This window comes from Zingiber officinale, chromosome 9A, assembly GCF_018446385.1.
Source record: "Zingiber officinale cultivar Zhangliang chromosome 9A, Zo_v1.1, whole genome shotgun sequence".
Lineage (NCBI taxonomy): Eukaryota > Viridiplantae > Streptophyta > Magnoliopsida > Zingiberales > Zingiberaceae > Zingiber > Zingiber officinale.
This window is the reverse complement of record NC_056002.1, coordinates 66273166-66345254: the sequence shown is the minus strand read 5'-3', so window position 1 is coordinate 66345254 and position 72089 is coordinate 66273166. Positions and strand designations below refer to the sequence as shown.

Sequence of the window (72089 nt, the reverse complement as noted above, 5' to 3'; positions counted from 1 at the left end):
ACTATTAGTCCTTAGACCTGAAGTCACCATGGATCCCTACATAAGGAGTTATGTACTTTGGTTTCGTCAAACGTCACCCGTAACTGGGTGGACTATAAAGGCGATTACTGGGTATGTAACGAATTATGCAGAGGGATGTGAGTGATGTAGATGGGATCTATCCCTCCTATATGACGGGAGTGACATCGATATTCTTGATAGAGTAAGACCACGAAGTGTATGGCCATACCCAAATGAGTCAATATGAGATATTGAGCTCATTTGATTGAGTGAGTCTACTTGGAGTTCAAGATTTAGATTGGTCAGAGGATGACACGGTCTATGCCTCACATTGATCAATCTAGATGTCTAGGATAGAAGGACACTTGTCATATATTGTGAGGAGTCACAATTAATAGTCACAAGGTGATGTTGGATCTCAACATTTCTTGTAACTTGGGTAGCAATGATGTATTGCTAGATGCCGCTCATTGCTTATGTTTCTAAAGGAGTTTAGAAACATTGCCAATGTTACAAGAACCTATTGTGTCACACACAAAGAACAAGTGGATGGAGATTGGGTTCATATGATGAACCAATTGGATTGGGTTCATATGATGAACCAATTGGATTCAAATTAGACTTATTGAGTTAGACTCAATTAGATTCAATTGTTGAATGAGTCTAATTTAGATTTGATTCATTGAGTCAATTTATATTAATGAATTGAGATTCATTAAATTAAAATTGACTTGAGTCAAAGGTTGGATTTAACTCAACAAGGAAGACAATTGGTCAAGTTTGACTTGACCAAGTAGAAATTGAAACATCAAGTTTGACTTGATGTATTGCCACATCATAAGGATGACTCATCCTTGCCACATCACCTCCACCTCATGAGGCATGCCACCTCATGGGGGTTACACTCTCCCCTTGGTTTTAATGTGGCCGGCCACATTAATGAGGGAGTTACAATGTGGTGGCCGGCCACACTAATGCAAAAGGGGTTTTGGTTTTGTGGCAATTGAAGGGTGGTAATTGTCTCATCTTCTTCCAAGCTTGCTTCTCCCCTCTCTTGGCTAGGTGTTGCCGTGGACTTCCATGGTGATGAGAAGATGGTTGAGTGAATCCAAGAGCAAAGGAAGAGTGAAGGTCACAAAGGAAGGATACTACTAGTGAGTGTATAAGATTTCTTTTATACCTTCTTCTTTTCTTCCTTTCCAATCCCATTCGAGAGCTCTAGAAAGTGCTAGCACACTTGGGGCTCTCTTCTCCATCCTTTGAGTGTGGGAGACACTCCTTGTTCGTGTGGATATCATTAGAGGAGTGTCTACGTTGACACTCTCGAGATCCGGCAACTCCTTGGACGAGCGGGAACACGAAAGGGCTCGCTTCGAAGGTATAACTCTCATCTAGTGTAGATCTAAAAATTTTGAAACTCGTACTCGTAAGTTCATTCGGTTTTTCCTTGCACGGATCAACGGCTTTGGGTGATTCGGGGTTTCCGCAACGCGAAAAGCGGTTTTCGCGGCCCGAAAAACCCAACAGTTGATTATAGAAGGAATCTATGTCCTAGTTATCTAGGTTGAGAATGTCCCCAAGAGGAGCTCATAAGGATTGTCGTGTTAAACCCTGCAGGTGGACTTAGTCCAACATGACAATGAGGTTGAGTGGTACTACTCTTGGAGCTAGATATTAATTGAGTTGTCAATAACTTACTTAATTAGTGGGCATTTGTTATCTTAAACACAGAGAGACTAACACACTCATGATAAAAAGGAGCACATAATGTAATTTGAGATTGGTACGGTAGTGCGATAATAACTCTCTAGTGGAATGAGTTATTATCGATGAACTTGAGTTGTGTGTTCAGGGCGAACACGGGATAATCAAGCTCATCGGAAGGCCAAAACCAATTTCTCCTCTAGGTCCCTATCATAGCCTCATTATAGCCTCAAGTCCATCCAAATATAAGTCCATCTTGGTGGAAGCCAATTTTGGAAATTAATATTTAATGGAATTAATAACATAGGTGGATTTGAATCAATAGTGTTAAGTTCCGCTTGCGATTCAAATTTAAACCATTAAGAACAGATAAGTTAAATTTGGAATCAATGATGTTAAGTTCCGTCTGTGATTCCTAATTTAACTTCTAAAGAACACAATAGGTCATTTAAGGAAAGGTTCGACACTTGTACAAAATTTTTTGTACAAGTGGAACCGGTACGTTTTCCTAGGACTAACCAACAATTGGTATCAAAGCTAGGGTTTGCCTCTGTGTGTTTTGGTTTTCAAATTAATTATGCACATGTCATACATAATTTAGGCAGGATAATAGTAGGATGTGGTAACTTTGTTGTTGTAGGCTCCAACTATTATGTCATTTAGATATTGTGTGTGATTGGACCCTTGGACATGTCAAGGGCATTATTTTATGTGCATGATTGTATGTATCAAATACAGGAGGAGCTGTATTATTTTTAGAATTTTTTTTTTCAATCTAGAATACATGTACATTCCTTTATGGAATATAGAATCGATATTTGTAAAATTCTATATTTGTCGCGGATCGTATCTTTGCGAGGCGTGGTGCTATTGCAGAACCAGAGACGCAGCGGAATAAGAAGCAAGATAGATATGACAACTCAACCCGATGGCAGTGGCTAAAGATGGCAGCGGCTAGGGTTGGAACATACTGAAGACGGTGATGGAAAAGGTCATAATAGTTGGAAAATTAATTTTCAAATTTATTGCTTTTATTTACTGTGATGTTTATGTGCATGTGATGTATGCTAGCATAGGTTAAAATCCTCATTTTTAAATAACTAAGTGGGAGAGGGATTTTAATAAATCCCATGGTCTCCATTACTGGTTTGTAAGTGATGCAACAAGCTTGCATGTTGGCTCTGAGTGCCTCCCTCCACAACGGATGGGTTTGTTGTGGATCACTAGATCACACTTCCTTTATGGATGGTTATAGGAAATTATTTAGGAGTGTGTGATCTTCTCCAACTGAAGGGGCACAATCCTATTTAATGGACTAAGTATCAAGTAATGGTATACACTTAGACGCATTCAATAGTATCCTCCCCAACGGAGTCACTGTTATTATTTTGTGTGACCAAAGAAAAACCAACTATTAATTTTATTTGTCATAAAGTTAGGATGATAAGATAATAAAATTAATGGGTTACACCCTCCTCTTACAAATGTTGAATTTGTATACGTCCACACTAACGTGGCATGCAATATTCACGGTGATTTGAGGTGTTGGTTAATTTAAAATAGTATTGTTTGAGGAATCAATATTATTCTAAATTTAGAGTCTTGACCAAAGTTTATTTTTGTAATTCTTAGGATAACTTTCAACCCACTGGCCATTATACTGAAAGAGAACAAACTTACCGTTCCCAACTATATTGATTGGAAAAGGAACCTGGGCATTGTTCTTACTGCTGAAAGGTATAAGTTTGTACTGACTGAGGCTTGCCCTGATGCACCTGACGGTGACTCTACCCCAGAGGAGATTGAGTATCATAAGAAATGGGTAAAAGTTAATGAGATGGCGCGGTATTACATTTTGGCATCAATGTCAAATGTATTGCAACATCAGCATCAAGATTTACCAACAGCTTATGATATAATGAACAATCTCAAAGAACTCTTTGGGCACCAGAGTCGGACTGCTAGGCAAGAGGCAATGAGAAAGCTAATGACAGCCACCATGTCTGAGGAGACACTCGTAAGGGACCATATCCTCAAAATGATGGCTTATCTGAACGAAATACAAGTCCTTGGAGGAGAAATCGATGGGGAAACCCAGGTCGATATAATTCTCCAAGCGCTACCCAGAAGTTTTGAGCAGTTCCTCCTGAACTATAACATGAACAAAAGAGAGTATGTGTTGGTGGAACTTCTGATAGAACTACAGGGAGCAGAAGGAATATTTCATCACAGTTCTCAGATTCACTATGCTAAAAATGGTTCTACTTCTAAGTCGAAAGGCAAGAAGAAGAAGAAGAAACAAGTCTTTTCAGCAAAGAAGGTGAATAAACCTCAGGGGACAGGACAAAAGTTGGAATGAAGAAGCCGAAGGGCAAGTGCTTCATCTGCAAGCAATCTGGACATTGGAAGGTAGACTGTCCTCGTAGGAATCAAAACAATAAAGGTATATCTCATGCACTAGTAGTTGAAACATGTTTAGCAGTGCTATCTACCAGCACCTGGTGTGTGGATACGGGAGCCACCGATCATGTCTGCAATTCTTTGCAGGGGTTCCAAGAAACCCAACAACTATTTGATGGAGAGATAACCGTATACATGGGCAATGCTACTAAGGTGACGGTTGTTGCAGTGGGAGACGTCAACTTATCTTTTGATAGGAATAGAAGTTTGATTTTAAGAAATTATCTTTATATACCCAGTTTTAGAAAGAATTTAATTTCGGTTTCTACACTGTATTTGGATGGATATTCTGTTTCCTTTAGTAACAATGTCGTTATAAAGAAAAATAAGGTGATTATCTGTTCTGGTGCATTAGTTGGCAATTTATATACTTTAAATCCAATTTCTCCCACAAAGCAAAATATGGAAATTAATAATACATCTTCTAACTCTAATAAGAGAAAAGAACCTTCAGAAATGAACCAAACGTATCTTTGGCATCTAAGGCTTGGTCATATTAACTTAAGTATGATTCAAAGGCTTGTATCCGATGGACTCTTGGGTTCATTAGAGTTGGAAAATTTTCCAACATGTGAATCCTGCTTAGAAGGTAAAATGACCAAGAGACCTTTTAAGGCCAAGGGGTATAGAGCCAAAGATGCGTTAGAACTAGTTCATTCTGATTTGTGTGGTTCTATGTCTATCCAGGCAAGAGGTGGTTATGAATACTTCATCTCCTTTATAGATGATTATTCAAGATACGGATACATTTACCTAATGCGCCACAAGTCTGAATGCTTTGACAAGTTCAAAGAATATAGGGCTGATGTGGAGAAACGTCTTGGTAAAAGTATCAAGACACTACGGTCTGACCGTGGTGGCGAATACCTCTTTGGAGAGTTTAGGAATTACTTATCAGAAGTCGGGATTTAATCTCAATTGTCTGCACCTAGTACACTCCAACAGAATGGTGTGGCAGAACGAAGGAATAGGACTCTTATGGAAATGGTTAGATCTATGATGAGTTATTCAGAATTACCAAATTTGTTTTGGGGATATGCTCTGGAAACAGCAGTGTACATTCTGAATATGGTACCTTCTAAAACAGTTCCTTCTACTCCCATGGAATTATGGAATGGTCGTAAGCCTAGTCTGAATCATATCCTGATATGGGGTAGTCCATCACATGTGCTGAAGGGAGATACTAACAAGTTGGAATCATGTACAGAAGTTTGTCTGTTTGTGGGATATCCTAAAGGAATGAAAGGTGGTTTGTTTTATAATCCTAAAAATCAGAAGATCATTGTTAGCACCAATGCTCGATTTTTAGAAGAAGATTATGTAATGAACCATAAGCCCATGAGTGAAATAGTTCTAGAAGAAATAAGAGAGAACACGTCTACTTTAATACCAACAGTACAAGATGAAGTACCACAAGAAACTGCAACACGTGTCACACATGATACACAACCAGAGACAGTGCCTCGTCATAGTGGGAGGGTTGTAAGGCAACCTGAGATATTCATGTTTTTGGGAGAGTCATCGGACTTGATCCCGGGTAAACATGAACCTGATCCCCAGACATATGACGAAGGACTCCAAGATATAGATGCAGTATCTTGGCAAAAGGCAATGAATTCAGAAATATAATCTATGTATTCTAATAAGGTCTGGGAGCTTGTAGAACCACCTGGTGGTGTAAAAGTTGTTGGATGCAAGTGGATCTATAAAAGGAAAATAGGGACAGATGGGAAGGTAGAAACCTTCAAAGCAAGGCTTGTAGCAAAAGGGTACACACAGAAAGAGGGAATCGATTATGAGGAGACCTTTTCGCCGGTAGTCATGCTTAAGTCTATCCGAATATTCTTATCCATTGCCGCTCATATGGATTATGAGATTTGGCAAATGGATGTCAAGACAGCATTCCTTAACGGAAGTCTTGAAGAAAACATCCATATGATGCAACCAGAGGGATTCATTGAAAAAGGCAAAGAGCATCTAGTGTGCAAGCTCAATCGGTCCATTTATGGACTGAAGCAAGCTTCAAGATCTTGGAACATCCGGTTTAATGAATTAATCCAGTCATATGGATTTATTCAGTATTCGGATGAGTCTGGTGTATATAAGAAGTGTAACAGAAACGTGGTGGTATTTCTTGTACTATATGTAGATGATATTTTGTTAATTGGCAACAATGTCAAGATATTATTGGTTGTCCAAACAATTTGATATGAGGGACTTAGGAGAATGTGCACACATTCTTGGGATCAAAGTTATAAGGGATCGCAAGAAAAGAATGTTGTGCATATCCCAAGCTTTATATATAGATACAATCCTTGCTCGTTTTAGCATGCAGAACTCCAAGAAAGGTTTCTTACCTTTTAGGAATGGAGTAGCCTTATCTAAAGAGATGTCTCCGAAGACATCAAAGGAGATGGAGGATATGAAGGCAGTTTCTTATGCTTCAGCAGTAGGAAGTCTTATGTATGCTATGTTGTGTACGAGACCTGATATCTGTTTTATCGTGGGCATGATTAGTAGATATCAGAGTAACCCTGGACAAGGACATTGGACTGCTGTAAAGCATATATTGAAGTACCTGAGAAGGACTAGAGATTATATGCTAGTTTACCAAGCAGATGATTTGCTCCCTGTGGGTTACACGGATTTGGATTTCCAATCAAATAGGGACAATAGTAAGTCTACGTCAGGCTATGTGTTTACTCTAGGAGGAGGAGCCATTGCATGGAGGAGTGTTAAGCAGAAATGTGTCTCGGACTCAACCATGGAAGTTGAGTATGTGGCAGCCTCTGAGGCATCCAAAGAAGTTATATGGCTCAAGAACTTTCTAATGGACTTAGATGTGATTCCTGGTTTGTCCAAAATCATCACAATTTATTGTGATAATAGTGGTGCAGTTGCAAACTCGAAGGAACCACGAGCCCATAAGGCAAGTAAACATATAGAGCGCAAGTACCACCTGATACGAGACATCGCCAAGCGAGGAGAAGTTGTCGTCACCAATATTGCATCAGCAGATAACCTGGCAGATCCTTTCACTAAGGCCCTTCCGGCGAAGATTTTGATCGGCATGTGGAGGGGATGGGAATCAGATGTGTGGCAACAGATATGGCAGCTTAGTCTTTTAGTATAAGTGGGAGATTGTTAGTGTATACTAAAAGCCTAGCTTTTGTAAACATTTATTTTTGAAATAAAAGAATCACATTGGTCAATATCTACATTTATTTGTTAAATATAATTGTTCAATTAATTTATATAGTAGACAACATGGTGTGTGGTGTCACACACAGAAAATCATGTTGACGGTTCTTTATAAATTATAAACAGTTGCTCACAACTAAGATGGAAAAGAACAAACCATCGAAATAGTCGTAGTGTAATTAAATATTAGTTTATCTTGATTAATAAATTACACTGATACACTTTAAGTGTATTGAGTAGGAGCATTTAGGTAAGTTCTTTTTGTACTGACTTAGTAAAAGAACTAGACCTTAGTTATTATGGAAATGTGTGCTCTTAATCCTAATATAATAACAAGCACATATATTTAATATTTATTTCTTTGACTTATCAAAGGGTGAGGTTTAGCTCGATAAATCGATATGCCTGATAAGTTGGGAAATAATATTACTTATAGTGTGTGTTGATTATAAAAGGAATCTGTGTCCTAGTTATCTAGGTTGAGAATGTCCCCAAGAGGAGCTCATAAGGATTGCCATGTTAAACCCTGCAGGTGGACTTAGTCAAACAAGACAATGAGGTTGAGTGGTACTACTCTTGGAACTAGATATTAATTAAGTGAGTTGTCAGTAACTTACTTAATTAGTGGGCATTTGTTATCTTAAACACAGGGACACTAACACACTTGATCCGGCAGTAAGGATGGGGGACCTCCTTTGAGGGAAGTCAATGCCACGTGGAGGTCAAAGGTCAAACGGCCGACCGGAAAAGGGGGGCAGACCGGCCGAACGGGGACTAAGCGGAAGCAAAGAACCCGACGGGGAGTCGGGTCTCCGACGCTCATGGTGAACAGGGTCGCCGGGCAGAGCGGGTAGCCCGCTCGGCCGAGGCATAAAGCAGTAATGCTGTAAACAGTTTCATCCGAGCACACGACTTGGAATCTCCCGAGAGGATCAGTACCTACGTCCGGTCGGACGTGATGGGACTGTCGAGCGACCAGACGCTCGGCGCGGGAACAGAAGAGACAAAAGGACAAGGGAAACATCGGGGGACATCTTCTGACAACAAGCGTGTTCGACGACTAACCCATATGCAGAAGTCTATGACGGAAGGTTCTACTGTCCCATCAGAGAGGTGCTCGGACTGTAGCAGTATGATGTCAGGCAAGCTCCTCTGACAAGCCCGTACTGAGGTATGGTAAGAGGACACGTATTCGCCTCGGTATGTGTGCATAAGCTTCTTCACGGCTCTATATAAGGGTCCTCACACTTCGCCGGAGGTACGCATTCTCTGATATTCAAAGCCACTTCATAGTTTCCTCTTGCCTGACTTGAGCGTCGCAGGGTCGTCTTCGGGAACCCCTTCCCGGCCCGACTTTCTTGCAGGTTCGCCGGAGATCCATACGACCGGTCGGAGATCCACGTCATCAGTTCGGAGAGCGCCACGTGCCCAGCGTCCGTTGATTCAGCATTCGGACAAGATCAAATTGGCGCCGTCTGTGGGAACGCACCTGCATCCGAGCGGAAGCAATGGACGAAGCTGGACGACCGCATACAGTGATGCTCTCCACGGAGGAGCTCGACGCTCTGATCGAGGCAAGATCAGCTAATCTTGTGGAACAACAAAAACAGAAGGCGCAAGCCGAGCGGATCGAGCAACAAGCGACGTCCGCGTCGGGAGGCCGAGCGGAAGCACCACCGGCCACGGTTCCATTTCATGGGGCCCTATTTCGTACGCCTCCTGAAGCCTCAACAGTTAACCGTGATCGAGGATCTTCATCCGACGAGGTGCCCCTGCGAGACAACAGAAAAGGCAAGGTCCCCCCCGAACGGACACCTCCCCCGAGCGGATCAACCGGCAATTTTTAGAGGTCATCCTGCGGGACCCTCTACCAAAGCACTATGTGCCCCCGGCGATCGGTGAGTACAACGGAACCACCGACCCGGACGATCATTTGGGTAAGTTCGACAACACAGCTATCCTACATCAATACACAGATGGAGTAAAGTATCGGGTGTTCCTTACCACCCTCTCGGGATCGGCGCAACGATGGTTCCGGAGGCTGCCAGACGGATCCATCACCAGCTTTAAAGAGTTCCGCGTCACTTTCCTCCATCACTTTGCAAGCAGTCGGCGCTACCAGAAGACCAGTGTTAGCTTATTCGCCATCAAGCAAGAGCCCCGGGAGCCGCTCAGAGCTTACATCCAACGATTCAACCGAGTGGCCATGGATATTCCAACGGCCACCTCAGAAACGATGATGAATGCATTCACACAAGGCCTCGTGGACGGTGACTTCTTCCGGTCACTCATTCGGAAGCCGCCCCGAGACTACGATCATATGTTACACCGGGCCAACGAGTACATTAATGTGGAGGAACCCCAGGCAGCCTGAAGAAAAGAAGTTCCAACTGAGCAGCTAGCCCTGCCGAGCGGAAGCCTATCAATCGCCAGGAGCCGCCCAGAGGACCGAGGGTCGAAGCAGTCCACCCTCACCACGCGAGGTCCCAAGCAGTCCAAGAGGTAGCTGCCGAGCGGCCCAAACCAAAGAAGAAGGTATGGACCCCCTATGTTCTGCTCGTTCCACCGGACTGACACGCATAACACAAGAGATTGTTGGAGCCTTCCCCTGATCGCCCACCCAGTTCCCCGGAGTGGCCCCCATCGATCGTCGTCATCCAACAGGCGACAGCGACACCGTGAAGCCGATCGACGACAGTCTCCCGAGCGGTATCATCCTCAGAGGCACGAGGACAATCCCCGGGTTTCTAAGGAGCGGCCTAGACCGTCCGCTCGGGAGGAAGAAAACAGAAGCAACACGTCCCGCAACGAAATCAACATCATCGCTGGCGGGCCGACCGGAGGTGACTCCAACAGAGCAAGGAAGGCAAGTGTCAGGCAGCTGCAGATCCATGCGGTCGGCTGCAGTCAAGAGCGGGCGAGCGGGCCTGAAATCAATTTCGGACCCAGGGATCTTGAGGGAGTCGAAGTGCCACATGACGACGCGCTCCTCATCAAAGCGGTAATAGCTAACTATACTATTCACCGCATTTTCATCGATACAGGAAGCTCGATCAACATTATCTTCAAAAAGGCCTTCGACCAACTACAAATTGATCGAGCCGAGCTGCTGCCCATGACAACCCCCCTCTACGAGTTTACGGACAATGAAGTTCTGCCGGTCAGACAAGTCCGACTGGCTATCTCGCTGGGAGAAGAGCCGCTCAGAAGGATGCGGACTGCAAACTTCGTCGTGGTCGACTCTCTCTCTGCATACAATGTCATCTTGGGGCGACCAGCGCTCAGTGAGTTCCAAGCGGTCGTCTCCACCTTCTACCAAAAAATTAAGTTCCCTGTTAAGGATAAAGTCGGAGAAGTACGAGGAGACCAATTGGCGGCTCGGCGATGCTACGTCGAGATGGTCCGAGCCGAAGCTAACTCCGCTCGGAAGACTCCACGTATCGAGGTGAACGCCATAACTGAAAAACTACCCTCTTTGGTTTATGAAGAAAAAGAGGAAGTACAGATTCACCCGACCCAATCGGAGGCCACCACATTTATTGCGGCCGATCTGGAGGCAAGCCAGAAAAAGGAAGTGATCAAATGTCTCCAGAGAAACTGTGATGTCTTCATTTGGTCGACGCACTAGCTGCCGGGAATCTCGCCAAGTATCGCACAGCATGAGCTTCACGTCCGACCGGACGCTCGGCCGGTTATGCAAAGGAAGAGGGACTTCAGCGCCGAACAAAATGTCATCATCCGAGCGGAGGTCGAGAAGCTCCTGGAGGCCGGCCACATACGCGAGGTCCAATTTCCGAGCTGGTTGGCGAACGTAGTGCTAGTCTCCAAGTCGGGCAATAAGTGGAGGGTTTGCATCGATTTCTAGGATCTCAATAAAGCATGCCCAAAGAATTTTTACCCTCTGCCCCAGATTGATCAATTGGTGGACTCCACAGCCAGCTGCGAACTGATATGCATGCTAGACGCCTATCAGGGCTACCATCAAGTGTCGCTCGCCCAAGGAGATCAAGAGAAGGTCAGCTTTGTTACAGCCGACGGCACTTACTGCTACAATGTGATGTCGTTCGGATTGAAGAACGCGGGGGCAACCTACCAGCGATTGATGAACAAAGTATTCATGGAGCAGATCGGACGCAATTTGGAAGTGTACATGGATGATATTCTCATTAAGTCCGTCCGAGCGGCTGATCTTTTTAAAGACATGGAGGAGACCTTCCGAACGTTGAGGAAGTATGGAGTTAAGCTGAACCCTCAGAAATGTCTATTCGGTGCAAAAGGCAGGTGTTTCTTGGGCTATATAGTGACCGAGCGGGGCATCGAGGTAAATCCCAGCAAGGTGAAGGCGTTGCAAGATATGCTGCCCCCAAGAAATCTAAGGGAAGTACAGCGCTTGACCGGTCGGATAACTGCGTTGTCAAGATTCATCTCGAAGACCGCCGATTGGAGTCTCCCTTTTTTCAAGATTCTACACAAAGCTACTAAGTTCCATTGGGACGAGGAGTGCGATCGGGCGTTCGAAGAGCTGAAGACATACCTGAACTCTTTGCCCGTGCTAGCCAAGCCAGCTGTGGGTGAGCCGCTCTGTATTTATTTATCTTCAGCCGAGCAGGCAGTAGGCTCGACATTAGTGAGGACGAGCGGAGAAGAACAACCCGTGTACTTCTTGAGCCATATTTTAAAAGATGCTGAATCTCGCTACACTGGGCTCGAGAAGCTGGCCTTTGCTTTCGTCCTCGCCGCTCGGAGACTTCGCCCTTATTTCCTGGCACATACCATCATTGTCCGAACAAATAGCCCATTGGGAAGAGTGCTACTGAACCCAGAAGTGTCCGGCCGGCTCATCAAATGGACAACGGAGTTGAGTGAATTTGACATCCAGTATCAACCCCGTTCGGCAATAAAGGCGCAGTTCTTAGCAGATTTTGTTACCGAAGTACAAAATCCCGAGCCCGAAGCCATGTGGAAAATATTTGTGGATGGATCGTCCACTAGGCTCAGAAGCGAGATTGGTGTATTATTACTCTCTCCCCAAGAAGAAAGGATGCACCTATCCGTCCGGCTAGATTACAAAGCCACAAATAATAAAGCGGAGTATGAGGCTCTCATAGCCGGTTTGCAGACAGCTCGGCATGTAGGAGCCGGGCGGGTGACACTCCATTCAAACTCCAAGTTGGCCACTCAGCAGCTCTCAGGCACTTTTGAGATTAACAATGCTGGGCTCAAGCTTTACGCAGAAGCCTTTGAAAAGCTCAAGATCCACTTCAGAGAGGTCATTATCCAGAAGATACCCCGAGCGGAAAACCAGGCAGCAGACGAATTAGCCAAGCTTGCAAGTTCAATATCACCAGTCGTCATTCAGCAGCCAATTGAACAAGTATATTTGGTGGCGCACGTCGACCGGATGGAAGGCCTCGTGTTTCCGAGCGATTGGAGGACAGCCGTCATGGAGTTTCTAAGATCGGGGGCAACACCATCCGATCGGGAAGAAGCCCAGCTATTAAGGAGGAGAGTCGGTCGGTTCACGCTCATTGGAGACCAACTCTACAAGAAGGCTTTCTCCCGCCCACTGTTGAAGTGTGTGAGCTCGGAGGACGCGGAGTACATCCTCCACGAAGTGCACCAAGGATCGTGCGGGGGACATCCGGGCGGCCGATCGCTGGCTAGGAAGATCCTGCTGGCCGGGTACTTCTAGCCAACACTGCAAGCAGATGCCGGACCGTCGCGACGTGCCTCTACTTCCAGAAGTACCACAACTTCTCCCACCAACCGGCAGAGGAGATGAAAGCGTCTGCGGTATCCTGTCCGTTCGATCAGTGGGGAATGGATATCGTGGGTCCGTTCCCTATGGCGACCGGTCAGCGGAAGTTTCTACTGGTGGCGGTCGACTACTTTTCCAAATGGGTGGAGGCAGAGCCACTGGCCAAGATCACCGAGCAGATGGTCAAAAAGTTTATCTGACAGCATATAATCTGTCGGTTCAGCGTTCCTCGCCGACTCATATATGATAACGGGCGACAGTTCATCGAGAAGCAGCTCGAAGAATGGTGAAAAAGTTATGGCATTGAACAGCACTTTACTTCCGTGGCGTATCCCCAAAGCAACGGCCAAGCAGAAGTAACCAACAGAGAAATACTCAGAATTCTTCGGGCTCGACTTGACCACATAGGAGGAAGTTGGGTGGACGAGCTGCCAGGCGTCTTATGCGCTATCCGCACGACCTCAAAGGAGGGAACGGGAGTCACACCATTCCATTTAGTGTACGGCGGCGAAGCAATTATCCCAGTTGAAGTCGGCGTAGAGTCCGTCCGGATCCAGAACTATGATGATGACAATGCCGAGCGGAGGAACATGGACATGGACTTAATCGATGAAGAGTGAGCCAAGGCATCCGTCCGGCTGATGGCGTACCGACAGAGGATGAAGTAGAATTACAACCGGTGCGTGATCCCTAGAGCGTTCCAGGTCGGCGACCTAGTGTGGAAGATAGTAAAGCCGGTCAGGGACGTTGGCAAGCTGGAGGCTCCTTGGGCGGGCCCCTTCAAAATCATCGAAAAGCTCCGCTCGGGTGCCTATTATCTGGAGGATGAAGATGGACGACAACTGGATCAACCATGGAGCGCGAACCACCTCCAGCCTTACCGGGCGGGGTGAAAGGTGCGCCAATGTAATGTATATTGTATATTTTCCGTTCGGTTGTATATTTGAAATGCAGGAGTAAAAAATCAGGAAATTAGCACAAGTATAGGGCATCGTCAGCCGAATCGGAAGACCGTCGAGCTCCGACGTTAAAAATCGAGAGTCGCGCCGGTGACTATAAACCCTCCGGCCGGAAGACCGTCGAGCTCCGACGTTAAAAATCGAGAGTCGCGCCAGCGACTATAAACCCTCCGGCCGGAAGACCGTCGAGCTCCGACGTTAAAAATCGAGAGTCGAGCCAGCGACTATAAACCCTCCGGCCGGAAGACCGTCGAGATCCGACGTTAAAAATCGAGAGTCGAGCCGGCGACTATAAACCCTCCGGCCGGAAGACCGTCGAGCTCCGACGTTAAAAATTGAGAGTCGAGCCGGCGACTATAAACCCTGCGGCCGGAAGACCGTCGAGCTCCGACATTAAAATCGAGAGTCGCGCCGGCGACTATAAACCCTCCGGCCCGAAGACCGTCAAGCTCCGACGTTAAAAATTGAGAGTCGCGCCGGCGACTATAAACCCTCCGGCCGGAAGACCGTCGAGCTCCGACGTTAAAAATCGGGAGTCGCGCCGGCGACTATAAACCCTCCGGCCGGAATAAGACAACAAAGAGGTCAACTCTTAAGTCGTTTGGCCGATCGGCCAAGTAACAAAAAGTACTTCGTGAACATCTGGCGAAAATCCCGTTTGCGAAACAGGATATATTCCGCCGAGCGGACTAGCTACGCAAAATACTTCATAAAAAACCCCTTTCGAACACAAGAAAGGTGGGGAATTACGAGGAGAAGTGGAGGAACATGAACAACGGTAGTTGGCAAGCCGAGCGGACAGTACTCATATTGATTAACAAAAGAAAAAGCAAGTAAAAGGATAGCATTAGAGAATTTAAGGCCGAGCGGCCGATTTACAAAAAGGATAGTCTTTGGCCGAGCGGCCGAATTACACATATACTTCTATTCCAGATAATCGTAAAGATCCTTCGGGATGGTGCTGAGGAGTGTCGCCTGGTCTTGAGTTAGGATGGTGGCGGAATCAGAAAGAAGACCCTTGGACTTCAAGTCGGTGGTGGTGGCATCCATAGCAAGCTCGAAGGCAGTGTACATCCGTTCGCAGACTTTTTCGGAGAATTCGACCGAACGAATGTAATTTTGCCTCAAGGCGGCAACCCGGCTTGGCTCAGCCTCCTGGTATTCTTTGAGGGCCGCTCGGGAGGTGTCGGCGGCGGCCTGGTGTTCTTGCAGGGCAGCCTCAAGTTTCGTCACCACGTCCGATCGGGCCGCCTTCTCGCCGGCCAGCTGGTCTATCAGCTCCTTAACTTTTTGCTCCAGGCCCCGAGCCTCGACATTCTTCTTCTCCAGGTCGGCAATGGTTGTCTTCTTCCGCTCGGTCGCTAGGCTTATTTTTCGGTCAAGTGATTTGACCTGTCGATCAAGCTCGGACAAAGTATGCGCCTGGTCGGCCGTTTTCTTTTGCTCCGCCGCCAGCAAAGCTTGGGTCTTTTTGAGCTCTTTCTGCAGCTCGGCATATAATGGACCTTGTGAGCCAGAAGGACCGCCCGGAGCCTTCAACCTCTTTAATTCTTCGTCCACCATGGCCAGACGGTTGCAGACGGCGATCTCCTCCACCCATCTCTGGCATAAGGAAGAATTATTAATGGCCGATCGGAAAGAATGCATAAAAAAATTCGGAAGAAAACGCACTTACCCCAGTGGCCTGCTGCATGTGGCTATTGGCCAAATTGCTGAGGAGAATCATGGCGACGCGTGCCCGAGCGTCGGCCCACATTTCGGCTAGAGGCCCCTTTATTGTGATCATGTGCTCGGGCGCGGTTGGTCGATCGGCCTCGGGCATCAATTCTTCGGTTGGGAGGTGAAGTGAGACCCTGACGGTACGGCGCCGACCAGGAGTCGTCTGGGCGGAAGCCGGGGAAGGATCAAAGGTCGGCGCCAAAAATTGGGACAAAATCGCCGAACGTTGGACTTGGCAGGGAGCTGGTGGAAGGGCGCTGACCAGAACGGCCTCGAGGGGGTCCACAGACGCGTCTATTTGGGATAGAGTCCGATCGGACGAGATCGCCTCCACCTCCGGCGCTTTGCCGCGAGAATCGGCGGTGGTCCGCTCGAATGGATGGACCGCAGATGTAGCCGAGCGGAGTGGTGTATCCGTGCGGCGCCTCTTTTGTCACAGGGGGCGCTCTTCCTCCTGAGCCGAGCCTTCCTCCCGGACGGAAGGCTCCCAACTAGAAGTTGCGCCAGTCGCTGGCTCCGGGAGAGAAGCCTGAGCGGCTGACTGCCCCGCATTCGTATCGCTCTCTCCCTCATGCGAGCCGACCGGCTGAATGCCAAGCGACTCCATCTCTTTGGCAGCCGCGGCCTCGAGCGCCACTGCTTTCCTTTTCAAAATGCCAGCCATCACTGACTCCATGACGATGTCCGCTGCAAAGGAAAAAGGAGAAAATCAGTTACAATCAAAGCGAATGAACAAGTAAAATTCTTACCGAAGCCGCTCGGAAGGGGGGTCCTGGTCGGGCTCAGGCCGAATATATACATCACCCCTTCAGGCAGGAACTTAGTGATGTCAAACTTCAGACCGGCTGAGGTATGATAAGAGGACACGTATTCACCTCGGTATGTGTGCATAAGCTTCTTCACAGCTCTATATAAGGGTCCTCACACTTCACCGGAGGTACGCATTCTCTGATATTAGAAGCCACTTCATAGTTTCCTCTTGCCTGACTTGAGCGTCGGAGGGTCGTCGCCGGGAACCCCTTCCCGGCCCGACTTCCTTGCAGGTTCACCGGAGATCCATACGACCGGCCGGAGATCCACGTCATCAGTTCGGAGAGCGCCACGTGCCCAGCGTCCGTTGATTCAGCGTTCGGACAGGATCAACACTCATGATAAGAATGAGCCCATAATGTAATTTGGGATTGGTGCGGTAGTGCGATAATAACTCTCTAGTGGAATGAGTTATTATCGATGAACTTGAGTTGTGTGTTCAGGGTGAACACGGGATACTCAAACTAACCGGAAGGCCAAAACTAATTTCTCCTCTAGGTCCCTGTCGTAGCCTCATTATAGCCTCAAGTTCATCCAAATATAAGCCCATCTTGGTGTCCAAGAAGGAGGCCGGTCCAATGCTTGGTGACCAAGCAAGGGTCGGCCACATCCTCTTCCATGGGGGGTCGGCCCTATTATTTGGTGAACAAACTAGTAGAGGTCGGCTACATTAATCAAACAAGGAGGGTTGTTTTGAATTTTTAAAATCTTCTCTTTGTAGAAAACTATAAGTTTTAAAAGAGATATTTTAATTTTAGAAACTTTCCTTATTTGAATTAGGCCACATGTTTTAAAAGAAAGTTTAAAAGATTTTAAAACTTTCCTTTTTTAACCATCCTTATGGTTTAGAAAAAAAAAAGGAAGAGAAGTTTTAAAATTTAAATTTTCTATCACCATGTTAAAAAAGGAAATTTTATAAGAGAAGTTTTAAATTTTAAAACATGGTTTTAATTTTTAGAACTTTCCTTTTTTATCTCCTACTTTAGGAAAGAGAGCTTGTAAAATTTTATAAAAGTTTTTCTTCTTGTAAAATTTTATAAAAAATAATATTACTTTCCTCTTATGGGGGTCGGCCACCCTTGCTTGGTGCCCAAGCAAGGTGGCCGGCCAAAAATAAAATAAAATAAATCATCATCTAAATTGATTTGGTGATTGATTCAATCAAGAGGAAAGAAAAGAAAATTTTAAAGGGAAAAGGAAAAACTAGAGGAAGATTTTAATTTTTATAAAAATTCTTCCCTTATTTGCCTTGGGCAAGTATTATAAAAGAAGGGGTGAGGAGGCTTCATGAGACACAATTCTTATTCTCTTGGAGGAGTCTCTCTTGGTGTGGTCGGCCCCTCTCTCTTCTCCCTTTCCCTTTGCTCTCTTCTCCTTGGTGGTGGTGGTGGCCGGATTTTAGAGGAAGAGGAAGAAAGCTTTTGGGTGGTGTTCATCTTGGAGGATCGTCGCCCACACGACGTCCAAGGCGAGGTGAGGAATACGACAGAAGATCTTGAGGTCATTAGCGTACAAAGAGAAGGTATAATTATCAATTGTTTTCCGCATCATGCTAGTTATTTTTCTTTGTATGAATTCCAAACACAAGAGGCATTAGATCTAGTCTTTTGAATTTATTTTTTGAGTTTTTGTTTTCTTTGTTTTCGAATTTGTGATTCGATTGTTCTTTTTGGTTAACCTAGAGTTATTTAAGGAAATTAAATATTAGCTTTCCTTAAAAGGCTTTGTCTAGGCGGTGGTGGTTGCTCCCATATCCAAGAAGGTCATGTGCCTCGCCATGCAGTCCTGGAAGCCAATTTTGGAAATTAATATTTAATGGAATTAATAACATAGGTGGATTTGAATCAATAGTGTTAAGTTCCGCTTGCGATTCAAATCTAAACCATTAAAAACAGATAAGTTAAATTTGGAATTAATGATGTTAAGTTCTGTCTGCGATTCCTAATTTAACTTCTAAAGAATACAATAGATTATTTAAGGAAAGGTTCGACACTTGTACAAAAAATTTTGTACAGTGGAACCGGTACGTTTTCCTAGGACTAACCAACAGAAGGAAGCAGACTTCAAGGCAACGTAAAGGATGTAACGTAGAGGAGTCACGGGTTCGGGTGCATCTGAGGGATAAAGGCTGAGGAAGAGGGCTTCAAGGGCGACTCCGGAGAGGATGAGTGTGAGTGTGTAACCGAGACCAGTCGACTGATGAAAGTTCCAATCGACTGGTCCAATCGACTATGCAGTCGATTGGGAGTGAACAAAAGCATTCTGTTCACTCAACCAGCAGCGACCAGTCTACTGGTACTTTTACTAGTCGACTAGTAAGTAGCCGTTGGCACTGCGAAGTAGCCGTTGGCTACCTCCAACGATAGCACCAGACGACTGATGGAAGTGTCAGTCGACTGGTATCGAGATGAGTTGATATGTTGATCAACTCTCTCCTCTTATTTATAGGAAGTTTTGGGGCATGAAGGAGGTTACTCATGCTATTTGAATAACTCCTAAGCCATTGTCCAAAGCTTCCAAGTCCACTTTTCCTCTCCAAACCTAAGTTCTATCTTGTAAGAGGAAGAGAGTTTTGTGAGAAGTTGTACTCCACCGAGAAGGAGTAAGATCTAGCCGGAGATTGTCGGGGGCTGATCCACCGAAGGATCAAGGGTTCGTCCACCTCAAGGACATGCCGTGAAGTAGGAGCAAGCAATCTCTGAACCACGTAAAGGAATCGTGTTAGTGTTTGTATTCTTGTTTGCTTTCATTATTTAGTTTTCGTATTTCCGCTACGCACTAACGTCTTGTAGAGAAGCAATTGGAATTGGAGGTGACCTAGCTATCCAACCCCCCTTCTAGCCGGACATTGATCCCCTACACCATCTCCTTGACAACTCGACTCAAGATGCAAGACTATTTCAAGAAAAGGATAACCATCGCATAAATCTCAAATTATTTCGACAAAAGGATAATCATCGCGCAAATCTTAGATTATTCTAGACAAAAGATAGCGGTGTGAATAAGTCTTGAATTATTTAAGGAATTAAATAATGGTAACATGAATATCGGAATGGAAGGAAAAAAGTCTATCATCCCCTTATAAAAGGTAGCTCTTTCTGGCATCCAAGGCACACATGCACATATACGTCTAAACCTTAATATTATTCTTTGCTTCCTTTTTATCCTCTAACTTGAGCGCCGGAATGGTTGTGCCAGGAAACCCTTGACTGTCATTCTAACCTCTTTTCCTCTTGTTTGCTATCATCTAGGCTCACAGAACCACATCATCCTTGTTGTCATCAAGTGAGTGCCAATTAAGTTGGCAACAGAGCCAACTCATCGGTGATTCACTCGTCAGCATTCGCTGGCAAGATCAATCATGTTAAATAATTTTATAAGTCAGTCCATACTCTATTCTCTGGGTACTTTCATACCTCTATCGAAATATCATTTGGTCCAATGGCTTTTCATTTTGTATCATATTTAAAGTTTGTTCTACTTTTGAAGTTTGAATTCTACGATAAAAAATTAAATTTCTATACTCATTTAACCTACTTAAATTACCTAAGTTAAGTTGGTCATCAAAATATTCATTAAAAAGTTGATGAAAATATTTTTTTCACCACTATTTTATTTCTCCACCATTTATTAGTATCATATTGTATTCATCTCTAATACATCTTATTTGGATAATGTAGGGGATCTCATGTGGCCGACTAGAAGGGGTGTTGAATAGGTGTGCCCCCAATCGTTAGCTTCCAATACACGTCAATGTAACATGGTTCGGAGATAACTTGCTCCTACTCCACGATTATCCATAAGGTGGGCGATCCCTATGATCCTTCGGTGGATCAAGCCCCAGAACTCCAGCTAGCATGAACTCCTTCTCGGTGGAGTAAACCTCGCACAACCTTGATCAATACACCACACACCAATCACAGCTTCAAGGTATACTACTAATAGGGGTTAACCACCTCTATGTCATCAACCTTAACCAAGCTTCCAAGTCTTGGTTATATAGGTCACGGGTTAGAAAACCTCGCCTATCAATCGACTAGTGAAAGTGTCAGTCGACTGCCCTCTGTCGAGATTTAACCGTTACAACCTAATGGCTCGGTACCAGTCGACTAGTGAAAGTACCAGTCGACTGCTCCACACTAGCCAAGCGAATAGAAGTATTCTGTTCGCTCCCAGTCGACTGCTCAGTCGACTATACCAGTCGACTGTCATTTACATCAATCGACTGGTACCCCGAGTACAGTCTCTCAGCACTCGGACCCTCACCCTTATGATTCACTTAACTCTTCGTTGCAGCCTTAACCTCTTGCCTTCAAGCCTACTTCCTTTGGCTCTCGTCCCTTGGATGCACCCAAGCCTGCGGCTCATCCCAGTGTCATCCTTCGTGTATGCCTCGAAGTCACTTCCCTCAGCCCTTGTCCTTGCTACATTGTCCACTGTCCCTCGGATGCTACATCCTTCACCGGACCCGAAGCCATCAACCTGAGTCATATGTGCATCTTGCAAACCTGCACAACTCAAATACACATATCAAAGACCAGGGTGAACATAACTTACACCCTTTGCCTAAACACCAAAACACATAGTCACACGGGCCATTGGGATTACTCCAACAGATAAGATCTCTTATCTTCCTCTCTCACACTTTAGCTATTCTATAAATATCTTTTCCCCTTCTTTTGTATCTAATTTTTAATATAATCATTCAAAATTTTTATTTTTTTACTTTATTTAATGCTTTCTTAGCTTTTTTTTTACTATTATATATCTTTTAAGGTTTTTCTTGTTCTTACAAATGTATAATTCATTGTAGACTATTCATTTTTTCTTGTACTTTCTTATTCCACCACCAAGATTCCTTACTTGGTGGTGTATGCCTCTTTGACTCACCGAGTACACTATTGACTACTATTTTCAACTTTAATATCATCTTATCTCATATCGTATTAGAGTTACCGTATATTTCACTTAATGCTTGTATTCCTACATTCTCCTTAAATGTGTTTTGCTTTTCATCCTCTAACTTCGACCACTTAATTCTAGGAGTTATGCATTTTTTTTTCTTCTATTGATATTATGATTGAGGCGTATATCCAACACTACTAACCTATACTGGGTAGTTAAGTTTTCTCCAACGATGACCTTACAATCTTTATAAATTTTTCTATCCCTCTTCCTAACCATAAAAAAGTCAATTTATAATTTATTATTCCCACTTTTGAACATGACCAAGTGTTTTTCTTTTTTCTTAAAATACGTTTTAGCTAATATAATGTCATATACTATCGTAAAATCTAATATAATTTTTCCATTTTCATTTCGTGTACCAACCCCGCATGTACCCTCTCATATTTATCATTTTTCACTCTGACATATTAATTTAGATCTTCTCCTATTAAAATCATTTTATTTGGTAGGATATTTTGTAATACTTCATCTAGGTCATCCCAAAATCTTGATTTGGTTTTTTCATCTAATCCTACTTGAGGTACATATATGCTAATTAAGTTCATAGTTTCGTTTGTCGCTACTATTTTAAGAGCTATAATTCTATCTCCCTTTTACTACTCCTACAACTTCATCCTCTAACGAACTATCTACAACAATACCTACTCAATTTCTTATTTACTATTTCCTATGTATCATAACTTAAAACTCGAGTTCTCTATTATCTTTTGTCTTTTCGTCCACCCGTTTTGTCTCTTAACCATACAAAATACTAATTCTTCTCTTAATCATCGTATCTACTACCTCTATTACTTTACTAGTGAGGATTCCTATATTTCATATTTCAAATCCTTAGACTATTAGTTTTTTTATAATATTTATTTTTATTCAATATATGGTGTAAGAATTGTTGTCTATTTAACACTACACTCAAGTTCTTATGAAGATATAGAGATCTTTACTGATATATTACAATCAGATCTTGTAATGTGAACTATTACATATTTAACAATATACCTGAGTTCTGAAGATGTAGCGGTCCTTGTCGAAATATTACAGTCGAATCTTATAATACTTTTTTTCCTATAAACAATCTAACATTAGTACAATAATTAAATGAATTCATCCCTTAAAATATTTATTATGGTTTAATGCTGACGGATAATTTAACATAATTCTCCTTTTTATTCAGGCTTAGATCAATCATGATTGAATAAGTCACCGTGGCAGAGTTAAAAAAAAGGATATCCTTTTGTTAATTTAACTTAATATGGAACGTCCTTAAACATTTATATGACTCCGTTTAATATGTTATCATGATATTGCAAAAATAATAATAAAATATTTTTAAGTTTGTTAAATATCTAGAAAAAAATGTATATAAAATAATGACAATACCCTCGGTATCTTAATTGTTTAATTAATTGTAAATTATTCTACATGTAATTTCAACGAAATATTATAGGCATCTTAACAAAAAAAAAAAATTATAGGCATCTTAACGAAATATTAATCAAATTAAAAAAATATCAATTACAACTATTTCTTTTAATCAAATTAAAATTTTTAAATATAAATAGGCATCTTAACAAATAAAAAAGACATGATTCTGAAAAAAATAAAAATAAACCGCATCTATTATACACCGTCCCTCCACAGTGAAATTAAATAAGTAAATAATGATGATCCTTCTCTAAATGGGAAGGATTTTATTCTCCAAAAAATTATTTCTCTAAAAATTTGATCTCTATTTTCATATGATAATTTATCACTCAAATACCAATTAATTAGATAGAAATTATTTTTAAATTATCATTAAGGCTAATCCAAAGGATGAAAATGAGAGGGACAGGAATTGTGAGTAGAAAAACCGATCAGAAGGGGAAAGGAAGGAAAAGAGAAAAGAAAAGGGTGTCGAAGGAAGAAAAGGAAAATTTAAAAAACAAAATAAGAGAAAACGAGAAGACCGTGGCCAAAGTGTAGTTCAAATCTTTTGTGCCTAATATCACCTGTCCTCGTGTTCTATTCATCATTCCAGCTCATCATCGGTGGCCTCCGGCCACCGTCCCAATCAACACTATAACCCTTAGGGAAGGTGAACCCAAGGGAGTCGTCATCGGCACGATCGGCATCGGAATCCGGCCGGATCTGGGCAAACTTTCCTCTACCGTCGATCTGAGCCCCTGCTCAGATCCGACTGAATTCCGACGCCGATCGTACCGATGACGACCTTCTTGGATTCACCTTTCCTAAGAATTATAGTGTTGATCAGAGTGGTAGCCAAAGACCGTCAACGGTGGACTGAGACGATGTGTAGAACACGGGGACATAGAAATATGAGACAGGAGATTTAAACTAGGCCAAGTGCAACAACGTAGATCCGGTCGAATTCCGACGTCGATCATATCGATGACAACCTTCTTGGATTCACCTTTCCTAAGAATTATAGTGTTGATCAGAGTGGTAGCCAAAGACCGTCGACGGTGGACTGAGACGACGTGTAGAACACGGGGACATAAAAATATGAGACAGGAGATTTAAACTAGGCCAAGTGCAATGAGACGACCTTGTGGACCACTGAGTGACGCCACGAGAGGAACTTCATAGGGGGTCGTTGACCGTTACCACACACGCCCGCCGACCACAATCGTGCATGCCCACCGACCACAATCGTGCAATTCCCACATGACCGCGCTGTCGGAGGTTCCCCAACCCCCACACATGTCCGCCGGCTACGATCAACAAGGCCGATGTTCACAGTCGCGTGAGGCCAATCACGAATCGAAGAAATCTAATTTGCACTTTAAAAGAAGAAAATTGTTTTCTGCCCTATTTAAGTAGAAAAAAAATATACACAAATAAATTTATAAATCCATTTGAGCAACCTCAGAGGGGCCACCGATTGAGGTCGCACAAGTCTACCAACCACAGTCGCGCGTCCATCAATCCACAATCCCACAAGACTGAGGCTGATCGCGAATGGAAGAAATTCAACTCGCACCCTGAGGGGAAGGGATGAAATTACTTTCCACTCAATTTAGATGGATGAAAAAATAATCAACTAATAAATTCATAAATCTATCCATCCATTAAGTAAACAAAAGAAAAAAATCATCAATTTTTACGAAATATAATGCGAAAAAATTTCCATTTTGAAAAACTTTCCACTTTTTTTTTTTTTGTTGTCCTCCCAAGTAAACAGGCCATAACAAAATTATGGAGCGGCACCATATGATCAACTGAGGTGGCAAAGATTGTCATATGCTTCAAATGATTAGATAACTAATTTAGGTTGAACTGTACTGCAGAAATTCCATCTATTGAACACCAACACTATTCTTGTATGTTACACAAACATGTACAGGTTGCAACAACAGCCATACAAGTGATTACCTGTGACGAAAGGGGTTTAGGGACGCGTATCATTCTCTCTGCTAAAGCTCCGGGTGCGCATTCTGGTTCCTTCAGGAAGGATCATGACCTTCCTTCTCTTGTGTGAAGTTTGCGCTGATCTTTTACCAGTCACTTCGTCATCATCAGTGATTATGACACCTTGGGAGGAAGAAACATTTTCATGGCAGTCCATGCACATTTCACGGCAATTGTCGTCGTGTCTCGGGGACTTTGAACTAGTTTCCTTTGGAAACTCACCTTCTTCGACTACGACCTCAGTGGTGGCAAGTTCAAGGCATTCATCATCTACATCCACTGTTGTAACTTTGGGTAATTCACAAACAACCTCACATGGATCTGAGACACTTTCCTGGCCATCTACAATCTGGCAATCTGCTCTAGTGATCCTCTGTGAATCTTCAAGACATTTGTCTTCCTGAGAATCTGCTACGATACCATCCAGCATTTCTCTGGACATTGAAGTCAGTGTCTCTGGAACACGACCAAAATCATCTGGAGAAGCCTTCTTATTTTCAGCTTCACTGCTTATATTAGTATTTCCACCGTCGGCATTTGGAGATTCAAGAGTGGAACTGATGTCGTCCTTCACATCCACAAGAATGCAGGGTGCTATAGAAGTTCTGACTGCTTTAGGAGAGGTGGAAGAAAGCTGGGTATTGAGGTTTCGATGCAAGGGCCACCAATCATCTTTCCCCACGTTTAAAGATAATTGCTCACTCCCATTAGCATGTTCCTGTTCAAACAAATAAAATAAAATAAAAATACAATATGAAGGAATATTTTAGTCCATAGAATTGCTATAAAATCAACTAGATATGAAACAGGAGTAGGCACCATTGTTGGGCACGAAGCAAACAGCTTTGAGGAAGTAGAATGCTCGTGAACATGCACAGCAGGATCAGATAAAGGCATATTACTTTCTGGTGCTGATTCAAGAAATTCTGGAAACAAAAATCCTGCTTCCTTATCACACGGAACGATAGCAGATCTCAAAAGTTTAATTCCATCTCCTCTGTCAGGAGACGATGCAGTGTCAATGGCATCCTCGTCTGGACTGACAGAAAGCAGTTGACCATGTTTCTGCTCCAAGTTATTTCCAGGATACACAGAAGTAGAAGCATTCCCGTTGCAGGATGTGCTAGGGATAACTTTATGAGAGGATTCCCTGAGAAGATCACGTATCAGCTTCCGAATGTGTGAACGCTTAAGAGAAGCCTCAGAAGGCAGAAACCAGTCGGCACTAAGCTGCAGGTATCAACACAAGTTAGCTGGGTCGATGGATTATTTCTCTAAAGTTGCAAATACAGACTTCCAGATATGGACGGTCATGGCAGAAGAAAAAAGGTTAACAAATTGCATAATAATCTTACCATACATGTTGGCAGTATACGATCTTCTGGATTTAAAAAACAGACGAAAGTGTGACAAATTTACATGCAGATGATCCCTAGTCAGCAACACTTTTTACCAAGGACAGGTAAGAAAAAAAGAAACCAAAAATTACATGGCCTACATGTCTCAAAATGGTCAATGCCAGTCGGGCATACAAGATACTGGCGAACCAGTATGTAGATACATGTAACCACGGCATTACTTAAGTAAGATAAAAGGAGATAACCAGAAATATAGCTGTCAGACAGGTCAACCCGTGACGAGGCGGATCGACCCGTGGCAGGCCAACCATTTGAGAGGACAAGGTGGGCCGACCCGTCAACTTGATGGGTTGAGAAATTTCCAACCCGACCCAATCTAAGGAGGATTGCGGATTTAGCAGGCCAATCCACATGCCCATCAAAATTTTTTAAAAAAATTTAAAAAATATTTCATATCTTCAACGTTTTATTTCCGAAAGGTTTCATCAATCATCATCAATCAAATGTATCCATAAACATATATTTTAAAAATAAATGGACATAAATGAATACTTATGTGGGATGAAAAATACTATTTTTATTTTAAAATTATAACAAAGAAAGATAATAAATTGGCATAAAACTTAACTTACATGTGTTTCTCAACCTGCGGGCCAACCAAAGCCCGTTGCGGGCCGACCCGCGTGGGTCGCGGGCCTAGACGGATTAACCCGCGACGAGCTTGGGTTGACAAAACTCCAACCCAATCTACTTAAATTGTTTGGCGGGACGGGCCAACCCAACGAGCTCAATCCAAATTGACCGCTCTAACCAAAAACAAAGAAAAGAAGATGGCAAATTGGAAGAGAGCTCGAAGACCACACGAGGTTAGCTAGGTCAGCTCCAAAGGAATAAATGACTTATTTGAACTGGTGAGAAATGAATGAGAAACTAGGAAAAAATAAATGTTGAATATTTTTAGATAACAAAATGTGATGTTTTTTTCCATCGACATGTTTTTGTTTTCCTTCCAAAGGAACTAATGATTTAAGAAATTGATTTTACAACAATCTACCAGCAAAATAGATCAACTATGTCCAATGACTTATGATTAAATAATGGATCCTGCTCAATTGGTTTAGAAAATCAATTCTCAATAGCTAAGAGAAATAAAATTAAAGGAGAATACAACAATAACAATCAAGTCTTGATCCCACTGAGTAAGAATGGCTATATGGATCCATTTGCACCATTGAACTAGATCCCTGCTATATCTAAATAAATTTTATCATGTTTTATTTTATTTTTTTTAGTTGGAAAGTATTTAGCTCTTTGAACCGATTAATCTTGAAGTAACCGACCCGGCCCTACGGAAGTTTTCCATCATGTTTTATCATGTTTTCATTTTTTTTTATCATGTTATTATTGCTAACCTTCTTTGGTCTCCCTCTTCCTTGATTAATATGTATTTATTTTTGTCATGGTCTCACATCGCTTAACTCGGATATCTTAAACATCGGAGTTTTCCCTCAATAGGTACAACTCTGATTTTCTCTCTAATATACTTATTTCTTATCTTGTCAAACCTTTATTCGCACATCTATTTTAACATTCTCATTCCTGCAACTCATTTTTCACTATGCTTGATTCATAGCCAAATATTCACCTCTATTTAACATGCCAAATCTAACCGTTGTTTTATAAAACTTCTCTTTAAGCTTTAGAAGTATCTTAGGATGACAATGAACAATTGACGCCCTTTATCACAACCATCTGGTTTATATCCTAGGTAAAACCAGGGTATGAAATGTCGTTCCGTGCCACCCGGCACGGACGATTTTTACCGTTTCATCGGGCGGCCGAAACCGGCACGGGAAGCGTCCCCGTCTCGGCGACACCAGAGGAGACACGAGACGCTTCCGTCGACACCGAAGGAGACGTGGGACGGCTCCGACGATGTCCCGCGACGCCTTCAGCACCGAAGGCGTCGTGCGCAACACCTTTTGCGGCGCCGAAAGAGTCGCCGAAAGAGTCCGACGACCCTACCGGACGCTTTCGGCGCCGTCGGAGGCATCCGACAACGCTTCCAGCGTCATTGGACGCCCCCCTCGGGATCGCGGGCGATCTCGCGTACGCAGGTTTTTTTTCTTTTTTAATAATTATTTATTTTATTTAATTAATTTAAACAATTCCTGAGGATGTGTAATATTTCAAAAAGACTTTTATAAACCCTAATTAAATTATCCTAATAAAATATATAAAAAATATATTTAAAATTAAAATAAATTTAATAAATTTTATTAATTAATATTCTGAAAAAATAATGTTTTAAATTTAATTTAAAAATTTTTAAAAAATATATAATAATTCTTATTTATATTCTAATATATTTTTTATTATTTTAAATTTCATTTAAATTTTTAAAAAAATTCTAAAAAAATTTAAAAAATTCTAATAAATTATATTTATCTGATATTTTTTTATTTTTAAAAAAATTTTACTTGATATTTTTTCACTATTTAAAATATATATTATTTAATTAATAATTAATTAAATGAATAAATAGTTAATTTATATAATTATTATTAATAAAAAGTAATATCTTGTTTTAATTTATATTATTATTATTATTATTATAGATACTTCCATTTTAATTTGAATTATTGATATATCAATTCTATTTAAATAAAATTATTTTTAATTATTTTTTTCTAACAATATTAAATAATTCAATAATTGAGAACTTATAATAAATCAATATACAACTTATTTTTATATACACCATAAACATATTTATCTTATAATTACTATAGATAAATAAAAAATACCGAAACTGTATTGACACGGCACGATACGATACCGAAATCGTATCGTTCCGGTCTGAGATCGAAAACTCAGTATGGGTCGAAATTTTAAACCTTGGGTAAAACAACTCTAGCAACCTCTCCATCCTTTTGCAAAAAAGAACCTAAATACTTGAAACTCTCAACTACAAGTAATTCATCATCTCTGATTTGAGAGGAAAATAAAAACTTGAAATTTCAGAAACTGACTGGTCACAATATGTACAAGCCCAACAACATAAGTGACAGCCAATAAAGTCATGCGGAACTATTCAAACAAGTGAATATTTCCTTGGTCTTCAAGAAAGGAGGAATAATGTAAAGCCACTTTGATGAGGTTCTCGTATTGAGTTAACACATCGCTAACAATATAAAATGCATAATAAATTACAAAAAAACGTGTGCTACTGGATTTTTTTTCCATGAATAATTGTGTGAGCATGAAAATTCAATAAATAAAAGATAGCAAATCGTCTTTGAAAGTTAGAAGATGGAATCACTTTTAGAAAACAGAAAAGAACTTACAAAACTGGAGAACTTGGTGACATGGAATGGATCAAAATTTGAAGGAGCCTCTTGCAAAAATAATTCAACATAATGGAGTAGAAAAAGCCCACAATCAAATGAGTTTTCTTGTTGTGGCACCTACAGTACAAGAAACACAATAAAATTACCCCTCATCATATGAAAAGAAAAAAAGATTTCAAAGCCCAGTAATACAAGCATTACATAACAACGTATTTCACAAACAGTGTGCTTCATAGAGAATAGGAAAAAATGATCATGTTCAAATAACAAAGAAAAGAATTGCTGAATCATTTGAGAACTGCAAACCAGATCTCAATTAACAAAAAATATTTGTCAAAGACCCAAAACAATGAATCTTTATATACAATTATCATTACTAATAATTTTTAGTACATGTAATAACAAAATGTAAGGATTGTTATTTATCTAATATTTATGGATTAAAATAAAACAAGGAAATTCAAAGGCCAAGTCATCTTTCCAATAAAGAAAGCATCCAAGTACAAACTCCAATCAGCGAAGCAGGCCTAGAAATGGCCAATTTACACTCAGTAATGATGTTTGTATGAACCTTGCCCAACAAAATTTGAAATTGTATTATCGATCAATGCAAGTGTCTGTGATGTGATATAGGAAAAGAAGGAAAGAACAAGACCAGAGAATCAGTAAAAATATTTCAATCAAACAGTCCAATCAACAATACTAGAGAATGAAGTATTCTAAAGCAGTCATGATGGTTTAAGTTAGTGTATAGTTAATAGAACATTAATAGAAAAATTGATTGCAAAATTGATTCAATTATCCGCTTTTTCTTACTTAGTTGTAGAGAAACAAACCAACCTCAAGTGAAACAAATCGTAGGTTCAAAAATTTTGAAGAATCATCGTCACTTGCTTCTGTATGCCTTTCCTTCCACTCCTCCCACATGTAACTGTTATTTTTGAAGTGAGAGATTAGACAACTACATTTTTGAATAGACAAACAAGTATAATGAGAATCAAATCTGAAACCAAGTGATAACAGAAATTTTGCCAAGTGAGTATGGGTATAAAAATTAGCATCATAAAGAAACAAGAATGTCAAATCGAGATCAGTATCTTGAATCGTTTTGGTGAATTTTTAAATTTAAAAATTGGATCATATCAGATAAATAATATAAAATATGATAAAAAAATAATTCCACATATTCAGAATAATTTTCATATCAAAAAATGTGAAAATTGAATATAGTATTCCATTCAACGGCACAATAGTATAGACAAAGTAACTTGATTTAATTCAGAATGTACAAGTTCACTTCATACATTGATGACAATGTATATTGTTCATCTCCTTCCTCAAACTGAAATGAAATAAGCAATAAAAAAATTTATCATCAAATGTTTTTCACATAAAATAATCATCACAGTCAAATGGAAGATGTCATGTTACCCTTCCTCATTTGGTGTAATGATGTCACAAAACTCACTCTTATAAGATCTGACAACCAGATCACAAAACTCACTCTATATATATTATTTTTGCCCCCAGGGCATAACCAAGTTAGTTATCACATGGCAGGTTTGCAGAATTGAGCAAGGGTCGAATCCCGGCAAAGACCGATGAATTACCTCCCATGTGATGGCTAGCTTCACTTTCCTGATTTACTCCCTCCCAATGGTGTGGGAGGGTCGTTGGGGGGCCGCCAAGATGACGGATTTCACCTTTTTTTGCAAAATTTATAGAACATATATTATTTTGTCTTTTAATTATTACATATAGTAATTTTGAGCTAGGGAATATTAGGGGTGATTTGTATTTTAAGAGGGAATAATTAGGATTTGATTTGGATGGAATAAATGGGGTTTGAGCTAGGGTCTAATTCGGATTTGGTTTGGGTTAGATTTGAACTCAAATGATCTAATTGGGATGAACTTGGGTTGGACCAAGAGGTTGTGGATCCTGTTAGGGTTAAACTTAGAGTTAACTGGTTCTATTTAATCCCCTATTCCTTCTCTTCTCAATCCCCCTCTTTGTAGATTCCTCTCCCCTCCGTATCAATCTCCAAATGCTCTTGGGCCTGCAATGTCTTCCAGTGATTCTCAAGACTTCCTCTCGGAAGCACCAGCAAGTTGCCCCTTGAGCAGTGCTCTTTCTTCTTTTTTTGTTGTTGTGAATTTTGATCTCTCTTGAGAACTCTAGAGTGATTGTTCTTTCTGTACAATCAATGAGTCCCCTCTTCCCTATATTCCTCTAATTTTCCTTTTTCCTAAGTCGTGAGGCATATTTTTTAGGGAAGTTAACCTTCCCTATCTCTTTTCCTCTTAGATGCTACCTTGTGTTGGGAGATTTTAAGGATCATTCCATTCATGATTTAAAATCTCATATTGTGCGGATAAAACGATCAAAACATATTATTTTGATAAATTATCAAAACTCGATACTAACCACATGCAATTTCATATATATCGTTATGTCAATTATGTCTAGTGAGTATTGTTTTATGTCAACATTCGACACCTCTTGACACGCTACAATAGATCACGATCATAGCATTCTAGATGGTAAATAAAATTTGATTTTAAGTATATGATTATAGTATCTTTTTCCTTTTCGATCTTCCTTTCACCTCCAATTCGCCATCAACACGAAACCGAATCAGTATCGTAGTATCGTTGCAGTTAAAAACACAAACTCTGGCATGACTCCCAACGATGAACCTAGATTCCATTATCTCCTGTCTTCTTTCTATTCCTTGTTGTATTGTTGTAGAAGTTAGACTCCTCTTTTAATTTGTTATTTTCAGTTGTAAATAGTAACATATTATAGGTTGTTTGTGTGATTGTTTTCCACCTATTGTTGTGTGGATAGGATTAGAGTGGGGCTTATTTAAGCCAATCCAGATCTGCCCCTAAGATCGTAATCCTTCTGGTTAGATAAATTTATTGTTTTAAGAATTTTTCTTATTGATTTCATTAGGAGAGGAGCTGTGAATTTCCAGCATCCTTAAGTATAGCGGTTGATCTAAACCCCCTTGGTGCACCCTTGTAGGCGATTCACTTGCTTTATGTCAATATGCTTAATTTCATTTTGTCAATAGTAGATTTTGCATAGGAAATTGCTGGTATATGCAGCAAAGGCAACAATAGATTCAATAGTTAAGAGCTTAATGGATTAGATAGGAAAGTACAAATGGTAGAGGGAGACCAAAGAAATAATAAGTTAATGTAACAAAAATAATCTAATTGATTTGAATATATTTAGTAGAAGAGGTGAAATTTTTCAAAGATTAGTAAAAGGGGTAACCATATAAAGCCTAGAATATAGATATTGATACCTTTGGATAATGTTCTTAAGTCCATTATGACTGCCTTTAATAGAATCCATATGTAGTATACAGGGCACTTTACATGAATCGACTTCATCGCCTGGAAACCAAAATAATACATGATGACGATATACTCTGCATAGATTGTATAAATCCAATCGGGCAATTCTTACCTTTCAGGTTTCCTACTTCTCCAGGATGGCAAATAATAAGCAAACTCCAGTGCAGACTGACATTAAGTGATGTGAATCAAAATGTAATGTTAACTTTCTATTATGATAAAATTGCATAAATGCTTACTTAAAATTTACTGGGATGAAAATGTAGTCCTTCTCAAATATGTTAACTTTCCGAGTCCATTTACGAACACGTAAGAAAGCAGCTCTGCCTTCAGAGATACTACCCCGGTCCTTATCTAGATCTGCTAGCTTGCGGAAGAAAAAACTGTTAAAGAAGTGGAACCTATGCTTTTGATCAGATTGAATCTTGTCTTTCAAGTACCTGAAACAAACAGATCAAATCAAAATACAAAATGAGGCAGAGATGATGTGGAACAAGAATAAAGATTACACAATGATCTGAGATACTAATTATGTTTTACATTTGTATAAATTCTATCTCATGAAGGAATGATGATTTTGCATGTGAGAAAAATAGATGAAATAGCTTTTGATTCCCAGCGTGGGTGAAAAAAATAGGTGAAATGACTAATCATGATGTTGAAGAATTATTACAAAATCAGCATGTATACAGATCTCTCCGTCACATCAAACCATCACACAGCATCTCCCTCCTCATGGCTACTACCACTCCCATCTTCGCCTCAACACTTCCACACCAACTGCACAATTGGCTGGGGCTCAAGTAATAGTCAACAAAAGTCGACAGCCTCCTAATTCATCTAATTTTTGCTGCAAATTTAGGTTGAATCAATTGGATTTGATGTTTCTGACAAAGTTGTGTCTAGTTTCTCTAAAATATAGAATCCTACTGACTGATTATATTCCAATTCTGCAGTTTCATAATCTATATGCTATACTATTGACTCTAATACCACTAAAGGCATTGCAAATTGAAGTTTCTTAACTGAGATATAATGGTGGCATTATTCTTAAAAAGCAGTTAATGAAACCAGAATATACATTTGCACATATAGTTCTTCACCACAGAACTTTATGCCTGTATATGTGGATGTAATCACGTATTGATCAATTAGCTGGCCAGGTAAACCTAGTTGCCTAATCTAATATCTTTAGTCCATAGAATAGTTGTTGAAGTAGATGAATTATTTAGCTTATGCTTAATCAATAACAACAACAACCAAGTTTTTAGTTTTTATCCCACTAAGTGGGCTGGCTATATGGATCTTCCTACCATATTCGGTTTGTTCCCCTACTATATTCTCTTCTATATTTAAATAAATTTTGTCATGTTGTATTGTTGTCAACCAAGTGATCTTTGGTCTCCTAAGCCCTATAACATAAACAACAATCAAGTTTTTATCTCACTAAGTGATCCGCTACATGAATCCTCATATATCATTGGACTCGATCCCTACTATCTTCTCATCTATATTTAAATGTATTTTATCCTATTTTATTGTTGCTAGCCAAGTCTTCTTTAATCTCCTACTTTCTCAATTAATGTGTAGTGTGTATTGTTTATGGTCTTACATTATTTAACTGACGCATTTATTAGTGGTCTAAGTACATAGTCATACCATCTTAAACGCATCTATCGCAATTTTTCTTAAATGGGTGCAACCGCAACTTTATCTCTGATGTTCTCGTTCATTATCTTGTCTATCCTCGCATATCCACACATCCATTTTAACATGAGACTCATCTTCCATGTGCTCGATTCATAACTCAACATTCTGCTCCATATAATATAGTAGATCAAACTACCATTTTATAATATAGTACCTTACAATCACAAAGAAGATTTGACATCTTTTCCATTTCAATCATTCTACTTATATGATTATGTCCTATATAAAACTTCTATATCAACCCCTCCATCCTTTTGCAAAAACAATACAAGATACTTAAAATTGACAATTATAAGTACCTCGTCATCTCCTATCTTAACAATTATTTTGTTATGTCTATTACTATTAAACTGAAATTCCATATATTCTGTATTTACTCTACTAAATTTAAAATCTTTTACTTTCGGGATCTCCTATCAAAATTCAAACTTAGCATTTACTCTGCATCTCACATCAACCAAAATAATGTCATTTGCAAACAACAAGCACCATGACAATGCATTTTAATTTTTAAATGTGTTTAATGAGTTTATCCATAACTGGTATAAAAAGATATGAACTAAGAGTTGATGTTTAATGTAACCCTACATCTATAGGAAACGTTTAGATTAATCCACTTGGAGTCTTCATTCTTATCATTACATATTCATATATATCCTTAATTATGTGAGTCTTGTTTCTTTTTCCGAAACTTTTCAATCAGTTGTTTGAGAAAATGTGTAACTTCTATCATCCAGCTTTTAAGCATGAATCTAAATTAATTTTTGATTACCTTAAGACTCCTTCGTTAATTTTTTTTATCACTCTTTTCTAAAGTCTTGGCACAACGGCAAAGTTGTTGCTTTGTGACAAAAAGGTCACGGGTTCAAATCATGAAAACAGCCTCTTGCAAAAAGCAAGGTAAGGCTACGTATAATAGATACTTCCCGGGACCCCGCACATAATTTTGTACATCTTTTTGTTTTTATATAAGAGGATTAAGTACTTACCCTCCATTGATTAAGTATTTTCTTCATTTTCATTATCACGTTGAATAACTTCGTAAATCATTCATGTTTCCTAGTACTTCCATACTTCTATCAGAATATCATGCAATCCAACCACTTTTCCATTTTACATCTCATTTAACATGTGTTCTACTTCTAAAATTTGAATTAAATTTTTATATTCATCTTACCTATTTAAATTTCAAAAGCTAAATTAGACATCTAAACTTTCATTTACAAAGTTGATAAAATACCTCTTCCGACGCACATTTATTACCCTTTTGGATTCTTCGTTAATATATTTTATTTGGATAAGATCACTTGTTGTCCTCTCTTTCTCACTTTAACTATTTTATAGATGTATCTTTCCCCTTACTTGTATCAAGTTGTCTATACAAATGTTCGAAAGTTTTATCCATGCTTCTCTCACTACTTTCTTGGCCTCTTTCTTGGCTATGGAATATTTTTTAAATTTTTTTTTAATTCTTGCAAGTATACAGTAACTTAATAGATTATACTTTTTCTATTAATTTTTCTTGTACTTCCTCCTTCCACCACTAAAATTCTTTATTTGATGGTATCTGTCCTCTTGACTCACCGTGAATGTTCTTAGCCACTAATTTTAAATTTTATCTTATCCCATATTGTATTTGAATCGTCATGTATTACTCATAATACTTGTTCTTCTACCCTCTCCTTAAAGATACTTTATTTCTCATCCTTTTAACTTCCACTACCTGATCCGAGGAGTCATACTCATTTTTCTACTACTAATATTATGCTTGAGGCACGTATCTAACACCACTAACCTATACTAACCTATACTGAGTGTTAAATTTTCTCCAAGGACGAACCTTACAATCTTTATAATTTTTATATCCCTCTTTGTAATCATAAAAAAGTTCAATTTACTATTTATTACTCTCGCTTTTAAAAGTAACTAGGTATTCATCTCTCTTCTTAACGCGAAATTCATAAGTTTTCCTAAATCATAAGTTAAACCGAAATCTAATATAACTTTTCCTTCTTCATATCTTGTTCCAAAATCATAATCCCCATGCACCATATCATATTCCTCCTTTCATACTCATATATGCCCATTCCGATCTCCTATTAAAATCAACTTATTTAGTAAAAAATTTTGGACTAGCTTATCTAGGTCTTTCCTAAATCTATATTTGGTGACTTCGTCTAATCGTACTTAAGGTGCATATATTCTAATTACAATAATAGCATTTTTCTATCTCGGTCTTAAAAGTTATAATCTTATCTCCCTTCCTAACTACTCTTACTTCGCCCTTTAATGAACTATCTACAACAATACCTACTCTATTTCTCATTTTACTTTTTCCTATGTATCATTAATTAAACCTGAATTCTATCAACTTTGTCTTATCCAACTGCAATTTTGCTCCAACTAGTCAAATATCTAGAAGCCGAAAATGGTGATCATGTGGATCATGCAGGCAGAAAAACAAACTGAAAGATGAGTCGAGTGGCCTTTTATCACACTGAGCAAAGAAGGCAAACAAGTGTGGCTTCTTGTGAGATCAAGAGTAGATTCCAACGAAGGAAATGGTGTGACTAGCAAGTGAGCATGATAAAGGAACAGATGGGCAATGTTAGGGAAAGATTTGCATTGCCAATGCAAGAGGTCCAGGTGGGGATGTGGGGAAATGACTCCCAACACGTTGTAGTCTCTCCCAACGGAAAAGGGAGTGACCCTATGTTTGTTGAGAGGAAACAAGCGAGGTTTAGCAGTGATGGATGAAGGTGGAAACAACTCGATAATGATGGCAGACATAGATTAGTGGATGGGAAAAATTATCGAAAACAAATGCCTAATTGGTGGTGTAGAGGCGACTATGGCATTACCTAGGCAATGACAATGACAATGTTGTAAGCAACAAAGAGTTACCTGAGCGAGAATCAAAGACTAAGATAGCTCACCAGGAATAATTCAATTATCCTAGTCTTATTCAAAAAGAGCATGAGCAGAAGAGGACACAAAGACGTCGCAATTGTTGACAGTGTACTTGCATGAAGTAGGGTTCATGAACTCCAAGAAGCAATCAAAACTAATAGGGAGAAGAAATAAGGAATTCAATTTTCAAATCAATTGATGCAGAACGAAACATCTGAAAAATAAATTTGGCGAAGCACTAGGCTAATACCAAATTAATGTAGCACAAGCTACTAAAAACACTGAGACTCACAAACAGAGAAAATATGATAGATTGAAACATGACGGATACTAACCCCTCCACTTCTATAAAAAAGGACAATATAAGACCAATTCTTTATGAAATAATGCCCTACCTTAACTATAAAAAATTAAACATTTCGTAAAAGTTAAACATCTTGAAAATTTTAGTACAACTCTTAAAATGAAACAACTTGCATAAATTTAAAAATTTAAAGGAGACCTTATATTTATCTCTAAATCGCACACTGATCACCCTCAATTGAAGGAAGAAGACCCATTCAATTCAGCGCACAACACACTTATCTATTACTAACATGATACATTATATAACTAAAAAATCTTAGCAATCTTAGCATACACTACTCTTGTTTGACAAAATTTGATGAAAATTAAACATGAAACAGAATTTATCTGTGTGACCAATTTATGTTTAGTCATAAGGCCAAGAAACCAGCTAAAATCAGCTGTAAACAATACCTACTAGGTAGGAAGGTTATGATAAAATCAACCACTACCAACTTGCACTTTACTTGTTAAGGATCAAGTAAAAAATATTTCAAATGAAACCACGCAACTTGCAAAGGTGAGCTAGGCAGAAAATTATATAAACACACTATGATTCAACATAACAAGATTTGAAGACACAAGAATAAAGGAATAATGAAGGTGATAATTTGGAATCCAGGCAGACATTTCTCTACTAGGATTGACATGACAACCTACAAAGAAACAAAGAAAAATGTGTTTCTGTATCGGCAACCGCTATCTAAATATAAATATATTAGTATCTAAGCATATGTCATTCTCTAGTGTATGGTTATGCACCATTGAAACCATAAAAGCATGATGAATTTGAATGATCAATCTGGAGCTATTTTCATGGGAAGGTACAAATTCAACTTACCAGGTAATAAAGAACATTTTCACTTCCCACAAAAATAATAAGCATAGCAATGATTTGAACTCACTTGATATAGAAGTCAATAATGGTGTCATTGATAAAAGTTTCTGGTTGCAGAAGATCAATATCTCTTTTGTTGATACAGACAGCATCAGGATCTCCCTTAGGGTAGACAACATCTTCAAAAGAATCTTCAATTCTGAAAAAATTGGAGTACGTTAAGGATCTATGACTCAAAAATCAATGAATAAACAAAATGTCTCACCACTAAAATAAAATAAATGAGACTTGTATCGATAAAGTGTTCTTCTGCAAATGGCATGAGAAATTTTAAGAGTTCTTTTTGAGTAATCCTACACTCTTTTCTTTAAAAAGAAAAACTAAAGTAAGAATTAGGGCATACTAAACCAGATACCATCTAACAATACCATAAAAGGGAGAGGCAGAGTACTAAGCCACATCCTAAACCAGTATACCTATAATTTGGTATTGTTTCTGCAAAAGCTTTTTTGTAATTTCTTAGTTTCTAACCAAATAGAGTAATAGAAACTATCTAGCCTTTATGCATTTCAGTCAACTAGCACAACTATGGGCCAACAACCACATGAACCCCATATTGAGATTTAGAAATCATTCTCTTTCTGTCGGCATGGTGAAACTAAGATTTAAAATTTCAAGTTATGCCAATATTTCAGTCTTGGGATGCAACAATTCAGTTTTTGTACTGCATCAAATTGTGATGATACAGTTTCAATACGTTTTCTATTTTAAATATGTATATTAATTTTTAAAAATATTTTTATTAATATTTAATTTTTATATATGGCCACTATTGATTTTATATTTCAAGTCTTAACTATTGAGTTCGTGTTTTGATATATACCCTCGTGAGATATTGGGTGCTTATTAAAGTTTTGCAACGGCTATTAGTAAGGTATAAATTCAAATTTTATAATTGTATTATTATTGTACATAATAAAATAATAGTTTTATTACAGAGACATTGAGTTCGAGGATTTATCTAAAATGATGTCATGGGCTTCGATACCTTCGGAGTTAAACTTTTATTTGAAAGATATGATATTAATTCTTAAAATAATTAATTTAAAAAAAAATCTCAAATATCTAAAAATATTAAAATTAATTTTAGTTTAAGAATAATTTTAAAAATTAGTTATCATTTTTATAATTATTTAGAGATTTAAAGTTATTTTTGAATGTATTTGAGAGTTTGTATTTTAAAAATAATTATTTAAAATATTTAAAATTATATTTTGAGAATTACATATTGCTTTTAGAATATTACAAGTAATTTTTTACATGAATTAGAAATTTTGAGATTTAATTGGTTTAACTCAATTTTGTTACTTTTATGTATACAATTTTTTATTTTATTATATACAATAAAAAAATATTACAAAAAATAAATACATTCATATATATAATATATAATCGTTATGATAGTTATAACTAATTAAATATAACAGTATATCAGTTTAATTATTAATAAATAATAGTATAACTGCTAATTATAACAGCGAATTAATTGATATAAATGAAAAATGAATTATAACATCATAACAACATTTATATTGAAACTGTTTTATAATTAATTAATTGACTATAACATTGAATAAGTTTCATAACTATTTAATCATAACAGTTATTATAAATTAATTATAAGTGAATAAATTCAATATATCAATTTAATTATAACTGCTATATTACAACATTAGTCTAAATGTTATAATAATATATTATTATTTTAACAAATAAATAAATAAAAATTGTTCCAATTATTATAACAATGATATAATAATTAATTAAATATATAAAAATCAAAGTCACAATAATTTTCATTATAGCTTTCTCAGCACAACTTTTCCTCTTCTCCCTTCCCCATCGTCACTCTAGTTCTTCCTCTCTCACACATGGTGGCAAAAGACGAATACGCTCGCCCCCAGCGCCCCCGCCAACCCGTCCCAGGGCCAACACGAAGGAGGTAAATCACGGGCGACTATTAGCCTTTGGAATAGTGACTAGCACATAAGGGAGTCATTTACCTCGGCTTTGCCGAAATTCAAACCCCAGACCTCATGGTGGCAACACCTCATGCGCTAGCCATTAGTCCCATCCGAGGGGACAACTTCCTCTCCCACACATGATTCGATAGACAATCGCCAATTAACATTAGTGATAATCTCCTTTGACCGCTTATCTCACTCATTTATTACCAATTGTGAATAACCACTGCTCTAAAGACGAGTTATTCTAACACATCTCGTTGTTGCTCGTGGCACTTGTTATCTCTCATTGTCGCTTGTATAACCTCTCATCAACACTCATGCTAATAAACCCATTAATCCGTTAAGTTTATCCTAATTCTCTATTCCAATCATTCCAAATAAGGTTTTCTTCATTCGGCCCTTAACATAAAGTGGAGAGGACACAAACCAAATGCATTTAAATGAGGTAAGTTGTAAGCATCTTCTTCTTCGGCTCCTCTCCTCGTCCACCTAGGGGCAACCAACACCACCCACACACCTACAACTGTTGCTGCATCCCATCTGAAACCCAAACTCTAGCTCAGAATGAAATATTAACCTTGATTCGCATATAGTGTAATATTTCAAGAAACCCAAACCAAAGAAACCAACATACTTTGTTACCTACTTATGGAAATCAAAGGATATGTGTGTAGAACAAATGCAAGATAAATGAAAGTCTCGTGTCAAAATAGTTTCTTTTGTTTAGGGAAGAAAAGGAAGAATGATCACAATGAAAGCTCATGAAATATAGGTCAACAAAAGTTTTTTGTCTACTCTAATTTCCACATGCATAAGAATATTAGAAAACAACATCAACGCAGATAGCAAGCAGCGAGTAGTACGCACTCTGTGAACTTGTCCCTAGAAAATAATGCATTGGAACCCACAGAAACATCTTCCCATATCTTGTCTCTGAAAGTAAAAGAAGATTAATAAGAAGACATTCATAAGGAAACATATTCATGAAAGTTAATTTAGATAGCATTAGGCAGTCATCACGTTAAAACATATAAGACATGGCAAATCAGTCATTCTCTTCTATACTCAGCATCACGAATGAATTAGTACATGCGTGCAAAAACATTAGTTGGGCCATGTTAAAAGACCATAACAAGTGAATGAAATAACAGGGCTAATTGAAGCGACATATTTAGCAGACCAGAGACCCAGAGGCACCATTTCTTCACTATTTCAAACATATCTATTATAACTATTTATGGTGCAGTTTCCAACAAGACAGACAATAATTGGTTCAAAAGCATTAGTTGAATATTAAAGAAATGATTCGGCCATCATTCAAGAAAGCAGTTCGTGAACAGGCATACAATTTGTTCTCATTCACAATTAGCCTGGATTTGCACTCAGATGAGTGAGCATACACCACTCATATAGTATCCAAATTGTGATGGTGATAGCATTCAAACGTTAAAAGACATGCATATCAGTTTAGCTTTTAAACGGCATTGTTTCAACAATGGAATCCAATTTGCTTGGTCTAATAAAACTAATATATGTTGAACTAAACTATCTTTTATAGCTGCTTATATTGACCAAAAAGTTAGATATGTATCTCAATATTCATATATACATATAAAGTAACCCAACAACAAGCTGCATATGGTTTTTTTTTAACCTATAATTCAAACATCTCATTGGCTACATTGGACTATGGCAATGCATCATACATTACTGAAAATTAAGTTCTTCAAGGAGGAAACAAATTGAAGCTAAATGGCTAGCATGATTTATAAGTTATGATACAATAATACTTGCTCAACATATTAATGAATTTCATGAGAAACAGGAATAAGATATGATAAACTAACTAGGCATCTGTTAAGTTTGGGAAAATTGAAACTAACCAATTGCATTAAAGACAACCATCATATTGGCATATATAGATTCATCATAAAACACTGATTGAGAAGTATCAATGTGGAACAAAACCCACTACACCTAATACCTCTATTACTTTTAACGCTCCTTGAGCTTGAGCATATAACAGATGCTATATTCTGAGACTGGCAATAGGGAGCAAACTATTATAATCAGAAACTTTACCGCAGAACTGGAACATTCAAGTGCTGACATAATGATTTTGAGGTCAACTTTACATATAATTTGCTGCTAACTATTTATATGGGGTTGAATGTTGGCTATGAATCAAGCATACGAACAAAAGATGAGAGTCGTAGTGATGAAGATATTATAGTGGATGTGCAAGCATATGAAGATGGACAGAATCAAAATAAGAACACTAGAGAGAGTAGGGTTATGCCTATTGAGAAAAAACTTTAAGAGACGCGATTAAGATGGTATGAAAATGTATGACCAATAAATGCTTTAGTTAGATGCTGTGAAATCATGGTGGCAAAAGGCGAATACGCTCCCCCCAGCACCCCCGCCAACCCGTCCCAGGGTCAACACGGAGGAGGTAAATCACGGACGGCTACTAGCCTTTGGAATAGTGACTAGCACATAAGGGAGGCATTTACCTCGGCTTTGCCAAGATTCAAACCCCAGACCTCATGGTGGCAACACCTCATGCGCTAGCCACTAGACCCATCCGAGGGGACAGATGCTGTGAAATCATGATAAACACACATATTAATCAAGGGAGAGAAGATTAAAAAAACTTGTTAAAAATAATAAAAAAATATAAAATTTATTTAAATATAGATGATGATATAGTAAAAGATCATAAGAGGATAAATATGTAACTCATTTATTGAAATAATGATTGGATGATATTTGATTCATCCAATATCCTTGATTTCAGTTTTCAAATTGTTTCTATAAAAATTTCTCAATTTAGCATCAACTTAATTCCTCTTCTTCAACACTAACTAGGAACGGCTTCTCTGGTGAAGCTATTATAATAAAAAAAAAAATTAAGGTCACAATATTAGGAAATGATTCTATCCATGATCTATTAGCAAAGCATGGGCAGTTGAGGATAATTTAAAGGAGTTGTGTGATTTGTGTTCAGGGGTTGATTTCCCATATGATAAAAAAATTGGATTCAAGCCTAATCAACTTTAAGGTTGGTAGTTAGGTGTGGAGAGCATTCACATTCAATGGGGTTTAAAATTTAGACTCGAGTTGGAGATAAGTTGTTGAGCTACACATGAATCAAACTAATTGTGAGATAAATAAGGTCAACATGCAATTGGATTTTAGAGTTAGTTAGGTCTAATTGTTGAGCTTGGTGTCGTGCCAACGAGCACGGCTTGAGATCTTATACCTTGTACCTATCATGTCAATAACCTATTAAATAAATTAGTAGAAGTAATGTATATAGGGTGAAAGATGAGAGCTTTTGAATTTATCTTTCTTAATGTGAAAGTTTCACTTTGCCCCTAGAATTATCCACTTTTCCATTTCCCTTCTAAAACTATCGAAGCCATGAATTTAATAATTTTATTGGGGAAAAAATTTTTTTTGACCTAACTTTCCCATTTATGTTTTTATCCCCTAAAATATATAAAATTTAGGCTTAATAACGTAAAAACAAAATATATGAAATTTAAATTTAATAGTATTAGAAATAGCAAGACAACCGTTAAGATATGAGATCATGAGTTCCTTGTTACCAAAAATTTTAATCTAGAATCATCTTTACAAAGGATGGAAGGGTTGATAGAGATGTGTTAAATAAGATACAAGCAAGATGGTTACAATGGAGGAAGACATCAAGTGTTTTTTGTGATCGTACCTCTAAAACTTAACAATGTTAAGCTATGAAGCGAACACACAAGCAAAAGATGACTCACATAGATGAGGATGTTAAGGTTGTGGGACATACAAGGATGAACGGGATAAGAAACAAGAACATTAAAGAGCAAGTCAAGATAAAATTCATTTAAATATAAGGATATATTAGAGGATTGAGTCGAATGATATAGGAGGACCAATATAGTTGATTGCACTTAATGAGATAAAAACGTGATTGTTGTTATTATTGTTGTATCCCTCGAAATTTTATAAATTATATTTTATCCCTCAATTTTGTTCCCAAAGTTTGGCTTAACATTGTTAGGTAGTTTAACTAAGAAAATCTAATTGATTTTGACAATAATTTTGCAAGTTCAAATTCATTAGTATTTTGACAAAAGTGCACATATTTTGTCTCATTTCATATATTAGGACATGAATATTTTAGAGAATAAATATTTTACAAAAATATTATGAGCAATTTGTATTAGTAAGGTTTAAAAACAAACATAGAAATATAATGTGCATTTTGCATTCCAATTTAATAAAAGAACTAGTCACAGTGGAGCATGTTTTTTATGGCTATTTATGCATTTTATCTTTTGAAGAGACACGTCTAGCAAATAACACTACAAAATGACCTCTCATATAACTTCTATAGATATATTTTTTTCTGCAATGATTATTATAATATTTATTGAAGTTCTTCAATAACTTCACGGTGGATTCCTAATTCCACCAAGTTAAGGCTCTATGTCTTCTTGTATTCTAATTTCATTAGCCGTGGAATCCAATCATTAAACTCTAAAATATTGCTAATACTCATCTCATGGATTGTATAGTATAATACAAGAAAGATGAAACGAACACTCAAATCAACAATCACTCATGTTAATTTTGTCAGACAGAATTAAGATAGAACAACACTCACATTCCATAGCATAAAATTCAAGAGGGAAGAGAAAAGTGAAGCAAGAATGCCACTTTAATGCCCATGTGAAATTGTGATTGTTAAAATAATTAGTGACATAACTTGCATGTGATGCTGAAAAGTAAGCTAGTCATACCACATAAATAAACAATGCCTCCACCAAATCAATTTCTATCAGACAACAATAATCCAATAATATGATACCCAAATTTATATGACTAGCAACAATGAAATACCAAGCTATGGAAAAAAGTAGAACACAAGTAGAGAGTCAAGTACTAATATTAATGGTATCAAGGGGAAAGAGAACAGCATATAAAAGCACACTCAGCATCCTAATATGTAGCAACCAAAAATTTTATAAGGAGAATAATATATCTGACAACCCAATTAAACTCCAAAAAACCAAATCCACTACAAAGCTATGTATAATGGCTGAAGCCAATGTTTGCGACCAGGGGTTAAAAAAAATCAAATTAATTAAAGCGATAATTTTAAGGAAACAGTGAGCTTCATGAAGTGACTAAATTGCAAAATTCCACAGTACATAATAAGTGACAATGCAATAGTGTGCTATGTCAAAAAGTAGAACACAAGTAGAGAGTCAAACTACTAATATTAATGGTATCCAATCTAAGAGGAAAGAAAATAGCATAAAGCACACTCATCATCCTATTATGTATCACCCAAAAAACTTCTAAAGAGAATTGTATATCTGACAACCCAATTAAACTCAAAAGAACAATCAAATTCACTACAAGTTATGTATAACAGCAGAGGCCATTGTTCCCAACCAGGGAAAAAATAAAATATAATAAAATAAAGCAATCATTTTAAGGAAACTGCACTTCATGTAGTGACTGAATTGCAAGCAAAAAGCAAAGAACATACCTAGAGTCGAAATTCCATGTGACTTTGTATTTCGCGGTTAGATTCCTAATCTTTTGTTCCTTCTCCAGCCAATGCACATCATTCACAGAAAATATTACTTTCAACACATCTACATGAAAGACGCTCAAATATCACATCACATAAATTCAGAGGTAGGATAGAGGAGAATTATGCACTATTGTGATTGAAATATGTTCTTCTCACACATGATGGTACTTCTGTATCGCCTCAAAGAAACAAAAATGGAAATAGGAACCACATTATCATCAATACAATCCATAGCTCCAATCATCATAAAGGTAAGGTGAATTTGTATCTTAGAAAATAAAAATCAAAACTTTGAAATGATATCATCCTTGAAAAAAATAAAACTTCCCAAATTGAAAATAGGCCATTTGGATTAGTATTAAAAGTCAACTGACAATGTATTGTTCTGTCTACGTGCACAAAAAAAATTAAAAGACAAATATATAGTACAATTCGCTAATTTTAAGACAAATTCTCTAAAGGACATGTTTTGGCACGGAAACAGTCCATTTCATGTTTCCAATTTCCGATTGCCGCTGCCCAACATCTTTCACTATAATTTCTTTTCTTATTTTTGGGAAAGATCAAGCATCTTCTATGTAAATAAAATAAATCTTTATTATACAATGGTATCCAAAAAACGAATGTCGATAAATTTTTTTCTAAACTATTAAAATTAAAGAGAGAGAGAGAGAGGAGTAGAATCTTTTGCATGAAGCAAACATAGAAATTTCCTATCTGAATACATATATAATATTAATGAAGCTTCTGTGTCCTAATGACAAGGATTGAAGTCAAGTCACAGCATACTCGATATGCGAGTACAAACACATACTTAAAATGGTCACAAAAGTTAACTTTGTGTTTGAAAAAAATAATAATAATTTTGAGTTTGAAAACAAAAACAATATCACTGTTTAAAAAAATCAATGTAAGAATGATTTGCACCTACAGCATCATGCAAAGATTTGTTACTAGTTTTAAAAAGTGAGGTAGGCAGTCACTTAGGGCAATTTGAACAACGCCCACTTTGCCTAGGGGTTAGGCAGGCCCATGGACCTTTCAAGTAGCCCGCCTAGGACCCCAAGCAACCCCCTATGGCAGACTGTCTCACAGTGATAAAATGTTGTTTGGGAGCTCACGGTTTCATGTTCTATTCCACTACCCGATGGAGGTTCTTTTCACCTTTCCCTCACAGTACTACTTCGCTATCGGTCAACCGGAGTATTTAGCCTTGCAAGGTGACTGGTCCTTGCTGATTCACACAGGATTCCACATGCCCCATGCTACTCGGATCAGAACATAAGCTAGTGATGCTTTTGGGGACTTTCACCATCTAGGGTGCAACATTCATTCCATTGCTTCGCCTAGCAACACGATGCCTGTATTGCTCTCCCACAACCCCATTTTCACAGTTTAGGCTGCTCCCAAATAAACCAGTTCACTTATATAGTTATACCCTATTTTTCTTCCCAATTCTCCCAAGTCCTGACTCCCGCAGCATAACTCCACTACGTCTGAATATATTCTCCATTTTCTTGGCTCTTTCTTCTCTAGGTCTTTGTTACTGCTGCCTTCTTCTATTGGTACATATGCTCTATTTTCTTGGCTCTTTCTTCTCGAGGTCTTTGTTGATATTACAAATAGAAATGAGAAATTAAATGTTAAAGCGTGAGATATGATCAGTATTTAAATCAATATCTGTTCTGGAAAATATTGAGATGATAAGTATTTTATTGTATAATGAGATGAACAGAATTTGATCAATATAACAATACGTGAATATTTGATCAGTATTGTTTATTTGTAGTTCATGAAAAATACTGATTGAATATTGTTGTTAGTATTTGATTCCTATTTTTATAATATTTTTTAATGCAGAATGCCTAGCCACCTGGACACTCACCTACCACCTAGGCATTAGCAGTCGACTAACCCTAGGTAATCACTTGACCATCTACCGCTAAGAATCACTTTTTAATACCTTGTTCGTTATTAAGAATTATTAATTCACAGTATCAGTGAAGTGCTGCAAACTTTAAAATAGTAGTGCAGCATTGGAAATTCCTTAGGGAAAGATCATAAGATCTTATTTCTCACACTTCACATAAGAAACATGTTATATGTTATTAGTTCTCTTATGAGATGTCAACTAATAAATATTGCACCAACTACAATTAGGTAAGAAGACATGTGTTTCTAACATTTATCACTACTAAAAGTAGTGAAGTTCATGTCATCATTGTAACTATCATCAAGCCATGTTCGTCTCTACTATGTGGGATTAACTCCTCCCACCTTGCAAGGCTAAAACATGAAACATTAAATGTCTCCACTGGTTTTGTTCCTGGCACTTCTTTATGCACTAAAGAATAAGACAGGATTTTTATAATCTGCAAAACAGAAAAGCAGATAAAAGCTCCTCCCATCTTGCCTGATGGCATTCCTAACTGAAATCCAAAACCAGGAGAAGAAAACAGGAATGAATTGGACCTGCTTAGACTCCTCATCTTTGATTAGATAGGTTATCTAAATTATCTAACAACTTGCTCTATCTCAAAAAGGTAAATCGATAAGAAAGAGAAATATAAACAAATCCATACAAAGCATTAAGAAAAAGGGAAGAATTATAAAATTTGATGCACCATAGTGGTTTGATGGAATAAAGATATAAGAGACAGTAAAAGAAAAAAGTAAGAATTTATGTATAATTATCATACCAGTATTGTTGTGAACTTTATCTATTTTAGTTGCAATGTTTTCTCTGAAGCATAGTTTGACTAATGCAGAAGCTACCTGTGGTAATAAGAAATACTGCACACCATCACAGCTAATCATAAACACAAAAGTAAATTCTTTCACACCTTAGAGAGTGAAACTCACACTTTCACTCCATTGACAATCAATGTGATCTATCTCAGTAACAGCCCATTCAGAAGCAAACTTCTCGTCACTCCCACTTGCATCTGAACATTCAATCTTAACATTGTCTATCGAGAAAACAAGTTGAGATTCTCCATACAATGTGCCACCATGTATGACATACTCAGGGAAGACTGTAACTGTTAACTCATCATTAAGCTGCAAAGCTCCAAACAAGAAACAACACTTGGGTAGATTTTCCTCAACAAGGCAAAAGTAAGCAGTTCACACCATAGATTCGAAAATTAAAAGCAATTAAATAAGAATTTTATTCCAGTACAATGAATTTATATTGTATAGAGCTATAATGCATGTCTTCAACCAAGCAAAAGAAAAAATATACTGTGCAGAGAAAGAAAGAAATTAGCATCAAAAAGTAATAACTAAAAAAAACAAATTGAAGATATTTTCAGATTGGCACTTTGGCAATAAAAGAAAATAAATTGAAGAATATTTGAGAATAAAGCTACTCCAATAAATTAAAGATACAATTTGTCCATCGTTTGGATAATATTTCTATTGCAGCAATAAATAGCGAACTATTTATAATTCCTATTAAAATTATCATATTTTTCTTATTTAGAATATTTATTTTAATGAAAGAAAACTTCGGCGCAATAGTAAAGTTGTTATCTTATGACCTTATGGTTACGGGTTCAAGTCGTGGAAACAACCTCTTGCAATTCAAGATAAGACTACGTACAATAAATCCAATGTGATCCAACCCTTCCGAGACCACACACTATCCTTTTAGAATATTTATTTAATATTTATTATCAAGTCCAACCTATAAAAAGAGTCCATAATTTTATATTTTCACTATTTTTTGTGGGTGTGAGAGTATACTCATCTAGATGAGGATCGTCTTTATTCATTTACTATTAAATTGAAACCTAAATTTGATTGTATACTCATGCTCTGAGCAACTCGTCGCTCTCATGATTTCCTTCACGTTGTTGACGCACTCCGCTCCTCAAGCTCAATTTACCACTGCAACTTTCCTACACACATCCATTACACATCGACGATTTGCTTTGGCCACCCAACTTCTCTTCCTTCAATGGCATCAACATCTAGCGATTTAATTTTTTTTAACATTTCAAAACATATTGTAGTATCAGTCAAAATAATTTTAAAAAAATTAAAAGAAAAAAAAATCCAACACACCACTGATCTAGCTAATAATACCTAGCAAGTGAATTTTGAGTGGTGGAAGTGACTCCTAAAAATTGGCAGTTAGCCATAAAATAAAACACCCCTAGCTTGGCCATTTTCAACTAATAAAGGAAGTGAATATCACTAGATATCCAAGAAAGTTGAAGATGTTGAAAGAGCATAATGGTCTCGACCAAGATGTGGAGGGGGACAGGAAAAAAAAAAATACGACAACCCCTAAGAAAACAGCAGTGACGGAGGAAACAAAGTCGCCTTCGAATTGCCAGACAAAGAAAGCTGAATGCCCATCTAGGATAGGTGGGAACGGTATGTGGATTTTGGAATGATTATCTTGACATTGGAGGGTAACTACAAACTTTGATGGAGGGTCAAATTCTCACCAAATGTGTTTTGAGATACTAAATGATGGAACCAAGGACCTCAGTCAAAGCAAAGGATCCTCTCTGAGTGCAACCTTGGCAAGGCCTAATGGTCAACCTTGGGCCCACCATTGACAAGTGGGCACTTTCCCTTGGAGGCCATCTACACTATGAAGAGGAAAAGGAAATGATGAAGAAGGTGGGGACTTACAAAAACTGAGTGGAAAAGGAAAATGACAAAGAAGGTGGACTTACAAAAACTGAGTTCGAACAGAGTAAAAAGGAGCAGCAGGCTAGAAGAAAAGTGAAGGGAGAAAGAAAGACGTCGAACTTTATAAACCCTTCCCCTCATTTAAAAAAGTGATAAATAGACACCTCAAATCCACTAAAATCTAAAATTTGGTAGCCTCGAATCCCCACAAGCCCTTGATCTAATGTATGGGGAGTAGCATTCGAGATTTGATAGTAGGGAAGCAAACATGTGTCAATCATAGGCCTTAGGCAGTGTCAACATCGCAGGCTAGATCTACTCATGATCCAAAGATGAAGATCAACCTCAAGATCCCTGCACCCCATCCAACAATGCAATTAAACCTTAAGCTAACAATTGACAAACCATTTTAATAGATAGAGAGAAATCGTCATTCCAGCCTTACGATGCAGCCAGCAAATGTTGTGTAGGAGAAGATAACAGTTGTCTAGGAGATGACGATTCATGACGGCAGTATGGTGTGTGGTAGCAAGGAGACAATTCAAAATCAAAAATGGGTAGTGGCTTAGCGTGCTAACATGGACCCACTTGCGGTCTTTGAAGTCCCTACCTTCATTCGATTCTGCTCATCAACCTACCTTGAAGAGGGACTTCTGATACCCAAGATGACAATACCCTCCTGCTCATCAAACTTGGTCTATGTGGTTCGACTCCAAGCAATACCTCAAAACACGTGATATCGAGCCATGTCAGGGTTCTCGGTGACCCAAGCACCAGCCTTAGAGCACTCAGCAGCTCAAGCACCTTCCTCGACTTCTAAGGTGTTTGGCAGCCCAAGCAACTCCCTCAGCTTCCAAAATGCACAACGGTCGAGCACCTTCCTCAACTTCAAGAGTGCTCATGAACCCAAACGCCTGACTCAACATCTCTAACTCATAAAGCTCCGCTCAGGGTTACGACTGAGCTCCGTACACAACTTGCCCCCTCTAAGTGCCTCAAAACTCTCTAGCCTCACTAATGCCGCTAGCCCCAACAATCCCCCAACATGGTTCTAACACGAACAGCCTTACCCCGTGCAAATACAACCAAAGTAAATGAACCATAATTGGGTAAGCAACATATTAGGAGTCACAGCAACGTACAACTATGACAAGTATATCGCAATTGGGTAAACACCCGACAAGAGACGCAAGTATATCACAATTGGGTAAACACCCGACAAGAGATGCAAGTATATCACAATTGGGTAAACACCCGACAAGAGACGCAGTGATAGGGTATGGTCTGTGTGGGCCTAGTCCATCATTAGCCACACCTTTGTTAGCATTCATAATAATACATGAAACAGCCACTCATACAACCCAAAGGACAGATCATATAAAAGAGGTAACATCAACAGTAGGAATCCAAATCTCATTCTTTTCAATTCTCTCTCTAACATACTTCTCTCTCTCAAGCTCCATCAACGGAGACTAACTTAAATATCAGAGGGGCTTTGCTACACATTTCCACTGCTTTAGCATGCATGCTTGTCCACATCACTAGAGGAAGCTTCAACACTAGCATCCAACGAGGCGGACTTTTTAGACACATTAATAAAATGCTGGGAGTAATTTAGTAAAAGAAATAGAAGATAAATCACATTCTAGTAACTGCAAAAATATCTTGAATATATTAATAAAAAGCATGAAAGTTAGAGACATATATTCTTCATGAATAAGTTATCACTTGATCCAACATAAAAGTTTATTGCTATTACCTCATACATGTCTGCTGTGTAACAACTTTTAAACTCATCAGAATCCAAACAGCCTGCACAAACAAATTAAGTTGCAGAAATGAAGATATTAAACAAGAACAAAACTGCTATAAGACATATTGACCTTCATACCTTCCTCTTCCGTGCTATCAGAAGAAATACTTGATTGAGATGCAGTCATTACCGACCATCTCTCTTCATCTTCTGCAATCATGTCCACATTCATCCCCTGAGGATAAATTTGGGAAGCAAAATGAATATTTAGAAGATAGTGTTTCTGTCAGAGCATGTTATACATCAGAACTAATGTCGAAAAACTATTTGTTGCCTACACGGGTGGGATTGGTAGAATTTCCAATAGCCAGATCACAGTTTGTATTTAGAGTGGCTTCTTCAAATTCATTTTGACACAGTTGACCGTGTTCAACATAACTTGTAGAGGAAGCTATGATCTCATCCAACTGTATCTTCTCATTGCTCAAATGATGGCTCTGTTCTGGAAGATCTATGGCATAGAAGCCATTCTCATCATCTCTTCCATGCATACATAAGATACCAGATACATCTTGCTTGAGAGTCAGCCCTGAAGTATCTGCATCAGAAGATACCACAACTCCATTAGAATGCACAAATAACGAGAATAAAGAGAAAATCGGACTAGGAAAAAAACTTCTGCAAAAAAATAAAAAGCATGCCATCCAACACAAATTTTGATGTTTATTTGATCATGCATACCTACAACAATTTGTCCATGTCGTTGAGAATGAATCTTCTGTTGAAGCTTAAAATTAAGTGGCGTGTCTGATTCACTCTCAATTACATGCAATTTGATCCTCATAATCACTAAAAGTATAGCCTCCACCTATATGTCTCAATAGACAGATGTCGCCTAGCATTGTTTATATTGCCTACATTGGAAAAAACGCCTAAGCTGAATCATGCAGAATCCATTTTTCCCATAACCAAATCACTAGCCCAAATACTGTAGAAGATGTATATATAAATTATATCATGAATTCAAACATCATTTCTTGTTACCTGTATATTAAGAAACAGTGGTCTAAATACTGTTCTATGCTGCCCTATATGGACAGTACATACTAGTTTGTGCATGAAAAGGTACGTGGACCAAGTTGGATATGGCTCAAGTGAAGGGCTATATATACTGATCGATGCAACCCTAGTCACTGAGACAAGAACCTATAACCTGAGCCGATGATCAATACTCAACATGAATGGCTAGATAATGTGTCAAATGATATTTTAGCAATTTAAATAAAAGCATCCTTCCCACTTCTAATCAAGCCCCTCCTAACCACATGCTTGCCTAGCTAACCTAAAGACATATTCCCTCCTAACTTCTCATAACTCTAATAAACCCTCTTTTTATTAAAACTGTCTATCTCTATTCTCAGATACCTGCATTGTCAAAGTTCCCAAATTTAACCTTCCTTGAAGGAATATTATTTGGTAGGTGGTTTAAAGTATAGCATTAGAAGACAATGAGTTTGATCCAATAAACTAAACATTGAGTGATCATTGGACCTTGTCCCAGCATTTAGATTCCTTTGACTTCATGCTCTCAATTGATAAAATGATGTATTAGATGCCTAGATGCTTATGCCAGGAACTTGTGCCCGAGTACTAAGGCACAGGAAACTTCTATAGACAAGGTCATCTACAAGTTAATTTACTTCCACTAGATCCATGCAAGAAGCCAAGGACATCAATTTCCATAGCGTAATGTGGTAAAGCACCATAATCATAGCATTGCATCCCCACCCAACTCGAATTCACATAAGTATCCCGAAATAGGTAGAATATATTAAGATTTATATTATAATTTAAGAATAAATAGAAAAGTAAGGTTTGACAACACTAATGTTCAAAAACCTACATAGGAATACTAAAGGTGGTGCAAAGATTAAAATTTTGAGCCATGTAGAAGTTTCATTATCTAATAACCCTACAATTTCAGTATTGTATTGTGTCGTGTTGATACGATTTCAATATTTTTTAAAATATAAATATGTTAATTAAAAAATATTTTTATTAATATTTTATTGTTATAAAGAAGGATTAAGCAGGTTTAAACTGGATTTATTTTGATCAATTTAAATTAAACTAAATTTATATATACAATAATTTAATTCATAAGTATATTTTATAAGATTAGAAATTATATTATATTTTTTTTTTATTTTTCGAATTTTGTTTCTTCGGAATTTTTTCCTCTATTTATCTCACTCATTAGTGCCAAAAAATGAAATCGTCACCTTAACGGCCCCTCCAGGACAACTCCACACTATCTAGAAGGGGTAAATCACGAGAGGCATTTGTCCTAGTGCAACGACCCTTTGCATAGTGAGGTCAAGCACCGAGAGGCATTTTGCATGGGAATTGACTACAAGACCTATTGAAATAACCATCCATGCAGGTACCAGCGCCAACATGAATAGATGGAGGAAAAGAATGTTGTTCTATGCCAGACAGCACGAACGATTTTTACCATTTCGTCGCCCAGCCGAAACTAGCACCAAACGAGCTATAATTTCGGCACGTGATACACGCGCATCCGCAACAGCATGCACGATCAATTAATCGAGCGACAGAAGGAATTGAATCGATTCAATTCCTTCTGTTGCGATTAATCGATCACGGTAAAAAAAATCTATAAAAAGGCACAAGAGAGCGATCAATCAGCAGGCGAGGCGAGCAGCGACGAGGCAAGGCGAGAAAAGGCCACAGCGACGAGGCGAGGCGACAGCAGCGAGGCGAGCGGCGAGGCTAGCAGCGAGGTGGCAGCAAGGGTAGCGACCACTCCAAAGGTATGATTTCCCCTATTCGCTAGCGTCCCCGTCTCGGATACATTGCAAGCGGCGCCAGAGGAGTCGTTGGACGCCTCTAGCAATGCTAGAATCGTAGTCGGACCCCGTGATCCGCTGTTGCTGCGTGTGTTGCGTGCGTGCCCTAGTTTTTAAAAATTAAATTAAATTTTAAATTTAATTAATTTAAACAATTCCCAAGAAGGTATGATATTCCAAACAGGCTTTTATAAACCCTAATTAAACTATCCCAATAAAATATATAAAAAAATATAATTAAAATTAAAATTTTAATTAATATTTTAAAATTTTATTTTTTTTATGTTTTAAAATGCATTTAAAATTTTTTAAAAATTACAATAAATCTGATTTATATTTTAATAATTTTTTTATTATTTTAAATTTTATTTAAAAATTCAAAAAAATATAAAAATTCAGATATATATTTTAATATTTTTTGTTATTTTAAATTTCATTTAAAAATATTCTCAAAAAAATTTTAAAATTTCTAAAAAAAATCTAATAAACTAAATTTATATTCTGATATTTTTATTATTTTATATTTTTTACAAATAATAATTAATTAATTTATATAGCTATTATATATAAAGTAATATTTTCATGTTAATTTATATATTTATTATAGATAATATTTTATCTTAGAATTAATTTGAAATTTGAATCTATGAATATTAACATATTTAACTTTTATACTTTTATGATTCTAACTTCCTGAACATATAAATATATATTTTTGTCAAAGAATGTTTCGTCATATATATTTTTATCTTAAAATGTCTTTACTTGATATGTTTAAACTTTAAAATGTCTTTACTTGATATATTTAGGAAATATTACAAATCCTTAATTTTAGAAGTTTTGTATGTTGTCAAGTTTATGATTCCTAATAAAACACTTATAATCTTGTGCAATTCTGATCATTCTAAATTGAGAAAGATGAATTAATATTTTTTTGAGATTGTTTCAAATTTCAAGAAGTTACTCTTTATAGTTTATATACTTAATTTGTAAATTTACAATGATAAATACATTCTTGACATTATAAAATGATGGTCATTACTTGAAAATACGTATTATTCTTAATTTTTATATAATGCATAAGTAATGGCACCAAAACAGCAATCTCATGATCCAGCTTGGAGACACGCAAGTTGATTAAAAAAATCGATTCCATTGGCAATGTTTGCATTGTGATATGATTGGACGCGGCGGTAGCGTCACACGCCTAAAACAACATCAAGCTGGTGGACATCCAGATGTTTTTAATTGTCTAAAAGTTTCTCAAGAAGTTCATCGTGCAATGAGAGAGTAACTTGATGGCAAAAAAGAATTAAAGTATAAACAACAACGACAACGTGAACTTGTTGATAGCCGAAACTCTAAAGAACCAATCTATGATGAAATGGAAGGTCATGGTGAAGTTCCAAATAACGAAGATTTTTTAGCAGCTCTCAATGCCTCTCAAACTCAATATAACTATAAGCAAAATATGTGACATAGAAATGGCTCTGGTACCAGTGAAAGTGGCTCAACTACTGCAGCAACATTTGGAGTACAAGTGTTCGTATTATTTTAACACAAGGTGGTATTGGTCATGTTTTTTTCCTTCTATGGGATGAAGACGTGCAGCTAATATTGCTGATATTGATCCACTAGCATTCCCAGACCAAGCTAGCAAACAGACTAAGACTGATGATGCATATTCAAAAGAGAAGAAGAAATCAATCTTGCTAAATTTTTTCATTTTAATTATATTCCCCCTAATGTAGTAAACAACACATACTATCGTAGCATAGTATCCAACATCCAAAAATCTGATCCTCGTATTCAACCTCCAACTACATATGAACTTACCGATCTATATTTAGATGAACAAGTGGAGGAGATCATGACTTGAATTATATCATGCAAGAAGCAATGGAGCTTATATGAGGTTACGTTGATGTGTGATGGCTGGACAGGGCATACACAAATGAGCATTATCAACTTTCTACTATACTACAATAGAAAGGTGATATTTCATAAATCTATTGATGCAACTATAGATTATCATGATGCACCCTATATATATCATTTGATGGATAGTGTAGTTCACGAGATAGGTGCAGAACATATAATGCAGGTGATTACAGATAATGGTGACAACTTTAAAAGAGCTGGAGAGTTATTGGAGCAAAAGTATCAAACCTTATTTTGGACACCATGCGCAGCACACTGTATCGATTTGATGATGGCAAATATCGGTAACCTCAATATAGTGAAGAAGGTAGTGAAAAAAGGTTAATCTTTAGCAAATTTCCTCTATAATCATCATTGGATTCATGGATTAATAGGGAAATTTATTGATGGGGAGATTCTAAAACCAAGAGCGACTAGGTTTGCTACTCACTTTCTCCTGTTAAAATCATTGAATCGGAAAAAAGTTAGATTGAAGGTCATATTCTCTTCTGAGGATTGGGAAGCCTCTCGATATTCTAACACGACCGAAGGTAAGAAGGTGCAAAAAATTATTATATCGATCAGATTTTGGGACTATATCGCAGATATTCTTATAGCAGTAGAACCATTATTCGTTGCTCTACGTAAAGTTGATATGGACAAGAAGCCGCAAATGGGCAATGTTTACCGCCTAATTTATGAAGCAAAAAAGGAAATTAAGAGGCATCTACAATCACCGACCAAGCATCAACATTACATTGATATAATCACTACAAGATGCGACGATCAAATGGGAAAATCTATTCATTTGGTCGGTACATATTTTTTAATGATAAAGAATTTTTAATATTGTTATTAACAATTATATATGTTTAATTATTGTAGGTTATTCTCTCAATCCGACATATCAATATTGTTATAATCTTGGCACAAATGATGATTTATTAATGGCCCTCAGACATGTAATATCAAGACTATATACAAAGAGAGAATCAATTGTTAAGACTATTAATGAAAGTCGATTATTTCGAGAGACATATGGTTCTTTTAGCAATCTTATTACAGTGTCATCAGATATAAAATGGATGTAGGTAAATATAGTAAAAAATTATTACTAATTATTGTCAACAAATATAAATACTATTTTAATTTTGTTCTTATTTATCTTACAGAGCGGTGGTTACAATATAGAGGATCAGCTCCAAATTTAAAAAAGATTGCAGTATTCTCTTGACAACGTCTTCAAATGGTTGTGAAAGAAATTGATCAACTTTCTCCCTCATTCATACAAAAGTACGAAATCGTCTTTCTTATCGTCACTTAGAGAAGATTGTCTATGTTCATTATAATATGCGTCTTCAACTAAGAGTGATAACAGAAGAGAATGAAGAACAAGACCCATTTGATATTGAATTTGTCCAAACTGAGAATGATCCAATGATGCATTGGTGGAGCACTATTGAGGCTGAGAATCCATTACTTGATGAAGCAGGTGACCCACCACAACCATCTCAATTTTAACTCAACAGATTGAAAAAATACAAGCTAAAGGAGATATCTGTAAGGAAGAAGATGATGAAGCTTTTGATCAAGAATTTTGATTTTCTAGATCTCAGTCTAGACGTTCTCAAACATCTCAATTCTAAACCCAACCAAAGTCCATAGATAAAGGCAAAGGCAAAGCTCCTGCAATTTTTTCTGAAAAGAAAGAAAAAGACAAACCTCCTTTTACGGGAAAAGGTCAATTGAGAATTAGAGAAAATCCACTCAATGCAATTGATGAGCAAGAACATGATGAATGAAACATCATCACCTTCTGACACTGTAATCCGATGAGAAATTCAAAATGAGGATAGTGATGTTGATAACAGTGTAAATACTCATGGAAGCGATGACAGTGATGATGCATCTAGTGGTAAAGATTATGTTCCCCCTACTCTAGCATGAGGCCATGGATATGTGAGATAGATTACACACATGCAACTCAAGATTATGATCATGGAGTTAGAAGTACCTATTCAATATCAACGTCAATATATGGGTGATAAACAAAAGAAAGCTCATAATTATCAAGATATGCGGGAGAGTTTAGCTGAGATTGATTTTGGTACAAGTTCATCATACTCGCAACATTCTTATTATAACTCTGATGCATCATAGGGTAATCCATCATACCAGAGCTCAGGAACATATGTTTATCCTTATCCTTATCCTATACCCATTCTGATTTCAGTGGTGCCAGTTCAAATCCAACATCCAATGATGAATCGAGACATGCTGATGGACATGTGGAGAAATCAATATCAATATTGCATGTCATGGGATGATTATTTAATCAAGGCATTGGAGAACTATGGAGTTAACCTAAGCAGAATATTACAAGAACCAATACTTCCATCTAATTCACGTCACTCCTTTTGGTATTAGTAAGGTAACATATTATGATATATCAATTTTAATTCAAATTATTGATAAATCAATTTTTTTTAAACAAAACTATATTTAATTATTTTTTCTAACAATATTAAGTTGTTCAATAATTGAGAATTTATATAAAATTAATATACAACTTATTTTTAAATTATACACAATAAATATATTTATTTAATAATTACTATATATAAATAAAAATTACTGAAACAGTATCGGCACGGCACGATACCGAACCGTATCATTCCAGTACCGAAACTTTGGCACAGGTCGAGATTTTAAACCTAGATTATACCTAATTATAATGGGTTCATTCATCAGAATAGATAGAAAGTGAGCATAATATCGTCCTCACAAAAGATCATTCCTGTAGAATTCACTTTTAAATTCATGCATGAGGCAGACAATGTTGGTCCAAGGTTTGTTTCAACAATTTTAAGGATAACTAATTGAATTTTTTTTTTTTCGTTTAGTAGGTATATCATTACATGAATTAACCAAATCAAGCTCCAAATAAATTGAGTATTAATCAACACCCCCAACAAAGACAATTTGCTTAAGTAAAACTACTTATAGAATTTTAATGAATAATTTATCCTAAGTTGCTTATTTTCTTACTCATGTTTTTATATCAAAATTCTAACCAACTTTAACAAATTTTAAATAAGCATCTTAAGTTTTGAATTAATTAAACATTTTAATCTAAAACCATAATTTTATCATTAAGCCAAATACTAGATTTATTTAATTGTCATTAGTCAAACTTGTAATTTGACTTTGCTCAAAAGATTTTGATTCGTTGTTACAATTCTTATTCTACTAAATTTATTTTATTCTCTTGTGATGTCATACAAAATTATTCAATATTCAAATCAACACACAATTATGGTAATACTTATTTTGTCACCTTTAATTATAATTCTTCTCTAACATCATTAAATTCTACCCACTCTCCAACGTTAATTGCATAATTCAAATTCAATATTGTCTCCAACATTAACCGAAAACTCTAAAATTTAATATATATATCCCGCGTTAATTCATGAGTTCAAGTTTAATCTTATTTTGAAGGCTCGATTTTTGAAAGCTACTGTTGAACTTCTTTTTTGGAAATTTAGTCTTTAACAGCATTTGATTTAATCTCTGTAATGAAAGCTTTTAAGTTGATTCAAATATTCATGGTTGGTTCTTATCTTGATTAATTTAGTCAGTGAGCCTTTTCCATTCGCGCCATAGAAAACTATCCTTAAAAAATTGAGAGTGACCAGAGGAGTCTAGAAACAAATTCTACAAGTGAATTTTTACTGACCTTATCACATTTAACTATTGTTGCTTTATTTAACTTGTGATGATTTATATTATTAGATGAGTTCTAACATGTACGTACCCCTCAAAAGAGCATGTGCCTTTACTAGCTAGTGTTACCTGGTTAAGGAATATGGCCTTTTCAGAAAGGATTGAGCCACATGTACTCTATATATCTTAATTTTTCATCATAAAAAAATAAGTGAATGGGTATGGAAATGGAGTAGGCTATTGAGGATCAAATCATTATAAATTAAAGTGTTTGCATTGCTTTTACCATTGTGTTTGTTGATTGATTGCCTAGATTAATTTATTCATTTACACATTGCAGAATTCATTTAAATTCAAATTTTTTCCATAATCTTTTTAAAATTGTATACCCACAAACCACTTCCCTTTTGGAGGTTAACTGAAATGGCTCATCCATTAAAGATATGGTATAGATGACAATATTAAGACTCATGATTCAAGTAGACAAAATCCTACTACAAGATAAAATTGTGCGATGTAGAAAAGGTAAATATTCCATATAGCTAATTTCAAACAACTTTGAACTCTTTTCATTAGATGTCACTTAAGTTAAAGTGAAAAAATATATCCCTTTTTGCAGCCCTTATTTGTAGAATGAATGAGTGGTTCAATTGAGAATCTCAAATTGGCCTTCAGTTATCTCGAGAGGTAACTCACACATAATGCCAGACTGCCAATAGCAATAAGCAATAATGAGCCAAAAATCTAGCTGTCTATAGTTCATACAGAAATCATTTCTGAAAGAGGAACAACCAAATCATTAAGGGTACTTAATTCTAACAGGATATGAACAAGGTGTTTTAAGGCAATTAAGTATCCACATTTGGCTTAACAAATCATGTAGTAGATCCATTTATATGTCAATTCTAAACAGAAAACTAAGAAAAATTTATGAAAAAAAATAGGTATGAAGTTTTCGGACATAGATCAAACAATAACAACCTAATCCATCTCTGAATTAATATATTATTGGCCAGACCAATAGTAACAACTAGTTTGACATTTAATCTACTCTGAAAATATTTAAATGATACCAAATATACAATAAATACTAACCATAATAGGCAGATAGCATATGCCAATAAAATATAAATTATACGAACTAGACAACCAATCCAAGTCAAGACAACTCAACCAGTCTACCTAGTTTTTCATAGGGTCAGTACAAAGTCTGAAACGTAGATTATACCATCTAAAACATCATTCAAAGATTTCAGCAAGAGTAAACTAAGTCATAGTACCACATAAACCATTCTGTGAAAATTCCGCCATCAATTAACCATTGTTCTAGGGTAAAACAACGGAAACTCAACCAAGATATCTAATTTAAAAAAATAAATAAATAGGTAAGTGGATGAGGTGCTTACAGGCCTGCAGATAGCGGTACTTGTCAACCTCGTCGTCCATCTTAGATCCCACTTTGGAGTGAAACCTCGCTGTGTACCTCTCGACCGCCGCCTCCACGGCCTCCTCCTCCGCGCTGAAGTCAAACACGGCGAGATCCTTCTGAGACAAATCCCTCATCACGCTACCGAGAACTAAGAAAAGCAATCCACCAGTCGAAGAGGGGAAGGCCGAATATGTGGCATCGCTCGCCGCGTCTCTGCAGGTCTGAGAACCTGAGGATCGCGTGGGGATTTGGTAAAAGAAAAAAGGAAGAGCAGTCGCGATTTCGAACCCTAAATTTATAGTAACAGCGTTACGAAGAATATAACGGGCCGGTTCGATTTGCAAATGAATCGGAATTTGATTGTGTTATATTCTGAGGAATTTAGGGAATTTTTAAAAATGAATTTGATAATATAATATAACAACCTAATAGCTACTTACATAATTACAACAGCTATAATATTATAACTACTCCATAATTATAACATTATGAGATTATAATTACTATATCGATAATTGTTACAATATAATATTAGCTAGTATTTTTATTGTAATAATTATGAACTATAATAGCTAAGCATAATATTATTAGTATTAATTAAAGTTAAAATATTATTATAAAATAATATTGATCAGTGTTAACTAGAGAATATTCATATTATTATAGTTATGAATTATGATTATAATATTATTAGTGTTGACCAGAGTTAAAGTGTTTATGAACTCTACTGTAATAAAATCAAAAGATAAAGAAAAGATAGTTTTGTAAATAAAAAATATACTAATGTGGGATGAAATTTTATTTTTGATAATAAATCCAAAAAGATGCTCTTTTGACTTATTCTATTAAAAAAATGCTCTTTTAATTTTTTGTAAAAAAGAATATTTTATTCATGTTATTTGTTAACTAAATAAATCTAAATCTAAATATGTGTGTGAATAAATTTTCATTTTATTAAAATTAAATAAATTTTTCATGTTCAAATGCAAGCATAAAGACATGGACAATTCTTAAGGCCTCTACGAGCACATTACACTATAAAAAAATATCTATTTAACAACAAAATTAGTGATGGAGGTTAAAATTCGTCGTTAATGTCTCTAATTAGCGACAAAATTTAGTTTCTATAGTTAATTAGCAATGGAGAAGAGTTTTTGGCATTATTATGGGGATTAAATTTAATTCCCATTGATCAATAGCGATGGAATAGAGACGGAATCTCTTTTTCATCATTTTGTTAGCAACGGAATTATATAATTTTGTCATTAAATAGCGACAGAGTTTAAATCTCATCGCTAACATAATGATAGAAAAAATATTCCATCACTATTTTAGGGATCAAAATTAGGGCTAAACCCTAATCTTGCATTCCCCGATCTCTCTGATCTCCAACATCCTCTCCTCTCTAATCTCTGACGTCCTCTTCTAACTCCGATGTCTCTGGCGTCCTCTCCACCTCGATCTTGGTTTGCTCCTCTCCCCTTCCCTCTCCTCTCATTTTTCATGTCGTGAGCTCATGACCATGAGCTTGGCTACTTGTGAGCTTGGGTCGCGAGCTTAACTGTCCGTGAGCTCGTGGCCATGAGTTTAATCAATCAGATCTACCCTGGTCATGAGGTCTCGTTGAGGCCTCGACCGGCCACAAGTTGTAGGGTCTAGGAAAAAATCTTAAATACTATAAGTTAGATTTTAACCTAGTTTTGGCCAATTGTAGGATTTAGAGTCGAAATTCTAACTCGATGGAGGCCCTTTAGAAATTTTTGATTCCTTTGATTAAGCAACTTCTTGTATACTTCAATACTTTGTGTGTTTATTGCATGCTTAGTTAATATACGGATTTATGTTTGTAATATCTCTCTTGTATTAATGGATATGCATGTTTAAGAATATGCTTATATTAGTCATTCATCTTTTGAGATTATTTTTATTGCGACATATATTTGTCCAAGGTTTTAAAAGAAAAAATAAGAAAACATGTCTCCCAAAAAAAACATTTGTGATCTCCTACCAATGCAAGCCAACGAGTAGTCTCCCACTCATAGTAACAAAACAAGTTAAAGGAAAATGACTTATAACTGGCACTTAGCGCCCCTGGACAGTGTATGATCCATTTAACCTCATCTCCTCAGCTACTCTGCCTCCGTGTCTCCTGTCACTTTGGGATAGCATCTTCCTCATCTGCAATCATGATAGGATGAGTCCATCGTGTTGGATTGAAAGCGCTAGAGGGGGGTGAATAGCGCTCGTGGCTTTCACTATTTTCGAATTCGTAAATCGCACGAGTTTAAGCAGCGGAATAAAGAAAAGGGAACAACACAAACACACAAGGACACGAAGAGTTACTTGGTTCGGAGCCTGTGGTGACTCTTACTCCAAGGCCCGCGATCGTTGATCGCTTCCGGTGGGCAACAACTATAAGCTCGAAACAATAGTACAGATTAAGATTTACAATGAGTGCAGAATGTAAATTATACCGAACGACAGATTCTAAAAAAACGGAGCTCCGGGTCGTCGGAAGGTTGCTGCAGCACTTCGGGATGAACTTGTTAGCAGTAGAACGCAGAAGGATTGCTTGTGAATGCTTGTTTTAAGCTGCTGCTCGAAGTCCCCTTTTAAATAGTGCAGGAGGCGCCTTCAAACCTGTCTGAGGCGCCTTCAAACCTGTCTGAGGCGCCTCCAGGCCGCCGAGTCGCACGCGTGGATCAGCTCTGATCTGGTCGCGCCTTATCCCATTAAAGGCGCCTCCAAGCTGCTCCAAGGTGCCTCCAACGCCTTGTCCAAGGCGCCTTCAGCTTCCTCTGAGGTGCCTCCAACTTCTCTGGACAGCTGGTTTCGCTAGCACCCGGGGCGCCTCCAAGCCCCATGGAGGCGCCTCAGACACTGTTCATCCGAGGCTAAGTGTGCTTCTTTGTTCCTGCAAAATGTGTTAGTCCCAAACACAAACCCTGCAAAACAAAGTTAGCACAGAAACAATATGATAGATATAATTGGCAGTCATCGGACTGTCCGGGTCTGACTTTGGATTTCCAACCGGAAACTCTAGGTCGACCTGACGCCTACTGTTCCCTCTACGGAAAACGCGTCCTCACCTACTCCACTCAGGAGATTTACCTATTGCTAGTGCGATCCTCCAGATCGACTAGACTTTTGCTCAACGTTTAAAGCTTTCGGACTTTCTGCTGGACTTCCGCTTCTCGGCTAGTCCAGTCTTTCACCTGATTCGCGACACTAGGACTTTCCACCTAGGGTTACCCCCTAGGACTTTTGCCTGAAGCTCTCGACCCGCTAAGACTTTCCGCATAGGGTAACCACCCCCCTAGGGTTTTCCACTTGCCTAACCGCAGCTAGGACTTCCCTGACACACTCAATTAAGTACGCTAGATAACAAAACAACTTAACTTTGAATTCCTTTGTCATTATCAAAACATGTAACACCCCACCCTCCTCACTACTGGTCCGTGAGGGCGGAACGCTACTGGACTACTAACTTTACTTAACTATCCTTGTTCATATGTTGATAGAAATTCCTAAAACTCTCGGAGAACTCAAAACATACAATTAACTAGCAGCGGAAGACTAAATGACTCATCTAATACATTCTACTCAACTCTTTGTTAATAAATTCTTATACTAAATCCCAAGGCTTCTATAGTCCAGGCATCACACATCCATCCGCACCTCCTTGTCGCCTTCCTTTGCTATAAGTCAACAACAAATATCATACCTATAACGATGGCAGAATCTAGATCTACCTGCTCTTGAGTCATAGTAAATATTCTCCCTTTGATTGGTTCCTTTAGCCGAGGACAATCTTTAGTAAAATGTCCTGGCTTCTTACACATGTAACAAATATTCGAACCTATCAAACATTGGCCAAAATGAACTTTCCCACACTTGGAACATAGAGTTCTGTCGTTGACCTCAGATATAGTGTCATCAGCTGATCGTGGCCCCTGGGTTCGCTGTCGTGGCTAAGTCTGGTTTTGTTGCTGCTTGAGCTAAGCAGAAAAAGGCTTATTTCTACTTTGGGTTATTCTCTTCCTTGGTAACTTTACCTCTTATTCTGCGCTTCCGTTATCATCTCGTTCTTATCTCTCTCTGACATCAAGGTCTGATCCATTGCCTCCCTAAGGGTAGTAACCCAGCTCTGCCTGACATCATGTCTGATCGTAACTCTTAACCCTTCGATAAAGTGTTTTAGCTCCTCTATTGGTTGCCTCGCAATCATGGGCACGAAGTGACGCCCTCTCTCAAACTTCTTAATATATTTAACCACCGACATGTCTCTGTGACAAAGCTCTAAGAATTCTCTTGCTAGGTGGGTTTTACTGTCAGTTGTGAAATACTTCCCATAGAATACTTCTTGAAAACCATCCCAGGTCAATGTAGCCAAGTCCACCACAAAATGTGTACCCTTCCACCAAATGTGAACATCATCATGTAGCATGAATATTGCACACCTGACCTTATCAACGTCGGTGAGATGCATAAAGTGATAGATCATCTCCAATGATCGGATCCACCCTTCCATAACAATCGGGTCAGTGGTACCCTTGAACTTTGTCGGACCTAGCTCCCTTAATTGTCTGTACACTAGGTTAACACTTGAAGTGGGACGATGGAGTGCATTCTCATCCTCTCTAGCCCTCAGTAGTTCTTGGATATGTTCCCCGTCAATTCGACTCTGTTCTTGCAAGAGCACTGTAAGTCCAGTCAAGAACTGATTGTTTTATCCACCACTCTCACCGTTGTTTCTTTTGGCAACCATACTCCTATATGTTCAAGTATCTACATCATTATTTCAAGTATATACATAAACATAGCAAAATTTATTACTATTACTTTGGCATATAAAATCTAAATCTTACATACTTGAAGGCAGAAGTATCCAAGTCCTTATGAGATTGTACACACATACTGCCCTTTAGAAACAACCACTCTGATACTAACTGAAACAACCCTAATCACTTACTCACAAATGAACCATACAATATCAACAATACACTGCAGGTGATTTACTAGAAACTAAATCATAAACTCCAAGCTGAAAGGAAACAACGTTACGTCATATATTTGTCCAAGGTTTTAAAGAAAAATAAGAAAGCATATCTCCCAAGAAAAACATTTGTGATCTCCTACCAATGCAAGCCAACAAACAGTCTCCCTCTCATACTAACATAACAAGTCAAAGGAAAAGGATTAATAACTGACACTTAGTGCCCCTGGATAGTGTGTGATGCATTTAACCTCATCTCCTCAGCTACTCCGCCTCCGTGCCCCTGGTCACTTTGGCATAGCATCTTCCACACCTACAATCATAATAGGATGAGTCCACCGACCCAGCAAGCATAATCCACTAGTAGGTGTATGACATAAATAACAAATTGGAGCAAACAGTAGGAAGCATAGAATAGAAATTTACTATACATGAATGAAAATATAAGGTTAGCTTAAGAGAAGGAAAGCTAGAGAACATGGAGCATGATTATAATAACATGAAAGAGCAAAAAACATATATAGGAATAACCTAATAAACATGTACTTAACGGAAATTAGTGGTAACCATTATTCGAGCCCATTTATTTAGTCCATGATCAAACTCTAGAGGTACCTCTTAAGAGACTTGTATCCATATGGTTTCAGTCGGCATATATCACATTATCATTTCTGTACAGAGGAGCCCTCCCCGGAGCTCATCCCAGGCACCCATCCCCACAGTTACCACATCTATCCCTAATCATCCAACATTCACCATTATACTAAACAAACATAACTTAATTCATGTTATACATTCCAAGTAAACATATATTTTCAATGTATCATATGGAACCGACGAAACATCTAAGTATCATAAGGAATCAACCAAACATCTATTGGTTAGTCCTAGGAAAATCGTACCGATTCCACTGTACAAAAATTTTGTACAAGTGTCGAACCTTTCCTTAAATAACCTATTGTGTTTTTTAGAAGTTAAATTAGGAATCACAGATGGAACTTAACATCATTGATTCCAAATTTAACTTATCTGTTCTTGATGGTTTAGATTTGAATCGCAAGCGGAACTTAACACTATTGATTCAAATCCACCTATGTTATTAATTTCATTAAATATTAATTTCCAAAATTGGCTTCCAGGACTGCATGGTGAGGCACATGGCCTTCTTGGATATGGGAGCAACCACCACCGCCTAGACAAAGCCTTTTAAGGAAAGCTAATATTTAATTTCCTTAAATAACTCTAGGTTTAACCAAAAAGAGTAATCGAATCACAAATTCGAAAAATAAAAGAAAAGAAACACAACTTCGAAACAAATTTGAAAACTCTAGAATCATATGTCTCTTGTGTTTGATATTTCCAAAAATAACTATACAAAGAAAACTAGTATGATGCGGAAAACAATTACTAGTTATATCTTTCTTTGTAAGCAAATAACCTCTTGATTTTCTATCGTATTCCTCTTCTTATCCCGGACGTTGTATGGGCAACGATCTACCGCGATGAGAATCCACCTAAGCCACCTTCTTCTCCAAGCAAGATTCGGCCACCATAATTCTCCAAGAGAAGTAGAGGTCCAGCCACCACCACCAAGCTCCAAGGGATGCTAGAAACAAAAACTCCTTTCTCTCCTTCTTCTCCAAGCTAGAACCGGCCACCATGGATTTCTCTTGTGTTGATGCCGCCGGCCACAAAGGAGGAAGAGAAGAGAAGAAGAAGAGAAGAGACCCTAGGGTCGGCCACACCAAGGAGGAAAAGAGAGGAAGAAAAAGAATAGAGTCGTTAGCCATGAAGGCACCTCTACCCCCTCTTTTATAATCCTTGGTCTTGACAAATAAGGAAATTTTAATAAAAACTTCCTTAATTCTTTTGCCATGAAAAAGAAATTTTAATTAATTAAATATCTTTTCTCACATATTATGGCTGGCCACTATAAAATCGAAAACAAGGAGAGTTTTAATTAACACAAGAATTAAAACTTCTTAATTTGTTTCCGGAAATTTATAAAAAAATTCTCCAATAATTTTTCCCTTCATGGTGGTTTGTAAAAAGGAAATTTTATAAATTAAAATATTTCTTTTAAATATGTGTATGATTTCCAAAAAGGAAAATTATCTCTAAAAATTAAAATCTCCTTTCAATCTACAAATAAGGAAAGATATTAAATCTTTTCTTAATCTTTTGTAGAAACTTATAAAAGAAATATTTAATTTTTTAAACTCTCTTTTAAATCATGAACATGGTTAAAAAAGGAAATTTTTCTTAAAATTAAAATCTACCTTTCAATCTATAAATAAGGAAAGATTTTAAAGCTTTTCTTAATCTTTTGTAGAAAGCTATAAAAGGAATGATTTAAATTTCAAACTCTCTTTTAAAACCATGATATCCACATAAGAAATAATTTTAATAAAAATCCTTTTTTATTATCTAGTGGCCGACCAACTAAGCTTGGGACCCAAGCTTTGGCCGGCCACCTATAATTGACTCCACCATTAGCTTTGGCCGACCCTAGCTTATGCTCCAAGCTAGCTTGGCCGGCCACCAAAGAGTGGGTAAGAAGGTGGGTATGTGGTGGGTATAAATCTCTATATACAAGAGACTACGATAAGGACCGAGAGGAGGAATTGATTTTGGTCTCCCGATGAAATTAAGTATCCCGTGTTCGCCCTGAACACATAACTTGATTTCATCAATAATAATTCATTCCACTAAAGAACTATTATTGAACTACCGCACCAATCCCAAATTATATTTTGGGCTTCTTCTCATTATGAGTGTGTTAGTCTCCCTGTGTTTAAGATGTCGAATGCCCACTAATTAAATGAGTTACTGACAACTCACTTAATTAATTTCTTAGTCCAAGAGTAGTACCACTCAACCTTATCGTCATGTTGGACTAAGTCCACCTGCAGGGTTTTAACATGATAATCCTTATGAACTCCTCTTGGGGACATTATCAACCTAGATCACTAGGACACAGTTTCCTTCTATAATCAACAACACACACTATAAGTAGTATCATTTACCAACTTATCGGGCTTATTGATTTATCGAGCTAAATCTCACCCATTGATAAGTCAAAGAAATAAATACTAAATATATGTGTTTGTTATTATATTAAGATTAAGAGCACACACTTCCATAATAACTAAGGTCTAGTTCTTTTATCAAGTCAGTATAAAAAGAACTTACCTAAAATGATCCTACTCAATACACTTAGAGTGTACTTGTAACAACCTAAATTTCCTCATTTCTAGTCCTAATAGTAATTAAAAATATTTAGAGATGCTTTAGAAATATTCTAGAGATTTTTAGAAATTTTTAGAGTATTTTTATATAATTTTTGGAGTTCATTTGATATTTTTACCAAAAGAAACAAGTTGCAAAAAAAAAAGAGGTTGAGCCGAGGTTCGAACCGGAGACCTCCGGTTAAGCAAAGCTTTAAGTTGTCTCGGATGACCAGGAATAGGGGTGTCAAAAATGAACCCGACCCGACGACCCAACCCGAGTCGACCCGAAAAAAATCGGGTTCGGGTTGGGCATTTTCGGGTTCGGGTCGGGTTCGGGTTGGAGGGTTGGAGAGTAAAAAAATTTCGGGTTGGGTCGGGTTGGGTTCGGGTTGACCCGGGTTGACCCGGGTTGGCTTAAATATAGGGTTTTGTGGGTTTTTTTAGAGTTAAATCAAATTTTATTTTAAAAATTTAGATGTTTTTATGTATATTAATATCATGTTTGTATGATAATGATGGAATATTGAGATAAAAGTGAAGAATTATAGGGGAAATAGCCCAAAAAAGTCATTTTGAATTGGATTTTCGGGTTATATGGGTCGGGTTCGGGTTGATCGGGTTCGGGTTGAGGTGTTTTGGGTTGAACTCGGGTTCGGGTCGGGTTCGGGTTGGGTTAAAAAAAAAAAAAAAAACTCAACCCGACCCAACCCGACCCGACCCACCCGAATTGACACCCCTAACCAGGAACCCAGCAGGGTCATACTAATTAAATATATAGTGAAATAAACTTAAGCAGTAATAGAAAACAGAAAATATTAAGTATAAAAGAGTTTCGACCGAGATTCGAACCCGCGACCTCCAACCCGGTCCAAGCGAAGCGCGATGGCCAAGCACCCAAGCGGGCTGTGCTGATCAAAGAGAGGATGAAATATATTTAAGCAATGGTAGATAACAAGATACCTAAGTTATAAAGAGAGAACTTAGGTCTTCTCATGACCTAAATTCTTTTCTCTTCTCCCG

At 37.6% G+C, this 72089-nt stretch overlaps 1 protein-coding gene across 2 annotated transcripts; it reads right to left on the bottom strand.

Moving 5' to 3' along the window:
* Positions 1 to 24820: 24820 nt before the first annotated feature.
* LOC122020275 (probable ubiquitin-like-specific protease 2B) lies at positions 24821 to 63111 on the bottom strand. Of its 2 annotated transcripts, XM_042578141.1 has the most exons (17): positions 62821 to 63092; positions 53640 to 53812; positions 53237 to 53496; positions 53037 to 53133; positions 52905 to 52957; positions 49361 to 49558; positions 49198 to 49273; positions 46451 to 46559; positions 41761 to 41826; positions 38934 to 39065; positions 33303 to 33503; positions 33176 to 33231; positions 33012 to 33102; positions 30536 to 30626; positions 29693 to 29812; positions 25807 to 26217; positions 24821 to 25705 (listed from the first exon to the last, which is right to left on the bottom strand). In XM_042578141.1, the coding sequence occupies exons 2-17, from the start codon at positions 53740 to 53742 to the stop codon at positions 24968 to 24970; spliced, it is 2802 nt and encodes a 933-aa protein (XP_042434075.1). In that variant the 5' UTR covers positions 53743 to 53812; positions 62821 to 63092; the 3' UTR covers positions 24821 to 24967. The 2 variants fall into 2 exon arrangements, with proteins under 2 accessions (XP_042434075.1, XP_042434074.1); XM_042578140.1 differs by lacking the exon at positions 53640 to 53812 and having other exon boundaries at positions 62821 to 63111.
* Between the last annotated feature and the right edge of the window lie 8978 nt (positions 63112 to 72089).

Coding starts and splice junctions, on each gene's coding strand:
- LOC122020275 (XM_042578140.1), bottom strand. CDS start 62,977: ATGAGGGATTTGTCTCAGAAGGATCTCGCCGTGTTTGACTTCAGCGCG. Junction 52,958..53,036: donor TGATAGCACGGAAGAGGAAG/GTATGAAGGTCA, acceptor TTGTTTGTGCAG/GCTGTTTGGATTCTGATGAG. Junction 39,066..41,760: donor TCTAGGGACAAGTTCACAGA/GTGCGTACTACT, acceptor CAATTTTTTCAG/AATTGAAGATTCTTTTGAAG.